Genomic DNA, 72,089 nt, shown 5'->3' on the forward strand with positions numbered 1-72,089 from the left:
GAATTTCTTCAACTCCTCCCTTGCTATTTCAAGCTATTGCAGTATGGTCTGGATGTCAAGCATATAATTTTGAATGATCTTCCCGAATTTTTAAGCCTCCCTCTTCAAGATCTCAATTCTCAAGTTGTCAGACTTCTTCTATGAGAACAAAGCTTCGATACTAATTGTTGGAAGTTTATTGGGAAAGTGAGATACTGAGAAGGGTGGGGGGGTCTCAATCATAATCACTAAAAGTTCTATCCTCCAAAATAAATAAAAAATTAACTGCTTTCACCACTAATCCATCTCATATCTAGATCATGAACCATATAACTATAATCTTGAAATGTTGAAATAGATCTAACTATGCATCACATCCATCAACATAAATGTAGACACATAACACAAAAGATTTAGTTACCCAGAAACCCTCCAAGGTGAAGGTAAAACTAGGGTAGGGATGATAGCCACAAATTTTCACTACTATAGTAACAAAGTTCGCCTATCAGGGCTACAACTGTGATCACTTTTGATGATCTACCCTATGAAGGGTCTTCTCTATTAGGAGCTTACAAGATTGTTTGATCTACCTTGATTAAAGGATTTACAACTTACAATGAAGTAAGCACTCTGTTGAGAGATTTACCTAGGCTTGTTAGGACCACTTTGTCAAGAGATTTCCCCTCAATTCACTAGTTAGAATGTATCAGTACCTAATCCTTCAGTTTGCACATGTAATGTTGATTAGGGATCTTTTCTTTCCAATATTTGATCTGATCTCCTATCTAATATATCTCTTCTCTTCTCTTCATGGATCCTCTTGGTCACTACACTTCGTTTCTTCAAAACTTCACTTGTAGCATTAAAAAACACAATTCCTTTGCATACACTTTCACATTACATCACCTCATACATAATATGGTTGGATCTACCCTTAAATAGCCATATATAGAGTTTTCTAGAACATATCAATGATATAGATGCTTCTCTTTTTGCATCTTAATCTAATTGGCTAACTTTCCTTCATACAGATTAGTGATTTGTGCCAAAATGTGTAATCACCTCTGTAACAAACTCTACAATCATTAAATGTTGTTATCATCTTCGCCAAAAATGGTTTACCTCATATTTTGTGCCATTCTAAACATTCTTTGTTCAAATAGTGTTACTCGTCACATATGGTTCCTAATGCTCGATCATAATTGATCAACCTATTGATGCTTGACCTCTTCTAGCTTGGCTCCTTCTATATGACTTGACACATACTAACTCTACTTTATTTGACATTCATTGTACACTGGATAACTCAACTTCCATAGGGATACTTGGTGACCATAGACTTGCTCGGCTCTTATAGAACTCAACATATACATAATTACTTACAAGTCAACAAATACATAACTCAACAACTATATAGAGTGACTTGGTCACAATGATGATTGACCAACTGTGTCTTCTAAATGACTAAGTGTTTGACACTAATAGACAACAAAATTAAAGAGATCAACACTTTGTTATTGGCTTCATCTGTACAACCCCTTCCCTCCTTGAACCCCAATCTCACCTCTCTCCCCCCATCTAGGTCTCTCCTCCTCTATATCATCTCTCTGAAAAAATTTCACTCCCTTCGTGTCTACCTCTTTGTTTGTCTCTTCTTAAACCTCTATTTTCCTTCATTTTGTCTCTCATCTTTTTCCTCATTCCCCTATCTAGATCTCTTCCTTTATTTTTCCCATCTCTCTTTCCCTCCTCACCCCCATATCTCTCCTTCCCTCACTCTCTCTTATTCTATCTCTCTATTGTTTAGGTTGTCACCTTTCTTTCCCACCCTAACTCTCACCCACTCTATTGGTTTCTCTTTGCCTCCCACTCAACCTTTCTTCCCCTTAATCAATGTTTTATTGCCCATCTCCCTATCCCCCTCTATCTATCTATCTCCCCTCTTCCCTCATCTAGCTATAAGATATAAGGTATATGGTTTATAGTATTGGCATAGGGTATAGGGTACAAGATAGAGGGTTTGCAAGTTTCAGGATGCAAAAGGTCCACGGTATAAAGAATTATTCTCTTCCCCTTCCACCCTCCCACCTCTCTCTCCGCCCCCTCTCCTCCCTCTTTACATATCTACCTCTCTATCTCAATCTACTTACCCACCACACTCTCCCCTTCTATCTCTTTAATATGTATCCACACCCTATAAGTCTCTTACCTCTCCCTCTTAAAGCTCTAGATCTCTCACCTCTATATTTCGTCCCTCCCTCTCTACCTCTCTCCTGTCCTTCTTACCACTCTCTTTACAAACTACTCTCTTTCAATTTCTTTCTTTCTCTCTTACCTCTCTAGTTCTCTCCTCCCCAAGGGTGCAATCTCATGGGAAGGGTTTAAGCTCTATTTTTAAGGAAGCGGATGGTCTCATAAGCAAAATTATATTTTGCTATGTGATTACTTAGAATCTTCTCATAAAAAGTAGAAGCCCCTAATTTTTAAGAAGTGGGTGAAAAAGGGGTGGGGTTGGAAATAGCCCCACCATGTTAAAAATATTTTTTTCCACTTGCCAAACATCTAAATTTTAGATTATAGTTAAAATATAATTATAGAGGAAAATTAAACTTTTATCTTATTTTTAATACATACCTTCCTTAAATTTCAGACCAAAATTTTTTAACTTGAATATACAACATAAGTCAAGGGACTGATAGCTTTAAAATATTTTCTAAAAAATAACAAATAACTTCCACTCTATTTTATAAAAAGCCCCCTTCCATGAAACTTCAACCTGAGTCTACCTCTCCCTCCATCCCTCCTCAACATCTCTTTCCCTTTATTACATCACCCCTCCTCTCTTATATTTCCCCTCTATCTATACTATTACTCTATTTCCCCCTCTAGTTGACTCCCTCTTCCACTAAATTTTATTTTTATTTTTTGTTTTAAAATTAAATCATGTATTCTTCATCGTTACTTTATGAAGTTTTACACCTAATTTGTTTGCATTTTTCACAATTACCGGTTTCCTCCCGAGCCCAGGGAATTGAAGTTTTCGTCCGCGTATCCTTTTTCACAATTTTGAAATACTCGTTCAAATACTCGTTCAAACACCACAGAAATTTTATTTTTCCTATCAAGTAGGAAAAAAAATTCCGCATAGTTTGGTACTGAAATCCTTCTTTTAACGGTGGGCGGAATTCAAAGAAAATCTCGTCTAATTATGTGCGGCAAGCTCAATTTCGCTGACTCACTAACAGCTATCAAAAGCAAATGCCACCTGAAAATCAATGAAAACCTCAGGTTATTCTCCAGACAAGGGCAGGTGCAGAAGGCATTAGAAGTATTCCAATGTGCAAACAATCAAGCCATACAAATCGAACCCAACAGCTATGCATCACTGTTAGAGGTCTGTACGAAAAACAATGCTCTTGCAGAGGGAAAAATTGTTTATACCCAGCTGCTCTCAAGTGGCTATATGTTTGATTTGTTTCTAGGTGCTAAAATTTTGAGAATGTTCATAGTTTGCAACAGTATGGCTGATGCGCGTGAACTGTTTGACAAATTGCCTAAGAGAAATACTCTGTGTTGCAATGCAATGCTGAGAGGGTATAACAAAAACAGGTTCTGGAAACAAACACTGGAACTTTATTACACGATGCTGGGGGAAGGGACGGAGCCTGACTGTTTTACGTTTCCCTGCGTTATCAAGGCCTGTACCAATTTGTCTGATTTGGTACGGGGTGGAGAGATTCATACTTATATTGTTTCGAAGGGGTTTGAGACTGAAAATTTTGTGGGTAGCGCACTGATAGACATGTACGCAAAATGTGGCAGAATGGAGTTTGCAAGAGAAGTTTTCGAGAAAATAAGTGCAAGGGATGTTGTAACATGGAGTGCCATGATTGGCGGCCTTGTGCAGAACGGGTATTGTAATGAAGCCTTGAAATGCTTTCTTCAAATGCAATCAGTAGGGGTGGTGCCTGATCAGATCATTGTCAGCAGCATTCTGAAGGCCTGTACTGTATTATCAGATTTAAAACATGGTAAGGAAATTCATGATCACGTAATTCGAGGCGGATATGGTAATGACATTATTGTGCATAATTGCCTCATGGACATGTATACAAAATGTGTAAAGATGGACGCTGCAAGGCATGTGTTCGAAAGCATGCTTGAAAAAGATGTAATCTCGTGGAGTTCTATAATTGGTGGATATTCTCAAAATGGGTATTACCAGGAAAGCTTGAAAATGTTTAGGTGGATGATACTAGAGGGTGTCGCACCCAACTTTGTCACATTTGCAAGTATTCTTCCATCCTGTGCCCGCTTAGAAATTGTTAAACAGGGTAAGGAAATTCATGGTTATATAATTCGAAGTGAATTTGAGTTCACAGTGTTTGTAGCGAGTGCTTTAATTGACATGTATGCTAAATGTGGGAACGTAGATGCTGCACGGAAAGTGTTTGATGGGATATCTTGTAGGGATGTAACCTTATGGAATTCTATGATTGCTAGCTATGCTCAGAACGGGTATTGCAGTGAGGCAATGAAATTATTTTATTGCATTCAAGGGGAAGGCAAGAAGCCCGATTCTGTCACTTTAGTGAGTATTCTCCCAGTTATTTCGCACTTATCAACTTTGGGACAGGGAAAAGAGATCCATGCTTTTGTAACGAGAAATGCATTCGAGTATGATGTGTCTGTTGGGAATGCTCTCATTGACATGTATGCAAAATGTGGAAGCATAAGATTGGGACAACTTATATTTGATAGAATGCTTAAAAAGACTCTAGTTACATGGAACACTATGATTGCAGGATATGGAATGCATGGGCATGCTGAAGGCGCACTTGCACTCTTTGACCAAATGCAAAAGTCAGGCATGAAGCCTGATTATGTTACCTTTATTGCTATTCTATCAGCATGCAGCCATGCAGGCCTTGTGGATAAAGGTTGGCAATATTTTGGAAGAATGAACCGAGATAATAACATAATACCTAGAATGGAGCACTATGCTTGCATGGTTGATCTTCTTGGACGATCTGGCTGCCTTGATGAGGCGCTAGAATTTATCAAAAGGATGCCACTAAAACCTGATTTTAATGTCTGGGGGAGCTTGCTTGGTGCTTGCAGAGTACATTGCAATACAGATATAGCAGAAGTTGCAGCGGAACATATTTTTGAGTTAAGACCTGATAATGCAGGATACTATGTTGTGCTTTCAAACATCTATGCAGCTGTAGGCAGGCGAGCAGATGTAGAAAAAGTGAGAACAATGATGAGAGATAGGGGTTTGAAAAAGGAGCCAGGTTGCAGTTGGATAGAGGTTGATAACATAATTCATTCATTCCTTGTTAGGGACAAATCACATCCACAATCAGGTAGCATATATGCAAAATTGGATAACTTGCTACAGAAGATGCGAGCAGCAGGATACGTGCCTGACACATCATTTGTGTTGCATGATGCATAAGAGCATGTTTTCCCCCACTGAGGTCAAACTTTTGATAGTTTTCTTAATGAATAGCAAGCCATGTCTTGGCGGTTTGTTTTCTGCAAGCACATCTCTAGCGCTAATGCTATGTGTGCTTTACCAAGCTAATCTTCCGGATTTTCATGCGGATGTTCTGTTTAGAGTCCATCATTTTGGTGCATTGAACATACAGGTATATTTCATTGGGGATTCTAATAGGCAGTAATCGAGATAATGATATTGATCTTATTGCAGAAAAATAGCCATCATAATGATCTTGTACTTATAGTAAATAGTCAATTTATTATTCATCAGAAGTGGTGTTTTATGGGAAGTAGAAAACAGGTTAACGGCCCATATTAAAGCTTGCTTATTTGGAAATCAAAGACAGTGATAAAGAACAAATGAAGAGGGTGCAATCTGCTCTTTATTTAACCACTCTCTGTTAGAGTTACAATACCAGATTTCTCTGTGACTAAATCTTCATTAACAACAGTGTTTGTGTGATCTTTGGATGATTGATAGTGTGCCGTATTGGCAGGGGAGGCTTATGCCGAATTCTTTTGGATTTTGAACTTTGTTTACCTTTTTGAATCAATGTTTTGGATCATATTCCGTGATCCGTCATCAAGATAATAAACTAGAGAAGAAAAAAATCCATTGAAAAAGATGGACACAGTTAAAAATCCTGAAGCATCAACACAGACTAGAAACTTAATGTCTCTGAGGAGAAGAGTACTAAAGCAATAACAGGACTAATTGGGTCTTCAGTCACAAAAGTGATTATCTGTAATTATGGTTGACAGCAGTTTTTATCACACAACTTGCAATTGCAACACAATACTTGAATAGAGGAACACCATGTTCAGCGGTTATCCTTGGTTCAAGAGAAGCAAACTTGGTCAGTAAGAAAATTTGAGCACTTAAGTCATCTAAATGATTATCTGCAATTATGGTTGGGAGTACTTTGATTCGACTTGCAATTATCACATAATAGTTAGAATAGAGGACCATTGTGCTTCAATAGTTGTCCTTTGCTGAGCTGCACATCTCATGACTTTATCAGTTGTATGCCAATACAACTTGACTCGTATGAAAAAGTTTATTTTGTTCCTGTAGAGCTCAATGCAATACACATCTACAAGAACATGAAGGGAATATGTTTTATAAGTTTTCAATATGAATGTGTGATACATTGAAATATAACATTCTTTTATAAAATGTTAATGCCGTTAAGGTTAGGTTGGTTGATGGAGGACTTGTCAAAGTAGCAGTAAAAGAGTATTCTTGGATATAGCTGTCTGGCAACAGGATTTGTGCATGTCTTGTAAGAATTGGACCACAGCCATAATCAGATAAAGTAATACAATGCATAGAACCTGAGCATCAAGAAATCCCTGATACATCCTTTTGGAACTGTAATGCATAAGAGTACAATCCTTTGTAGGAAGTCCGTTGATGTACTGCTACAGGATCTGGATGATCTGTTTGAAATTTGAATCTAATACAGCTCTTTTATTCACCTGATACTGCATTTCTCCACGATCTCGATATGATTCTTGATTTCTGGGTAGTAAGGAGGTCAAAGAATGTGAGCTTATTTTGGTCCTTTAAGCACAAAAGATTCTTAGAGGTGCTTTATTAGAACAAGCAGAAAAGTTCATTTTGTATCCAGTGTATATACTGTATTTCAACTACGTTTTTATGATTCTTTATGCCCTGACAAGAATGGCGTCAACGAATAAGATAGTTTTTGGTCCTTCAGGCACAAAACATTCTTAAAGATGCTTCTTCGAAGAAGCAGACAAGTTCATTTTGTAACATGAGACTAATAGCTATCATCCTCAAGGTAGGCAGATAAAACTTTTCTTCAAAATGCAAAGAATGAAATGTGTGGATTATTTATTTAAGCAATCCTGTTTTTTGAAACAAGGATAAAAGCTTACCATACAAGATGAGGACATAATCATTCAGGTGAAAATATGCAATTTATATTATAGACTTCTATTATTGAGGTAATTAATTGTTATCTTGGCTATTCACGAGAAATGAGAAACTGCGACTGAGCTTATGGTCTCTTCCTTGTGATGATACCAAAGAGAAAACACGATCCTGGTTGTAATTGATTAATGACTATCATTCCCCCATTGTAATGAACAAGTGTTCACAGTTTCAGTAACCAAGGCGTTTATCCAGCTTTTATCAATTGTGGATAAACAACCCTTGCAATGAGTAGCAATGTGAGGATACTGAATAAAATCCAACTCTACTTGGTGCTAAACCAGTGTATTGTAAGAGGTATTAAGCTAATACTCGGTACTCTCCATGCACTCTACTCCTGCAAGATAAGGAAAACTAATATATTTTCCAAAAGAAGAAAGATCAGTAAATACATATATCTACTTAGAAGCCCACCTAATGCAAAATAGATTCACTGAATTAGAGTGCATATGTTCAGTAGTGAAAACAGAAACAGACATTAATTTATCCTCCCTCCAGCGGAAAAAAACCAGATTACAGATTGGAATAAAAAAATAAAAAAATCCTCTCCAAACTGAGAGACCAACACGCAAAACCATTCCCACCACATGAACATCAAATAACAAATCACTGAAAGAAACCAAAAACATACGGATTACCTGAAACAGCAGTCACATTCACCACATGAATAGTTATAAACAGTAAAGCTGACAGATAGTGACAATCCATATTTAAACTGGCCTTTACATAAAATTCGCCACCCATGGAAGAGTGGAAACCTTTCAGTAGGCCTTTCATCAAGGTTCTCTCTTGGGTTTCTTACCACAATCTAAACTAGGTTGATTCCGATTTCAGTAGGCTTAGTAAAGCTATGCAAACGTCCAAATGTGGAACTAAAAAAATAATCACTACTATGATCACTAGATCACTTGTTTGTTTTTCCTGTCAATTTAATCATAAGTCACATCACTGCTGTTGTACGGTGTAAAATAGTCACTTTTAGTTTTAACCAAATTTCTCATCAAATCCATTGAAGTTATATTAGATCACGCTCATACCCCCACAATTTACATTCCATTCAACTGAAAGTTCAGCATCTACCTTTCGAGGTTTACCAACATTGTATGAGCTGAATCTATATAGTTGAATCTAGAAGCACAATAGAATAATTATTATCCATTGCGGAAATGTAATGCCTCAGATGGTTACTAGATTTTTATGGACCCACAAATAATAATATTTAGTCTGTAATGAAGCTTTTCATAGTCTATAATTTTTTTTCTTCTTGTTTCTGGTTGCAGTTGTGTGTGTTTCTTTATTAACAATTGGAATCACACTCAAGATGCTAGAGAGTGAATGAAATAGAATGCTAAAAAAAATTACAAATTCAAAATCAGAAGCAACAATAAGAAATATTTCATATTATTTCAGTTAAATTATTTTTAGTTCAATTCTATTTAATTGTGTATAAGTTTACGTTTGAACTTATTAAATGTTCTGTACCAAATGACTGCAATTGTTTTACCAGTCCTACAACAGTTAACATCGAAAATCTCCAAAACACAATTCTAAATGAGATGTCACTTTATTGAGCCTATAATACGAAAATTAAAGAAATAATATAAAGGAACTATAAAAGAGTACATGCATAACTGTTGATGAGCGGACGGCTTAAATATCACACACTAAGGCTCAATTCCTAGACTAAAAGTGTTAAATAGTCAAAGTTGACTTGCTTTTTGCAAACATAATTTTACCCTTAGTATAGGATATTTAAGGGTAGCCATTGATGACATTGGATTGAAGCTACTAAATTTGCTGACTTCTACATGTTCAAACTCAGTTTCAAGGTGGGAACAGCAAGAAGATTATCCTTTCTAGGAATACTGGTCCTAAAGATCTCTGTCATATCCAACTCAAAGGGATCACCATTGCCTTCCAAATCCCAGTCAAAGCAGTGCACCAGCTGAGCCAAAACAAGCTCAATGTTTGCTATTGCAAATCCAGCACCAGGGCATCCTCTCCTTCCTGCACCAAAAGGCAGCATCTCGAAATCTCGCCCTTTGATATCAATATTCTTACCTATAAATCTTTCAGGCTTGAATGTTAAGGGATCTTCCCACACTGATGGATCTCTTCCAATTGCCCACACATTCACAATTAGCCTTGTCTTGTGAGTTATAAAGTAACCAGCAACAGTGCAGTCTTCTCTGGATTCATGGGGAAGCATTAAGGGCCCTGGAGGGTACAATCTGAACACCTCTTTCACCACACATTGCAGGTATTCCATGCCCACAAGATCAGATTCTCTCACCATGCGCTGTTTTCCTACTACACATCCAATTTCTCCCTGCAACTTCTTGGCTGCATGTGGGTTTCTCACCATCTCACTCATTGCCCATTCTAAGGCATTGATTGTTGTTTCCAAACCACCAAGAAACATGTCCTGTCAAGAGCAAAGAACATATATTCAGGATATCCTTGAAACCCTGGCGCTGAATTAAAGAAAGTAAATAATTCAAGCAAATTCAAGAATATTCTTCCTTCTTTCTGATGATGGATCACTAGGTGATCTGAAAAGTAGATTAGAGAAAACAGAGTTTAGTCTAAAAGATTACCTAATAATAAACATTACCAGATTTACACAATTCATTTCAATGCACAATCGGTTTCTAGAGTTGATTGTGTATATTTTTTTTATCATCAATGTTTCTGATCACACTCTGTGATCTATCATATATTTCTTTCTTTTCATATCCTTTTCTCTCTCATCTTGATGATAAATCACAGAGTGTGATCCGAAACATTGATGATAAAAAAACACTTACAAAATCGAATCCAGAAACTAATTGTGTACTTGATAATATTTATAGACTGTGGAAACTGGTACCAACAATTCAAGCAAATGTCAATAGTAGCAGGAAACAGAGAGGGATGTCAGCATACAAGGATTGCTGCTTTAATGTGCTCTCTGGTGATTTTCATTCCATTTTCATTTTGTGCCATCTCCAAAAGCACATCTACCAGGTCCTTAGTATGGTTCTCGTTGTCCTGACTTCCCCTGCTCCTGCTCCCTTCCATGTGTTGATCTATAATCTTCTCAACAACTGCATCAAAGAAGTTGTGGGCTTTCTTCATTTTCCCCTTCACACCACTCAAATCATCGATCCAAGAAATGGAAGGAATGAAGTCTCCAATGTTGAAAGCCCCAATCATCCTTGTGACCTCTTGCACCATTTGGTTGAGCTCCTTGCCTACCAAATCATCATCTTCAGAAAATTTTGTGCCAGCCAATGTCCTCCAGATTATAGAGGACATGAGAGATTCTATGATCTTGCTCACATTCACTACTCTTTGTCCATTCTTGCTCTTCTCCCAAATGGCTTTCACTGCCAAAGAAACCTCCTCCTCTCTTATAAACCTAAGACTCTCAACTCTTTTGGCACTCAGCAACTCCATCACACACACTTTCCTCATGTGCCTCCAGTAATCTCCATATGGAGCCAAGCCCATATTTTTATCATTATAAGCTACATACCTTGAAGCAGCAGATTCGGGCCTGTTGGCAAAGGCTAAATCATGGGTTTTCAAAAACTGTTTAGCCATCTCAGAGGAAGAGACCACCACAGTAGGAGCAAAACCCAATTTCATAAACATAATGGGGCCATATTGCTTAGCAAGATCACAAAGAGAACGGTGAGGGAGCTTGCCCAGTTGATGCATGTTTCCTATGATGGGCCAAGCTATGGGTCCAGGGGGCAATCTAGAAGTCTTTAATTTCCTCTTCTTTGAGCCTAATACTTTGTACAAAACCCACAAACCCAATATGGTAAATACAACGGGAATGGACAGAGACCTTATTGTTGGAGCTCCTAGCATTGCAGGCAAATCAGAAAATGCGGAAGCCATTAGAGCAATTTGAAATGAACTTACAAATTGCAGTTGTAAGGAAAGCTCTTGTCTTACTTCCCATGCCTTCAACTCCAATATATAGCCTTTCCAGGGCACTGATCAGCGATCAACATGTCTGGTGTTTACTGGAGATCATCCCACTGAAAGAATTTAATATATGATTTTTTTAGACTTGAGTATTCACCTATTTTCCAGTTCCTCTAAGTCTTTCGTCCATTAAGGGCTAGTGGCAGTAAATTCAAATCCCGGGAGTAGCGTGGCATAACAATAACAAGACTTAGAAAAAAACAAAAACCTGCATATTTTGTCAAAATTTGTGATAAAACAAAAAGTCAATTATATTCTTATAGTATAAGTAAAATCATGACCTAGAGTAAATTAGGAGTTATGAGATGATTTGATTTTTATCCTATGGATTGTGGATATATATTTTATTTTTATTTTATTCTGAATTTCTTCTTGTTGGTATGTATAATTTCTGGAACTCTAATGGTCATTAAAAAATGTGTAATGGAGAAAGAAATAATTAGAATATTCTACAATTATAAATAGAGATAAAGATCAAAATAAAGATCATTAAATTTTTGTCAAGGTCGACCTAAGTTTACAATGGCTTATATAAGTTACGTAAGTATCTTAAAGTCTATATGTAAAGAAGTTATCACCTAAGTTATCTTAAGTTTCTATGAAGAGGCATCCCCTCAAGCACTAAGGTGACAAGATGATCAAGGGATCAAATGGAAGATGAATGTTGAAGTATTCAAGTCATATAATTGATTAATAGAGAATTGTGTTGTAGTACAAAAGATTTTGATAAAACATCATATTTGATCTATTTATATATTTTAGATTTCTTGTGTTTGTATTATGATTCAAAAATAAGTAAAATGTTTGACATTTTCTTATGATTAAACAAGATGCATTTTGTATCTAATTGAAATGATTATATTATAATAAAATAATATAGAAAGCTTTGTCATAAAAAATACACATTTGAAAATATGCGAGTGCTTCAAATATAAGCTACAAGTGTTTTCTCAAATTCAAACTACATTCTTTGTTCAAACGAATGACGAGTCTTAGGAACTCTCTATGAATTTAAGTGCATACAAAGACCATTTATTCTTATATATTAGTTTACATCAATGTACTTCAAGTTTTAACATTTTAAGTTTTTTATAATGTTTTTTTTTAGTGGGTGTTTTTTCAATTTACAGGGATTAGAGGAGTATGAGGGATCAACTGTGTATTGATTGGGGTCTTTTTATAATTTTTCATAAAAAAATGTAATAATTTTGATCTCTACAATTTATTTGAATATTGCATATAGATTTATGATTTGTGAGTTTTTTGTTTTAATGAATACTCTCTTTTCTATTAATTAAATATTAAAATTACATATTCACAAAAAAGAGTCCAAGATATGAAGATCACCTCATGAAAGTTCGCACGACAAAGCTAAAAATCTAATAGCTATTCATAAAAAAACATAAACTACCTCAGGTGGCTAAGGTAGTGTTGGTCGAGAGGTTAATGGGTGGCTCAAGAAGAGCCCACCCATCAGGAGAAACATCTTTCTCTTTATCTTCTTCTCCCTCTACCTAAGGAGGCGAAATTGCTAGGTTTAGCAGGGGAATGACTACTTGGGATCCCTACCAGAGGAAGGCTAACCAGAGGCAACCAGAGCAACTAGGGACCAGCCAAAACCTCATCGCGGAGAGGCAGAGCAATGATGATCATCATCCCAACCACCGTTGGGCGAGCAACGAGGGGTTTGAGAATGTGACGTCTATGAGCATCAGGCCAAGGAGCTATGACCCTGCCAGTGACCATAGGGTGGAGTCTAATCTGCATAAACAAAATCCTATGGCACATGGGCGATCGTGCAAGGTGTGTTACCCTACTTATGAATTAGTTGTTGGAAATGTAATGATGACCGAGTGATCGAGACTGGGAGGGGGTGAAAATCAGGAACCACTCAAAACTTCTTTCTCTTAATCCCATTTTATTATATTATCTATTCTATTTGCATGCATGGAACATAAAGCACTAAAGGTAACAACACCATAATACTTTGACACAATAATTGGTAACCTAGAAACCTTCTAAGGAGAAGGTAAAACTGAGGTGGGGATGACATCCACAATGCTTCACTACTAGAATAATAAAGTTATCTTGTTAAGGCTTGCAATTGATCACTTATGGTGATCTACTCGATTAAGAGTAAGTAGGACTACTAGGTCCACCTTGTGAAAGGATTTATATAATACAATAAAATATGCACTCGGTTAAGAGATTCATCAAGGATTGTTAGGTCCACCTTGTTAGAGGATTTGAGACTAATACACTTGTTAGGATGAATCAACAAGTTGATCACTACTATACAACTTTGTTTACTGATGAAGATCGTTTGAATAATATATTGATCACCTAACTGTGATAGATGAGTCTCTACTTTGCCTTTGTACTACTTGATAGCCTCCTAATCAATCTACTCTTCTATTATCCATATTCTCTTATGATGATAAATGTAACTCCATGATATCTCTTTGGATGAAACAAAGTGTCTTCCTTATATATCGATCCAAATAATAACTTTGCATTAGGTAGACTATAATAGCATTTCAATAGTTTCAAAAATAATTACCAAGTCGGCTCAATGCTAATACTTGGGTCCTGTTGGATACAATTGATTAATTGTGTGTTGTCTTTGATGCTACACAAACATCATATCAGTTGTCAATCAGTGCATGCTGAGCTCACTTGGACAATGAAAATAATTTTCCATGTCTATCGAGCCTTTCTATAGAAAAGGCAGTGTTTATCGAGTTCACTCGGGCATTGAAGGAATTCATGCAGAAAAAGAGTGTTAACTGAACTCTCTCAGTTAATGAAGGAAAGTTGGATAGAATCAGTGTTGACTGAGCTCACTCGATTGCCAAAGGATTTTTTTCAAGTTCTCAGTGTTAACCAAGCCTCTATTGGTTAACACAGTTAATCACTTCTGAGTTAGTTTTTACCGAGCTAGGTCGGCTAACGAAGGATTTTTCTTATTTTGGCATATGAAGCTTAATTGTTTTATATATTGATTCTAGCTAACTATGGTGATGAATATTAGTTATTCTAAATTGTATTTGAGCTGACTTGACAATATGAAAGGTACAAATAAAAAAGTCAAGTTGTGTTTTCAAAGTGTGCAAGTTGTAATGAATGAATTACAAGAGATGAAGAGAGGAAGTGAATTTGAAGGATAAGCAGAATATCTTTATGGAGCAGAAAAGCTATATTTGATCAAGAAGGATTTAGTACAAGCCAAAATAGAGATTTGTAATCAGCAATTCAATTGCATCTCAATTAGGTCACTTCATTGTTACTTTCTAACATTGTAGCAATGATCCAAATCTCTTCATAGAGTTGGTTTAACAACCATTTGTAAATCCTCTACAAGGTAACAATTCTATTGAATTGTTTCAAGACCTCTAACAAGGCCACTCCTAATAGGATGCTTAAATTCTTTAACAAGGTCACACCTAACAATGTGTTTTGTAAACTTTAACAGGGTTGGCTCCCAACAAGGCTCACTTTAGAAGAGTGAAAAATAGTAACTAGTTACAATTGGTGGTTTTTCTCAAATTGGGTTTCCAGGTTAAATCTTGGTATCATATGTGTTCATGTTATTTCTTTCATGCTTGCAATTAAGATTAAGTAATCATTGACAATATCTTAAGATTTGTTTGAAACATATTTAGTATTTATCAAGTTACAAAAATTTATACGTGTTTATCGAGCATCTGGATTATTCAATTTTCAAATTATAATTTTGTATTGATATCTAATGGATTTGGGATTTATTTTAGTAGTAACTAATTTACCCTATAATGTCCCCATTTTGGAGGAGTTAATTATTTATAAAGTTATCGATAAAAAAATATATTACAAGGTAACTTTATATTTATTTAAGTGATATATCTTCTAAAGTCATTAAATAAAATAATGTTCTAGAGGTTGAAGGAAGAAGCAGAGAAATAATTAAAAAAAGAGGCCGACCTATCGAGGAAAAAAGAATAAATAGGCATTGAGGGCTCATTGTCTATCATCGAGATTTATTATTGATTTTTGTTGATGTGCATTATGGAGCCTAAGGTTTCTACAAGTAGTCACAATTGGCCATTGAGAACGAAAAAATCTCAATTGGTATGCAATTTTGAGGGTGTGAAAGATCACTTGAATTATTGCAGCTATGGGAAGGATATTTCAATCCTTTCACTTGTGCTTAATTGCTAGTTTGGAGTTTCAAGTGGAGTTGCACTTTCACCATATCATCTTCAGCAATCAGTCTCCAGTATCTGATCAATCCAAGTTCTTCAGTCTCCAGTATTTGATCAATCCAAGTTCTTCATTTTAGTTTGTAGTTGTAACAAGTTCTCAATTATATACAGCCAGTTAGGGTTTGTCTATAATGTGCCATGTCATAATGTTCTGGTGCTGAAAATTGCCATATCATTTGAAAAACATTTGGTTTTCATTGAATGAATACATTGGCACTATTATTTCCTTATTTCAGCAATATACTTTAGCAGTGTATTAAATTTAGGGTTTTGTTTAGTGGCCTATTGGAAAGGGTCATTACAGTGGTATCAAAGCAGGTTTCCTACTAGCCTGATAGGGTTTATCTAGCCAATTTACATAGGAAACCAGCATAACTAAGAATATGGCTGAGAGACGTTCTCAAAGCCCATCCAGAAGTGTGCGAGATGATGAGACTTTATAGCATCAAGAGAGGCTTCTACAGTCAATAGAGGAAAGTACACAGGCAATGATGGTTATGATACAACATTTAATTGGGGAAAATAGGAGAAATAATCATGATACTAACTAGGATGACAGGAGCATAGCAGGATCACAACATAGGACATGGTCTAGAACAACTAACAAACCCACACATCCTACATTCAGGGAAGAAACTCTAGCACGCACACCTGATGCTATGGTAACAAATATTGTAGATGAACTTTGACAAGCAAGGAATGAGTAGGATTAGTTACCAACATATGTACAAGATGGGTGGACATTTGACAGGTACTTAAACTACAGAGCTACTAGGCAGAAGCAGGCAGATAAATATAGTGAATTGCAATAGGTCACCAACTAGTTGGTATTAGCCACATTTGATGGCAGTGGAAAAATGACTGCTTGTACTTGGATTCATAAGGTGGATACTTTCCCATCTCTAAAGACTATGACAGAATTTGAAGTGCTCAAGTATGCCACTTTACACGTAGATGGGGCAACACATGATTAGTGGACACATGGCATGATTACATTGCAACACAATCAGATAACCACTTATCAGGAATTCATGGATAGATTAATAGAAAGGTTTGATTAAAAAAATCTTGAAGTTTATTTCTGGGAGTTAGCTCAAGTGAGACAATCAGGAAGCTTAGAACAATTTATCAATGACTTCCAGAATCTTGCAGTGATGGTGCCTGACATTTCAGAATAGAGGCTAGTCATTTTATTCACAAAAGGATTAATTGAACCACTCAAGGGGTGGGTAAAGGCTTTTGATCCTCCTACATTATAGGAAGCCATGAAGAAAGCCTGTTGTATGGAACTTGCTGCTCCAACAAACCGGTTTAGTTCGAAGGGTTATTCATCATTTAGAGATAACAAAGGGGAATTCAACAAGAGTAAAGAGAAGGTTAGTGACTCAAAAGGCAAGTTAGTTGTACCCTTGGATAAGGAAACACTTAATGACCTACGGAGGAAGAAGCTATGCTTCTTTTGCAAAGGTCCCTATGAGTTTGGTCATGATTGTCCTATGGGGAAGGCTAACTAGGCGATTTGGGCTTATTACGAGGGTTCAAATTTAGATAGCTCAGAGCACCATGATGAGGATTCTAATGGGGTAGAGAGTGAACAAGAGTTAGATAGTGCTGAGAAAAAAGAGGCACCAAAGCTACATTTACAGGAGGCACGTCTGTCTAGTATTCAAAGGGAGGGATCTTTCAAACTTCGTGGAGTCTTGGTAAAACAGAAGGTTATTACTCTATTAGATATAGGTGCCACACATAATTTCATTGATGCACGATTTTTGGAGAGGCGTGGATTCACTACTGAGGAGTTTGAAGGATTGAGAGTCAAGGTTGCTGATGGATATACTCTTCGTTGTGACAAGATGGTGCAAGATCTACCTTTGCATTTGAACAACTATGAGTTCAAGGTGGACTATCATGTGGTCAACATGGGTGACATGGACATAGTACTTGGGATGTAGTGGCTACATTCTTTGAAGGAGGTTACTCTAAGATTAGAGGATATGGAGATACAGTTTGAGGTGGATGGGAGGAATCATGTGCTGAAGGCTATTCGTAATGGTGATGTCAGGACTATCTCACTTAGACGGATGGAGAGATTAGCCAGGCATAATAATATAGGGTGGGCGACAATATGTGCCTTGATGCCTACTTAGGAAGAGTAGCATAAGATTGCATATCATCCAGATATTCAAAATTTGAGAATCAAGTATGAGAAGGTATTTAGCGAGATTCCACTAGGCAAGCCACCAGACAGAGGCATTGAGCACATTATCGAGCTGAAGGAAGGCGCTAAGCCTATCATGATCACACCATACTGGCACCCAAAATGACTCAAAGATGAGATCGAGAGGACCATCAAGGAGTTGCTAGCAATGGGACACATCAGACCAAGTAAGTCACCTTTTGCATCTTCTGTTGTTTTGGTAAAAAAGAAGGATGGTACTCTATGAATGTGTATTGATTACAAGGTGTTGAATAAGAGAACTATAAAGAATAGGTATCCCATCCCACACATCGATGAGTTGATAGACGAATTACATGGGGCTTGTTATTTCACAAAAATTGATTTGAGATTAGGCTATCACTAGATTAGAGTTCGAGAGTAGGATATTGAGAAAACTGCTTTCAGGTGTCATTATGGGCACTTTGAGTTTGTAGTCATGCCTTTTGGTTTGACTAATGCACCTACCACTTTTCAATCCACTATGAACAAGGTCATCCACCATCAGTTGAGGAAATTTGTGTTGGTGTTCTTTGATGATATTTTGATCTATAGTAGGACATGGCAGGAACATTTAGAGCACTTGGAGATAGTATTGAGCATTTTACAGAGAGAGTCCTTGTATGCCAAAGAGTCCAAATGTGATTTGGGGATGATAGAATTGTTGTATCTTGGACACATCATTAGTGCGGAAGGAGTGCGAATGGATCCTGAAAAGATTCGTGCTGTTGTTGATTGGCCACCACTAGAGAACCTTACATAGTTAAGAGGGTTCCTTGGTCTATGTGGATTTTATCGCCGGTTTGTCAGTGGCTACTCACGACATGCAATGCCCATGATGGATTTTGTGAAGAAAGGGGCATTTGTGTGGACTCGGGAGGCATAGGAGTGTTTTATGCGGTTCAAGGAAATAATGACTTCATGCCCAGTATTAGCATTGTCTGATTTCACGAAGCCATTTGAGCTTCAATGTGATGCTTCTAGAGAGGGAGTTGGTGTTGTACTCATGTAGGACAAGCATCCTATAGCTTATGAGAGTAGGAAACTCAGAGGGCCTGAGAGATCATTCAGCATATATGATGTGGAGATGTTGGCCATCATGCATGCCTTGGCCAAATTCAAACAATATCTTGTGGGTAGCAAATTTTGTATTAAAACTGATCATAATAGTTTGAGGCACTTTTTGAGAGAGTAGGACTTGAATGATCGTCAACATAAGTGGGTGAGTAAGTTACAAAAATATGATTTTGATATCACATATGTTATGGTGACATAGAATATTGTTGCAGATGCTTTATCTTGTAGGCCACACCTCATTTCTATGATTCAGATATCAGAGGATTGGTGACACTTGATTGTAGTAGAATATGCCAAAGACACGTGGGCCTTTGCTATAGTGGAGGGAACAACAATCGACACCAGATACACTCTCATAGATTATTTGATCATTTAAAAGAATAGGATTTACTTAGTTCCAAGATCGAAAGCGAAGCAGTTGATTTTGAGAGCATTCCATAATTCACCTACAGCAGGCCATCCTAGGTATTTCAAGACTTACAGGTTAGTATGGGAATGATTCACTTGGAAGGGACTTAAGGCTAATGTTTTGTAGTATGTACGTGAGTGTCATGTTTGCTAGCAGAAAAAACATGAGCACAATTATCTAGCATAGCTCCTACAACCACTTCCTATTCCTAACAAGAAGTGGGAGTGCATCTCTATGGATTTTATTATGGGCTTGCCCAGGGCCTAGGGGCATGATTGTATCTATGTAGTGGTGCATAGGCTGACAAAATATGCTCACTTCTTCCCTATCACTACTACATACTCAACAGCTCAAGTGGCAGAGGTCTTCTTCAAGGAGGTTTTTAGATTACATGGTTTGCCTTAGAGCATTGTGAGTGACAAGGATAGCTGCTTGATGAGTCACTTTTGGCAGGAGGTATTTCAGTTGTGTGGTACTGACCTTACACCTAGCACTAGTTATCACCCATAAACTGATGGTCAAATAGAGATTGTAAACAAATGGGTGGAGGATATTTGAGAAATTATGTGGCAAATCAACAACAAGCTTGGGTCCGATGGATATATCTCTATGAGTATTGTTATAATACTACATACCATATGACTATACAAATGACACCCTTCATGGCACTTTACAGTTATGAGGCACCAATTTCTTAGATTTGTTGTTGGGAGACAGTCGGGTACCCTGTGTAGGTAAACTATCATAGAAAAGTATAGATATAGTTGTTACTCTCAGAGACAACATTGCTAGAGCTTAAAACTAGCAAAAGCAATATGCAGACAAGAAGAGGACTGAGCATAGCTTTGAAGTAAATGATATGGTTTACCTAATGTTGCAGCCATATAAGCAGTCCACTCTCAAGAAGAGTGGTGTACAGAAACTCAAGCCACGCTATTATGGACCATTCAGGATCATCAGGCGAGTTGGTGAGGTGGCTTATGAGTTGGACCTTCCTGTAGATAGTAGAGTGCACAATGTGTTTCATGTATCATGCCTCAAAAAAGCATTGGGTTAGAATGTGATGCCTTCTACAGTATTACCTCCCTTGGATGATGAGGGAAAATTGATCTTAGTGCCAGAATCTATTTTGGATAGTAGAGAGAAGCAGCTTCATAGGAGAGTAATCAGAGATTATCTGGTTAAGTGGAAAGATTTACCTATTGAAGATGCTACTTGGGAGGGAGAAGTGATTTTGCAACATCCATCATTAAGATTGCTTGAGGCCAAGCAATTTTAGGGGGGATAGAACTGTAATGTCCCCATTTTGGAGGAGTTAATTATTTATAAAGTTATCAATAAAAATATATATTACAAGGTAACTTTATATTTAATTAAGTGATATATCTTATAAAGTCATTAAATAAAATAATGTTCTAGAGGTTGCTGGAAGGAGCAGAGAAATAATTAAAACAAGAGGCCAGCCTATCGAGGAAAAAAGAATAAATAGGCATTGAGGGCTCATTGCCTATCATCGAGATTTATTATTGATTTTTGCTGAAGTGCATTATGGAGCCTAGGGTTTCTGCAAGTAGTCACAATTGGCCATTGAGAACGAAAACTCTCAATTGGTATGCAATTTTGAGGGTGTGAAAGATCACTTGAATTATTGCAACTGTGGGAAGGATATTTTAGTCCTTTCACTTGTGCTTAATTGTTAGTTTGGAGTTTCAAGTGGAGTTGCACTTTCACCATATCATCTTCAGCAATCAGTCTCCAGTATTTGATCAATCCAGGTTCTTCATTTCAATTTGTAGTTGTAACTAGTTCTCAATTGTATACAACCAGTTAGGGTTTTTCTATAATGTGCCATGTCATAATGTTCCAATGCTGAAAATTTCCATATCATTTGTAAAAAATTTTGGTTTTCATTGAATGAATACATTGGCACTATTATTTCCTTATTTTAGCAATATACTTTAGCTGTGTATTAAATTTAGGGTTTTGTTTAGTGGCCTATTTGAAAGGGTCCTTACATACCCCTCCTCTTTTAGTTACTCCTCCTATATTTCCAATAATTGGTATCAAAGCTTTTGGGGCTTGCAAAGAAGGTTTCAAGGACCTAAGCTAAAGATCAGGATGTCTTAAAAAATACAGATTCCAAAGCTCAACAAAGACAATTCTATAGCAGTGCAAAGACTCATGAGGTTACACCTATGTAAAATTAATGATTTAGGTTGTAAGTATCTTGATGTTGAATGTAAAAATACCACAGGAACATTATCAGTTGAAGACATTGCTAAGAAGAAGAATCATAACATCATGATGATTGATATTTTATCTACTCTCAATTATGCTAAATTTGATGAGGTAAAAGACTATAAAACTGCTTATAAAATGTGGAACAAATAGAAAGACATATATGGAGGTGATGACAATGTAAGAAGAGCCAAGGCAAAAAGTCTCAGAGGACAATTTGACCAAATGAGAATGATAGAAGATGAAAATATTGCAAAATATGTGGAAAAATTTGAAGCTAGTGTAAGTGCAATCAAAGCATCTGGAGGAGACATTAAAGATGAAACTATTGTGAGTAAGGTACTCAGAACTCTTCTTCCTTTCTATGCAATTATAGTATCTGCTATTCAAGAAATGAGATGTGATCTAAATAAAAATTTAAACTTGGATGCTCTCGTTGAAAGATTAACAACTTTTGAACTAGATAACTATAATAACTATGTTTCTATTTCCAAGAATATTGAGTCTACATTTGAAGCCAAAATCTCACTCAAAGAAAAGAGAAAGAAATTAAAGGAAAATCAATCAAGAAGTGAGGAAGAAACTGAATAAAGTTTTGACAATGATCTTGAAATTGTTGAAGCCCTACTTGCAAAGAAATTCTCCAAAGGCAGAGGAAAATACAAAGGTAAAATCCCTCTAATCTATTTTTCTTGCAAATAAATTGGTCATATTGCTACCAGGTATCCAAACAAACAAAGAAAGGATGAAAAGAAATCTCACAAATATAAAGGCAAGAAGGAATACAAAGGTCACAAATCCTACAAGTACAAAGGTAAGAAAACTTGTTTCATGGCTAAAGATTCTGATAACAATGAAGATGAAATGGTATACATTGTTGTAGAAGATGAATCTGATGATGAAGAAGATAAGATGACACTTATTTGTCATGTAAGCATAAATGATACATGGATTATTGATAGTGGATGTTCACACCATATGACCAGAGATAAAACAAAATTTGAACATTTTGAATACTATGATGGAGGTAGTGTAAGGTTTGTAAACAATGAACCTTGTTACACAAAGGAAAAGGTCATATCTTATTAACCAATGAACTTATATGTGATAATGCCTATTGGGTTGAAGGATTAAAACATAATCTACTGAGTGTGGCATAGTTGAACAACATTGGATACAAGGTAGAATTCATGAATGGTGAGGCAAAACTGTTGGATGACAAAGGAAATCTAGTTGGATCAGGCAAGCAAACAAAAGGTAATCTATTTTTTCTTGATCTTGGTGAATGCTCATGTTTTATTGCTCAAATAGAAGAAAGTTGGTAATCACATAGAAGACTATGTCATGTAAGCTTTAATAATCTAATCAAGATAAGTAAACATAAAAGAGTAAGAGGTATTCCTATTTTGAAGAAACCTGATGTTGGATTGTGCAAAAATTGCCAAATTGGTAAAATGGGAAAGACTACTTTTAAGAGAAAAAACTATTAGTCAGAAGAAGTCTTGGAAATTGTGCATATTGACTTATGTGGACCCATTGGAATAGAAATTTATAGTGGAGAAAAATTCTTCATTCTTTTTGTTGGTGATTATTCTAGAATGATGAATGTGATGTATCTAGGATAAAAAATAGAAGCTTTGGAGAAATTCAAATGGTATCTAGGAAGAGTGGAAAAAGAAACTAGAAAGAGATTAAAGTGTTTAAGATAAGATAGAGGTGGTGAATTCATCTCCAATGAATTCAACAATTTTTGCATTGAAAGAGGAATCAAAAGACAAGTATCAACCCCTGCTACACCTCAACAAAATGGAATAGCTGAAAGAAGAAATAGATCCATCATGGATTGTGCAAGGACATTGATGATTGAAAAAAATGTTGCTATCAAATACTAAAAGGAAGTTGTTAGCACTGCAGTTCATACCTTGAACTGAGTTAAGTTGAAGAAGGACTCTAACCAAATTCCCTATGAACTATGGTATGGTTAAAAACCCAATCTAAGTTATTTGAAAGTATTTGGCAGGAAGTGTTATTGTTAGAATTCCTTTAGAATAACTGGGGGGGGGGGGGTGAATTAGTTATTCAAGGTCCAAATGTCCTATTCAATTTTTTTCTCTAAGTATTGTGAACTCTTTCAACCATTCATTCATCCATGCTTCTATTTATCTAATTAGGAAGTTGCTGTAAATCAAGATGCAAGTAAAATACACAAGAAATCAACACGACACGGTGATTTATGTGGAAACCCAATTTGGGAAAAACCACCAGTAACATGCTACTCAATTTTCACCCTTCTAAAGTGATGCCTTGTGAAAGGCTTACAACACACTATTAAATGTGACCTTGTTAGAGTATTTAACCACCTTGTCAGAAGTGGGCCTAGTTAGAGGACTTTAAAACATTCACTTGGAATGCCACCCTGTTAAAGGATTTACAAATGGATATTAGGCCAACCTAAGTCCATAGGATTTTTAGATCTAATATAATTGCTAGAGAGTATTAGAAAATCTTGACCTAACAACAACATACAACTTATCTTACAGATCTCAGATCACTTCTCAACTCATACCCTTGCTTGGCCTTCAATCTCTGCAACTCTTAACAACTTGTCTTATAGTTCAAGCTTTGTCTCCTTGAATCTTCAAACTCAATGTACCAATGCAATCATATCTTCATGACCACTCATAGAAGCAGAGCCTCTATGCTCTTCCTTCTCCTAGATGTCTCCTTCTTGACACCCTTTCAACCACTTCATATATTTGACACTTCAACAACAACAATATCAACAACTCTTTGCTTCTTGGTCTATGACTCCTTGAATAGAAGTCTTGGAGTTCTTTTTCCTGCTTGATTCTTCCATTTTTCAATTTCAATTTGCATGGATTAGGTAGGATTCATTGTATCTAATCCACATTCTATTTGTTCTAGAAACTTCTTGAATAATCCTTTAGAATTCACCCAAAAATGGTTTACGTAAGATTTTGTGCCAACAACTCACCATCCTTATCTTCCAACTTGCTCACAAAATTCAATGCGACCACTATGTCGGGTTAGATTTGGCAAATATTCATCATTTGAAATAATGTAGTAGCTCGACACTATTGAAATATTGGTTCTCGGCACATACTGTGTTACTCTACAGCAACTAGGTTTTTCTTGATGCTCGACACCTGAAGATCACACACTAGATTTTTTCTGTTACTCAGCTCCTACAGTGAATTTCTTGGCTTCAACTAACTTGCTCAACATCCACTAAAGATTTTAGTCTAAGCTTTGCAATCATCCTTGTTACAACTTCTTCCTCCAATGTTTCTAAGTGTGACCAACATCTGTGTCTTTGAATATGTCATCAATACATTACTTAACCATTGTCTTAACTCATCCTTGCACTTCATTACAACATCATAACTCAACCTTTCCCTTAGGTGCTCTTGTTACATCTTGTTGATCAAATCATCTTCATCAATCAACTAAGTGATAGTGCTTGGATCTTATAAGCATATATCATCCCTACAAATAGCAAGTTTGACATCAATGCCAAAACAATGATTGAAAACATTCTTTTACAAAAATCTCCCTCTTTGATCTTTAACAACAATGAGCTTTTCAATCAAATTTCCAACAATCTCCCTCTTTGGCATTGATGGCAAACCAAACTGATCAACCATCAGACTAAACGATTCAACCACAAACTAACTAGGTTAGAATAGTAAGTCAAATGCCAAAAAAGTAAATTGTGACATCACATCTCCTACTACTATTTTGATTGATTCATTTCACTCCTCCCTCTTTGTTGATGTATCCTTTATCTTTATCTTTCTCCCTTTGTGTTATTCATTTTCTATTGTTCTGATCAACCTCTGAGATCTCTGTCTACTTCTTTGATCTTTTATCTTCAATAGTTGTTGATTAGTTGTTCACTTCTCCCTTTGTCTGAATCTTTTATCTACAATAGTTGTTGATTAGTTGTTCACTTCTCCCTCTTTGACAACAATGCCAAAGACAAATTGGCATCGTAATATGCAAATGTAGCTCTTACAAGTTTAGTCAATTTCCCCTTCTGTTACCTTGCTTGTACTAATTTTGGAATTTCAACACTTCTACTACTTCAGGCATAATCCCAAAGTAAAAATCCTCTGCATCAATGTGTAAAATCTTCAACATTCATCTCATTTGATGTAGGGCATTCTTGCTTTTGATTTAAGTAGCCTTAGCTAGGGGTATTACCCCTAACTTATCTCTAAGATACTCAAAAACATCTTTAGGTAGTGCATTTGTGAAGATATAAGCAATCTGTTCCTTTGAGCTAACATATTCCATCTTCACTTGTTTGTCTTCTACCAACTCTCTTACATAGTGATACTTGATTGCAATATGCTTAGTTTTAGCATGCATTACTAGGTTCTTTGATATATTGATAGCACTTGTATTATCATAATAAAGTATCACAAGCTCAATTACTTCTTCCTTGATACCTTGTAGAAAATGTTTGATCCATACAATATTGGTGCAATTTATAGAAATTGCCACATATTCAGCTTCAGTAGTAGACTGTGAGGTGCAACTTTTCTTTTTGCTTGTCCATGTAATCAACCTCTTTTCTAAGAAAAAGTGCTACTCCACTGGTGCTTGTTCTATCATCAATGTTACCTCCCCAATCTACATCAGTGTAAGCTTTTAGTTCAAACTTCTCATTCTTTTTGTAGTACAAACCAAAGTCATCAGTTCCTTTCAGGTATCTTAGTATTCTTTTCATTGCCATTAGGTGATTTTCTCTTGGATTTGCAGAAAATCTAGCCACTATTCCAATAGCTAATGCAATGTCTAGTCTACTATGTACAATGTATTGTAGCTTTCCAATCATTGACCTATACAATGTCTGATTTACTTCAGGAGATTCATCATTCTTAGATAGTTTATGACCTATTGCTATCGATGTGCTAACTGGTTTTGAGTCTTCTAGCCCAAATGTTTTGAGTACTTCCTTGATGTATTTGGATTGAGTCACAAGTATGCCATGCTTCAATTGATGTACTTCCAATCCAACAAAGAATTTGATTTCTCCAAACATTGACATCTCAAATTCATGTTTCATTTGATTAGCAAAATCTTTGCAAAGAATATCTTTTCCTCCAAATATTATATCATCAACAAAGATTTTTGAAATCAAAATGTCTTTACCTTCCTCAGCTTTGACATACAAGTTGTTGTTGTCATCTATTCTTTCAAATGCTATTTTCACAAGATATTTGTTCAACCTCTCATACCATGCTCTAGGTGCTTGCTTCAGTCCATAAAGTATTTTGTGTAGCTTGCAAACCATTTCCTTATTCTTCTTATCAACAAATCCCTCTGGTTGTTCGATGTAGACTTCCTCTTCTAGTATACCATTTAGAAAAGTAGACTTCACGTCCATCTGGTAGACTTTGAAACCTTTGTATGCAACATATGCAAGTAATGTTCTTACTCCTTCCATTCTTGCAACAAGGGAAAATGTCTCTCCATAATCAAGTCCTTTTTCTTGTGCATAGCCTTTACAAACTAATCTGGCTTTGTTTCTTGTTATTTCACCATTTTCATCAAGTTTGTTTCTAAACACCCATTTGGTACCAATCACATTCTTATTAGCTAGTCTGGGAAATAGAGACCAAGTTTTGTTCTTCTCAATCTAATCTATCTCTTCTTTCATGGCTTTATACCAGTCATCATCTTGTAGTGCATCTTTTACTATTTTGGGTTCAACCTTACTTAGTAGAAATTATTCACTTTTGAGTCTATTTCTTGTCATGAGTCTAGTATCCTTGTCACCAATGATTTCATCTGTAGGGTGATGGCTTCTCACATACTTGGCTAATTTGGGTTTAGCCCTTCTTTGATCCTTTAGCTTCAAAATCACTTTGTTCTTCTTCATCTACCATTTCATCATTCCTTTCTTGCATATTGTTCTCAGAACTAGAATGTGCATTTTCTACTTTTTGCAACTTGTCTTCTAAATGTAACTCGACATTCACTAGTTGAGACTCGGTAGATACTGAAGTTTGTTGTTGATTCCCAACTTGATTTTCAGCATTGTCTTTAGCTGTCATTCCTTCATAGAGGTATACAAAGGATCTATAATCCTTTGTTTTCTTTGACTCATCAACCTGAACTTCTACATGCTCATCAAAATTTATATTTGCACTCTCCACAATTTTGATAGTGTTAGTATTCAAACACTTATATGCCTTACTTCTAGTGGAGTATCCAAGAAGTATTCCTTCATCACTTTTTGCATCAAACTTGCCATTTCTAGTGTGTTTTAGAATATAACATTTGCAACCAAATACTTTGAAATGTTTAACATTAGGTGAATGACCATACCAAAATTCAAAAGGTGTTGCATTTTTACCTTTCTTGACTTGAACTCTATTCAGTGTGTAGACTGCAATATTTACAGCTTCTCTCTAGTATTTTAGTGCAACCTTTTTCTCCATCATTAAGGTGCTAGCATAGTCAATCACTGACCTATTCCTCCTTTTAGAAATACCATTCTGTGATGGAGTTCTTGGTGCTGATGTTTTCCTTTTGATACCTCTGTCATTGTAAAATACTTCAAATTGTCTTGATGTGAACTCACCTCCTCTGTCTGACCTTAGGCATTTCAGGTTCTTTCCTGTTTCCTTCTCAACTCTAGCCAAATACCACTTGAACATTTGAAATACATCAGATTTTAGCTTTAAAAACATAATAGTCATCATCCTAGAATAATCATCTACAAATAACATTATGTATCTGTCTCCTAGGTAGCTCTGTACTTCTATTGGGCCGCATAGGTTTGCATGAACTAACTCCAGTACTTCTTTGGAAGTGTATGTTTTTATTTTGAAACTAGACTTAGTCATCTTCCCTAGTTGACATTGTTTACAGATTGTGTTTTCAGGTTTCTTCAACTTTGGCAATCCTCTGACTTTCTTTTTCTTGCTAATGCTGATCAGATTATCAAAATCAACATGACACAACCTTTTATACCACAACTACACATCATCAAATCTAACAACAAGACATGTTGCATCTTCCATATCAAGATAAAATAGATTAATCCTAGTTTGTTCACCTTTTCCTATTAGATTTCCATCAGTATCATAGATCTTGGTAGTTTTGTTTCCAAATTCCTCTTTGAAGCTTACATTGCCTAACTGAGATACACTCAACAAGTTATAGCTCAATCTTTCAACATAGTATGCATTATCACATGAAATTTTCTCTGTAAGTTTGATAGAGCCTTTTCCTTTGATCTGACATGGGGCATCATTACCAAATCTAACACTATTTCTATGATATTGAGTAAAGGTATTGAACTTACTTTTATCTCCTATCATGTGATGTGAGCATCCACTGTCTATGATCCATTTGTCATTCTTGTTCACATAGGTAACCAATGTTGTTGCTTCATCTTCATCTTTGTCTGATTCATCCTTCATGGCTACATAGACTACTTCATCATCATTTTCATTAGAATCCTCTTCAACAATGTAGCATCTTTTGCCTTTCTCCTTGTAATCTTTGTTGTCATCTTCTCTTTTGTTCCTGAATGTGTTTCCTTCTTTATAGTTTTTCCTTTGTGGAGATCTTGTAGCTATATGACCTACTTCATTGCAATTGAAACATATGATAGGGAGCTTACCTTTGAATTTTCCTTTACCTCTATGGAATCTCCTAGCCAGTAGTGCATCTAATTGTTCCACATCTTCCTCATCTGTACTGCTATCACTGGATGCATGTTTTCCTTTTCTTCTCTTTTTGCTTGATGTGTCTGTCATGACCCTCCTAAAGAGGATCCTATAATTATAACTAGATAAAATGTAATAATAGTTCTATTATTGATTATTCAAAAAAGAAATAATATTGATAAACTATATAGATAAATATTTATGATCTATTTATTCTACTTAATTATTTATATTATTCATAATAATAATAATAATAATAAATATAAACATATTTGGTAATATACATACATTCATTGACATTTAAATATTTTAATATAAATATGATATGAAACATACTCTTAACATAATACAATATATAATTAATAATAATAATTAATTAAGCATCGATGAGTATTATATAAAACCTGTCACATCTTGGAGACACGTCAATTCAAGTCAAATTACAACAGTATATAGGCAGGGACAAAATTTGAAGAAGGGAGTATCACACATAACCTTTCGAATATCTCATTTAGAATAGACTATGAGTAACAACATCAAACAAAAGAGGGTGACAACACCATTGACATCCGTATCAAGTTGAGACATGGATGAAGGAGGTAATAGCAGATTTAGAATCCACATTAAGTTTTGCAACAACACTCATTAATATGAAATAAGGGGAAAACTTATTGGGCATATTAAGTAGAATGTAGCAAACATTAGAAGGTCATTTCAGACCCTAACAAAGTCACCTTGCATAGTTTCCCAATGTGTATACTTAAAAGTGGGATTTAAAAGGAAATACAATTCATGATTTAAATGGGTGGCCCACCCCAATGATAACCAATTTGCACACATAAAGTTTTATATATATAATAAAGCCAGCTGCTAGGAAGCTTCTACACATATGACTATAACTAATTAGTCATTTATGACTAAACCAATATATAAATAAAGCAGACCCTTATATTGTTATTTGGAAACAAAGTCATTTCCTATTTATAATTGTAAATATATGGGAATGTCTAAAGAATACAATTTATTCAAGTTGAATAACTATTGAAATAAAACCATCTTCAAATTGTTAGATTAAAAACATACAAGGTTATCAAGGTTATGGGGTATTGATAGGAATTATTAACAAGATTTCTACGAATAAGAAGGCAAATAAGTAAATGCCCTAAACGAGACATTACATTGTCCTCCTTAGTATCTTTTATTGTCATCTTAGCCTTGAAAGTAGATTCAAGGTTCTCAGGCTTGTAGTTGTCAAAATTGGATAGCTCAAATGTAGTAAGTCTTCCAACTATTCCTTTAAAGGTTAGTGTGTTCCCTTGTACACACCTTAGCTCTTGGATGGCTGAAACTCTTATAGCATAGATAGGGAGTAGAGTTCTTAAGTATTTGCTGATGGATGTTTTGTCTTTCAGTTGTCCAGCTAGATTTCTTATTGCACTCACCACTTATTTAATTCTTGTAGCATATTGAGCAGTGTTTTTACCTTCCTCCATCTTCATGTCATCAAACCTCCCTCTTAATCTTTCTCTCTTTTCTCTTTGGACATTCTGATCTCCTCTATAGAATTTTGACAAGGTCTTCCACATCTTGAATGCAGTGTCACAGTCTTTGACATCATCATATTTAGCATATCTAAGTGCAGAGGCAATCTCCAATTTTGCTTGGTTATGCTCCTTCTTTTTGTTTAAGTCATCTACAGTGAGGGGTCCTACTAGAGTTACATGCTTTGTTCCAATTGAGGTTTTTGCATAGTCACCTATTGATCCTATTGGTGTAAATAAGTATTCACTTATTACACTTACTTACGTTTACTTAGGTTTATTCATTAGTTTATTATTTTGCATTATTTGATTATTTTTATTTGTGAGACACTTAGGAGTTTGCGCACCTTTGTGAGTTGTCATGTAGACAACACAAGAGTACGAAACTCTATTTTACCACATGGTGTCTACAACACTATTTTGTGTGTCACACCCTTGAAGGCTTATCCTCTCATCACAACACTTACTTTTGTGCTTAATGGAGGATAACCCATATCTAGTGGACATGTGCTTGGTTGTATGACACATCATGATGCTGATTGTGAGGCATTCTAGATGTATCTCAAAGGACTTTATATATAGGCACTCCTAGTGTACTTACATTGCATTAATCATGACATACCGAATACATTATCATTCTAATCATACTCTCTCTTTTTGGTCTACTGTGTGCTTGTGTTTGAGTTCTTAGTTCTTGGATGAATTTTGCCCTTAGAAAAATTCTTACATGGTATCAGAGCCTCTTGGAGATTTTCTCATCACATATCCATTCAAGACCATGCTTGCTTTATCACCTCAGCCCGAATCTGGAGTGCTGCAGAAATTGGGAGCATCTAGAGCCAGATTTGACCTCGCCATTGCGTCCGCAATGCTGAACCGGTGAAAATTGACTATAACCTCGGCTATCTTGGCCCAAAGTCGACTGTGAGGCTTTTTTTTTGTTTGCAAGTCGGAACCCAGAGGCCCTAATTTGCATTACAGGTATGGTCATTTTTATTGATCTGATTATTTATTTTTCGATCTGAATTAATTTTCATCTTTGCAATTAAAGTATTTTTTGAAATTATTTTTCGGACATTATTGCCCTTGTTCAAAATTATTTTCGAGTCGTAGAATTTTTTTTGCAGTATCGGGCTATTAGATCCTGTACTGCAAATTTGGTGGAATATTTTATATTTATTTCACAAGATATTATATTTTAATCTGTGGGTTAATTATTCAAATTCAAATTGAACTAGCCAATTTAAACCAGCCGGCCATCTCTCCATCGGCTTCGGCCAGCCCTACCCCTCACAAATCGGCGGGAACTCTTTTTTTGTTTTATGCATAAGTGCATTCTAATTTACACACTCCATAGAGTGCAAACCCCATGCATGTGGGATTAATTTTCTACACTTCGGCATCTGCAATGTGTTAGAAAATCTAGCAGTGGTAGACTATTCATGTTTTTCAAAATCTGGCCAATGGTTTCTCAAATCCACCCCTGTTTGGAGAATCTGGGATCATAGACTATTTAATGGCAGCTTTTTAAACTTTCCAGGGTGGCAACATTTTGGGCATCGTGCTTTTCCTGCACCGCCCTGCTCACTCTGACTAGACACATGGATTGTCCTTATTTCGCCACGTGTACAACAAACACATAAGTAGATCAACACGACAACAAACTTGCCAACTTAGATAGCCACATCAGTTGCCATCTATCCTTTTGCCACATCAAATTTTGTATGACGCCATGTGTCATCTATACAGTACGGACACATAGTCAGCTGCTACGTCACCTTAGGATCAAATTTTTTTGCTGACGTGAGCAGAAGACTATCTTAAAATTAACGATCATTTGACCGTCATTTCAAGAATTTTACAACTATAGTGATGGCTGTTTGATCGTCAAATTTAGCATAGCAATTTTCCTTCCAGACCCCTCTCCAAATTGCTTTTTAGTTTGGCAGCCTGACTTTGCAAGCCCATAACTTGGACATCCGGACTCTGATTTAGGTGCAATTTTTTTTGAAATTGGGTAAAATTTCCTAAGTTTTCTAGTGGTGGTGTTGTTTTCTAGTTTTGGTGCATAGATTTTATAGAAATTGCATTTTTGGGTGACTATACCTACATAATCCTACATTTTGCAGCTTCAGAAGCTCCGTATGGGCACATCTGGTTACTTTTTCAAGTTCTATTTTTTTTGAAAGTGCATTTTTTTTGTCTACTTTCTAGATCTAAAGTTAGATTCTAGGGTTGTGTGGACCAATTTCTCACTTTCATAATTAGACCTTCTTTAACATTATAAAGCTTTGATTCTTTTTCAGAATTTTTGTAAAACTAAGCTACAGTGCTTAAGTGATAGATTTAAGCCTCATAAAGTAGTTGTAAAAGAAAAATTAGAAAGTTCACTTTGTTCATTTTGACAAGTGGCCCATTGTAAATGCACTACTTATAAAGTGCCAAAAACATCTCTTTTTGGGGGGTCTTTTGATTGAGTGAAAGGGGGAGTGTGTACTGTGTTTCTTGTGTCTCTCTATTGTGCTCTTTTCATTTTTGCATCATGGGTTTTAAATGTCCTCCTCCAACTTCACACAACTATTCTACATAGAAAGATATTGCATGGAGTAGATTAATCGAAAAAGGATATAGTCTTTATGTAGATGGTATAATTACCAAACCTAATGATGCTAAAGAACTCATTGATTGGAAAAGACAAGACCAAAAAGCTTTAGGAGTTATCAAGAGTTGTGTACACGGGGATCTTCTCTTTCACATTAAAAATTGTTCAAACTCTAAAGAAGCATTGGATAAACTTGAACAGTTGTATGGTAAAGTGGATGAAGAAAAGGGATTTCAGATTGAGGATGATCTACTTCTCTTGGATCCTAAGAATTATGACACGATTCAAGATTACATCATTAAAGTCAACAAGTATAGGGCACTTCTTAAAGATTATGGAAATCCCATGAAAGATGACAGGTTGATTCATCATATCCTGAAAAGACTACCTTCTGAGTACGCCAATTTTGTTTCAAGTTTTAATACTCACAAGTTGACCATGGGATCTAATTACTAGAAGCCTTGCTTTGATGGTTTTCCAGACATGTTGATTGTTGAACAATCTCACTTGGTGGATTTTGGACTTCTCAAATAATCAAAGACCAACGCCTTGGTGGCTAGTGATCATCACAAATCAAGTGAAGGGGGGAAAGCAACAAGAAGAAGTAGTGGAAGTAGAAAACACAATCTAAGACACAATAATCCTCCTCTCAACAAGGCAATTCTTCTTCAAACAAAAAGGGAAGTAATGAAAAGAAGGACAAACTCTTTTGTGCGTACTGCAAAAAGTCAAATCATGACGAGCATCATTGCAAGACAAAAAGAATCAATGAGTTAGAAAATCTACTCAAGAAGAACAAGATTCAAGTGTGAGGTAATTCCAAGGGTTCAACTCCAACATCTTCAAAAGGTAAAGGTCAAGCACTTATGTCAAACACAAGTTCTTCAGAATGGATACTTGACTTAGGTGCCTCTTACCATATGGGTTCTTCAAAGGAAGACTTTTCTTCATTGAAGCAGTCAAAGGTGCCACACATCTTCGAGGGAGATGATAATAAGATGGAAGTTTAAGGGAAAGGAAATGTAGAAATGGAAAATGGGGAATTCAAAGATGTTCTCTACATTCCAAATCTAAGCTCCAATCTCCTATTAGCTTACCAAATCACTCACCTTGGAGATGGTCACAAAGTTGAGTTCCTTCCAGATTCAGTGATGGTATGAAGTCTCAAAGATGATTAATTGTAGTAGTGGGGAAAGTTAATGATGAAAAGAGGCTTTATTCCTTCTCCCATGTTGTGCCTAAGAGTCCTTCCCAAGCCTTTTTGACTCACTCTACTTCACACATCAACTTATGGCATGAGCAGTTTGGTCACCTTGACTTCCGCTCTCTTCAATAACTTTGTTCTAAACACATGGTCAAAGGTCTACCTAATATCATCTTTTCTAAGGGAGAATGTTCATCTTGTTTAGTGGATATGAATTTCAAGGAGAAGTATGATAAAGGGAAGTCTTTTCAAGCTCCAATTGTTCTTCAGCTAGTTCACATGGTATTAGCAGGACCCTTTGTAGTGACTTCAGTCAGCCAAGACCGTTACATACTCACATTTGTTGATGACTTTTCGCGATTCACTTGGGTCTTCTTCCTTCATCAAAAGAATGAATTGGTTCATAAGCTTCAAGACTTCAAGACTCATGTTGAACTCAAGTTAAGAAAATCCATCAAGGTATTAAGGGTGGACAATGAGAATAGATATGTAGACATAAGACTTAAGAAATTTTGTAGAATTGAGGGGATTGATCTTCAGAACTCACCAGCATTTATTCTGCACAAGAAAAATGTTGTAGCTATGAGAATTAGGACTCTCAAGACCATGGTAAGTTGCATGATAAAGGCCAAGTCTCTAGATCTTACATTAGAAGTTGAAGCCATTAGCAGTGCCACTTACATACTTAATAGGTCTCCTCATCCAACTTTAGATAGCAAGACTCCTTTTGAGGCATGATGTGGTAGAAAACTAGTTGTGAGTCACCTTAGAGTCTTCAGTTGTCCAGCATGGGAAAACCTATCTTCCAAGAGTTGCAAGGGATTAGCACCTATGCTTTGTACCTTCATCAGTTATGAAGACAATGTGAAGGCTTACAGACTGATGGATCCAAAGACACATGAGATATTTGTGGAGAAGGATGTTCACTTTGAGGAAAGTTCTCCCAACTTGTCCTCTACTCCTCTGTATACACCATACATAGTTGAAACTGATAGTGATACCAGCGATAGTGCTTCAACAGGCTCAGACACGTGGGGTTCTATCGACAGTTGCAATGAAAGGTCACATTAGTCTAGTCCACATGCTTACATTGCCACAGTGAAAGGTCCAACATAGCATGATACATCTCATCTTCTAGCTCTAGATTCACTTGACATGGGAGACAGAATTGAGGGCTTACATCTTCTCATTGATGAAGGTGATCTTTCTATAGTTGTTGCAAGGGCTCACTCTGACCCTCATGTCCATTCTCTACATGATAAATCTACTCAGGTTGGAATGATTGTAGATCCTTATAAACAACAATTAGTGGAGGTCTTTTTGTCAATTGAGGAGACAGATGATTCAGTGGAACAGGTTCAATAGACATCCTTGACCGATTTGCATTCATTCTTTTCAGCATAATTGGCAATGGTGAACTTCAGCATCAGTACAGGGATACTTGAGAAGGTTCTAGAGCCAACATACATCTTCAATAGTGTATATTTACCATTGTTTCTTCCTAAGGGGAGGAACACCTTTTTGCATTCGTGGACCATCTTCTTCATTAGAGCGACTTTCACTTGTCGACATTCTTCTTTTGCGGGGGGGGGGGGGGGGGGAGCCTATTCTATCTCTGTTCCTCTTTCATTCTCTTTTGTATATATTGGATGTATGTCGTAATGGGGGGTCTTGATCACTCCATCCATCGATGCATCCTTATTTATCTCTCTTTTTAGGGGAGGGTTTTTTCCATGAGGCTTTCCCTCTTTCCCTGCTTTATGAGAGATTTGCATCTTCCTTATGTACATGGGTACCTAATATGGCCTAGAAGCCAGGACCCATTAGGCATCTTCATCCTAGTTTCGTAAGCTTAAGGGCATTCCCCTAAGTTGCACTTAAGGGGGGGTGTTGGTGTAAATAAGTATTCACTTATTACACTTACTTAAGTTTACTTAGGTTTATGCATTAGTTTATTATTTTTCATTATTTTATTATTTTTATTTGTGAGACACTTAGGAGTTTGCGCAACTTTGTGAGTTGTCATGTAGACAAAAAAGGAGTATGCAACTCTATTTTACCACATGGTGTCTACAACACTATTTTGTGTGTCACACCCTTGAAGGCTTATCCTCTCATCACAACACTTACTTTCGTGCTTAATGGAGGATAACCCATATCTGGTGGACATGTGCTTGGTTGTATGACACATCATTATGTTGATTGTGAAGAATTCTAGATGTATCTTAGAGGCCTTTATATATAGGCACTCCTAGTGTACTTACATTGCATTAATCATGACATACTAAATACATTGTCATTCTGATCATACTCTCTCTCTCTTTGGTCTACTATGTGCTTGTGTTTGAGTTCTCAGTTCCTAGGTGAATTTTGCCCTTAGGAAAATTCTTACAGATCTAAGGTGCAATTTCATCAAACTCTTCCATGTAGAAAAGTTGTCTTTGTTGAGCTTGGGAACTTCTCTCTTGGACATCTTGATCTTCTTGCCTCTAGTACCTTGAAACTAAATCAATAGAGGGCTCTGATACCAATTATTTGAATTGCTTTAGAATAACTGAGGTGGGGGGGTGAATTAGTTATTCAAGGTCCAAATGTCCTATTCAAACTTTTTCTCTAAGTATTGTGAACTCTTTCAACCATTCATTCATCCATGCTTTTATTTATCTAATCAGAAAGTTACTGTAAATCAAGATGCAAGTAAAACGCACAAGAAATCAACACATGACATAGTGATTTATGTGGAAACCCAATTTGGAAAAAACCACCAGTAACATGCTACTCAATTTTCACCCTTCTGAAGTGATGCCCTATGAAAGGTCTACCCTATTAAAGGCTTACAACACACTATAAAATATGACCTTGTTAAAGGATTTAACCACCCTATTAGAAGTGGGCCTGGTTAGAGGACTTTAAAACATTCACTTGGGATGCCACCCTATTAAAGGATTTACAAATGGCTGTTAGGCCAACCTAAGTCCATAGGATTTATAGATCTAATACAATTGCTAGAGAGTATTAGAAAATATTGACCTAACAACAACATACAACTTATCTTGTAGATCTCAGATCACTTCTCAGCTCATACCCTTGCCTGGCCTTCAATCTCTACCACTCTTACTAGCTTGTCTTATCTTTCAAGCTTTGTTTCCTTGAGTCTTCATACTCAATGTACTAGTGCAATCATCTCTTCATGAACACTCATAGAAGCAGAGCCTATATGCTCTTCCTTCTCCTAGATGTCTCCTTCTTGACACCCTTTTAACCACTTCATAGATTTGACACTTTAGCAACAACAATATTAGTAGCTCTTTGCTTCTTGGTCTATGAATCCTTAAATAGAAGTCTTGGAGTTCTTTTTATCACTTTATTCTTCCATTTTTCAATTTCAATTCACATGGATTAGGTAGTATTCATTATATCTAACCCACATTCTATTTTCTCTAGAAAATTCTTGAATAATCCTTTAGAATTTGCCCAAAAATGATTTACATAAGATTTTGTACCAACAACTCACCATCATGATCTTCCAATTCATTTACAAAATTCAATGCAACCACTATGTCAGCTTAGATTTGGCAAATCTTCATCATTTGAAATAATGCAGTAGCTCGACACTATTGAAATACTGGTTCTCGGCACATACTGTATTACTCAGCATCAACTATGTTTTTCCTAATGCTTGGCACCTGAAGATCAATCAACACCTACTAAAAATTCTTCTAATGCTCGACACCTGATCTTCACTCTTCACTTGAAGATCACTCGGCACACACTAGATTTTTTCGATTACTCGACTCCTACAGAGAATTTTCTCAGCTTCAACTAACTCGCTTGTCATCCACTAAAGATTTTAGGCTAATCTTTGCAATAATCCTTGTTACAACTTCTTCCTCCAATCTTTCTAAGTGTGATGAACATCTATGTCTTTACATATGTCATCAATATATTATTTAACCATTGTCTTAACTAATTCTTACACTTCATTACAACATTGTAACTCAACCTTTCCCTTAGGTGCTCTTGTTACATCTTGTTGATTAAATCCTCTTCATCAAATAGCTAAGTGATAGTGCTTAGATCTTATAAGTAGATATCATCCCTACAAATAGCAGGTTTGACATCAATGGAAAAACAATGATTGAAAACATTCTTTTACAACAATCTCCCTCTTTGATCTTTAACAACAATGAGCTTTTCAATCAAATTTCTAATAGGTATATCTTGAAAGAATCTAAGAAAGAAAAATTTGATGTAAAAGGTGATGAAGGCATATTTCTAGGATACTCCTATAGGAGTAAAGCATATAAATGTTTCAATTTAACCACTCGTAAGATAATAGAAAGTGCACATGTAAGAATTGATGAGTTTGCAGAAAGGAGTGAAGAAGAAAATAAAAAGGAGCTAAAGGATTATAGAAGATTCATCTACTATGAACCTAATACCCTACCAAACCTATTTGAGAGAAAGGAGACTTCATCTCCTGGTCTCCCCAAATCTCCAATGGTTACCAAGTTGCAGGAAGTGCAAACCAAGTAATAGGGACTCGAGTCACAATCAGAGGCTAACAAGCTAGTTTAGACCAAGTCTAATGAACTTGAGCCACAGATAGAAGGACCCAAGCTTGAAGCTGAAGTTCATACTAAAGATAGTAGAATTCATCCTAAAACAAAAGAACCTGTATTGGCAAAATATGTCAAAAGATATCATGCAGCTGATTAGATCATTGGAGACAAATCAGATGGAACATTGACAAGAAGCAAATTACAAGTTACATGTTTACTTGCTGAATTTGAACCTAGAAATGTCAAAGATGCTCTAGAAAATGAGAGGTGGAGTGAGGCTATGAATGGATAGATAGAACAAATAAAGAAGAACAATACTTGGACTCTTGTTCCTAGGCCCAAGAATAAAAAAATAATTGGCATAAAATGGATATTTAGAAATAAGTTGAATGAAGATGAAAAAGTATCTAGAAATAAAGCAAGACTGGTGTATAAAGGCTATTCTCAAGAAGAAGGTATTTATTATGGTGAAACCTTTGCCCCTATTACAAGATTAGAAGGTGTTAGAAATCTACTTATAAATGCAACTTGTAGAGGATTCAAAGTTTATTAGATGGATGTTAAATCTACATTGTTGAATGGAATTGTTGATGAGGAAGTCTACATTGAACTACCAAAAGCTTTCGTAGATCCTAACAAAAAAGACATGGTCTACAAATTACACAAATTATATGGTCTCAAACAAGCTCCTAGAGGTTGGTATGCAAGACTACATAGTATGAAAGACTACATAGCTATTTGATATGGATTGGTTTTCAAAGAACAAATGATAATAGTAGTCTATATTCAAGGAAGGACTAGATAAGAAGATTATGTTGGCAGAAATATTTGTTGATGATACCCTATTTACAGGAAATTATGACTTATGCAAAGCATTTTTAGAAGAAATGAGTAAAGAATTTGAAATGTCCATGTTTGGTGAAATAAAATTCTTTGTTGGATTGTAGATTCAATAGAACAAAAATAGTATCTATATCACTTAATCTAAGTATATCAAGGAGATAATAAAGAAGTTTGGAATGCAAGATTCAAGAATAATTGGAACTCCCATGTCTACTGAACATAAGCTTACCAAAAATGATGACTCCAAAAAAGTAGATTAGACCTTATACAGATCAATGATTGGCATATTACAGTATGTGATACATACAAGGCCTGACATTGCCTTAGCAGTTGAAATAGTGGCAAGATTCTTAGCAAATCCCAAAAAAAATTGCATGATGACAATCAAAAGAATCATGAGATATTTAAAAGGTACTAAAGATTATGGCTTATGGTACAAACTTGGAGGCAATCTACACTTAAAGGTGTTTACTAATGCTGATTGGGTAGGAAGTCTTGATGACAAAAAAAGCACTAGTGGTGGAGCATTCTTTCTGGTAAAAGATTGGTATCTTGGACAAGTAAGAAACAAAATTGCACATCTCAATCCACAACAAAAGTAAAGTATGTGGTAGTAGTAGTAAATTGTTCTAACATTGTTTGGTTTAAACAATTGTTGGAAGGAATGGAGGTATAAATCAAAGATCCAATAGTCATTTATTGTGATAACACCAGTGTAATCAACATATCAAAGAATCTAGTGATGCATTCCAAAACAAAGCACATTGTTATAAAATATAACTTCTGAAGAAAATTAGTATAGGATAAAGAAGTCAGATTGGAATATTTGAATACAAAAGAAAAAATTGTAGACATATTCACCAAACCATTACCTAAAGATGCATTCATGTATCTAAAAAGTAAGCTAGGTGTCATTCCCCTATCTGAAGCTTACTAAATAAATTTTAGTAATCTATCAATAGGAACTAAGTTGAAGATCAATCAATGTATGTAGTATTGAAAAGAGCATATTGTAGATGAATTGATACTCAAGGTTCATTGATACTAATCTAATCTATTGTCTTTGGCATGTGTTATCAAAGAGGGAGAAGTTTACTATCATATGTTTCTAAATTTTTTTGTTATTTCATAGAGGGAGAAGTTCTCTAAAGTAAGAAACCAAAGAAGGAAAATTTTTTTGATAGAGGGAGATAGTTGAAGAGCTCATATTGATAGAGAGAATCTTGTTTTCATAATTTCATTATGCTATGACATGTTGTGTTGCCATCAATGCCAAAGAGGGAGATTGTTGGATATAATTGATTAATTGTGTGTTGTCTTTAAAGTTACACAAATGTCATATTAGTTGTCAATTAGTGCATGTCAAGCTCACTTGGATAGTGAGACAGTTTTCCATGTCTACTGAGCATTCCTATACAAAAGATAGTGTATACTAGAATTCATACAGAAAAAGAGTGTTAACCAAACTCACTTGATTAATGAAGGAAAGTTGGAAAGAATTAGTGTTGACCAAGCTCACTTGGTTACCAAAGGATTTTTGCAAGTTTTTAATGTTAAGCAAGCCTTTATTGGTTAACACATGAAATCACTTCTAAGTTAGTTTTTACTAAGCTAGGTTGGCTAACGAAGGATTTTTTTATTTTAGCATATGAAGCTTAATTTTTTTATCTATTGGTTCTAGATGACTATGGTGATGAATATTAGTTATTCTAAATTGTATTTGAGCTAACTTGACAATATGAAAGGTATAAGTAAAAAGTCAAATTGTGTTTTCAAAGTGTGCAAGTTGTAATGAATAAATTGCAAGAGATGAAGAGAGGAAGCAAATTTGAAGGATAAGTAGAATATCCTTGTGGAGCAAAAAAGCTATATTCGATCAAGAAGGATTTAGTACAAGCTAGAATAGAGATTTTTAATTAGTAATTAAGTTACATCTCAATTAGGTCATTTCATTGTTACTCTCTAACCATTGTAGTAGTAATCCAAATCTCTTAACAGACTCTTAATAGAGTTGGTTTAACAACCATTTGCAAATCCTCTTACAAGGCAAAAATTCAATTGAATTGTTTCAAGACCTCTAACAAGGCCACTCCTAATAGGGTGATTAAATCCTTTAACAAGGTCACACCTCATAATGTGTGTGTTGGATAGAATTGATTAATTGTGTGTTGTCTTTGATGTTACACAAATATCATATCAATTGATAGACAATGCTTACCGAGCTCACTTCTCAGTGAAGATAGTTTTTCTTGTCTACCGAGCATTCACAGGTTTACTCTAAATAGATGACAGTGTCAACCGAGCTCACTCAGGCATCAAATGAATTTAGGTACAAAAGAGCGTTAAACAAGCTCAATCAGTTAATGAAGGGAAAGTTGGAGAAAGTTAGTATTCACTGAGTTCACTCGGTTGCCAAAGGATTTTTAAAAGTTCACAGTGTTAACCAAACTTATGTTGGTTAACACAAGAAATCATTCCAAAGTTAGTTTCTTCTGAGCAAGGTTAGCTTACAAAGGATTTTTTTTATCTTGGCATATGAAGCTTAATTACTTTATGTATTGATTCTACCTGAGTATGATGATGAATATTGGTTACTATAATTTAAATTTTGGCCAACTTGACAATCTAAAAAGTATAAATAAAAGGTCAAGTTGAGATTTCTAGTGTGTGTGCAAGTGTGTTGATTGAATTGAAAAGAAAAGAGAGGGAGTGAACTTGAAGGATAAGCAGGTATCTTTGTGGAGTAGAAAAGTAATATTCAATCAGGAAGGATCAAGTTTAAGTAGAAAAAAGATTTGGATTCAACAATTTAGTTGCATCACAATTAGGTCATTTCAATGTTACTCTCTAACCATTATAGTAGTGATCTAAAATCTCTTAACAGAGTTGGTTTAACATCCAATTATAAATCCTCTAACAAGGTGGCAATTCCATTGAATTATTTTAAGACCTCTTGCAAGGCCACTCTTAGCAGGGTGATCAAATCCCCTAGCAAGGTCACACCTAACAATGTGTTTTTTAACCTTTAACAGGGTTGGTTCCTAACAAGGCTCCAGAATAGTGAAAAATAGTAACTAGTTACGTTGGTGGTTTGTCCTAAATTGGGTTTCTATGTATAATCCTAGTGTCTCATGTGTTCATGTTATTTCTTTTATGCTTGTAAGTTAATTACTAATAATGTTTTAAGATCTATTAAAAGTAATTCACTCTACATTTACCAAGTTACAACAATTTCTATTTGTTTACCAAGCATCAACAACAATTAGTTTTCTCAGTCTAAATTTTATTGTTGACATCTAAGGGTTTTGAGATTTATTTTAGTAAATGATTCACCCCTCCCCCCCTCTCTCAGTTACACCTTCTATATTTCCAACAATTGGTATCAGAGCTTTTGGTGCTCGCAAGAAAGGTTTCAAGGACCTAAGCTAAAGATCATGATGCCTTACAAGAGAGAGATTCCAAAGCTAAATAGAGGCAACTTTTCAACATGGTAGAGACTCATGAGACTTAATCTAGTCACTATTAGTGATTCAAGCTACAAATACCTTGATGAAGAATACAAACCTCCTACTAATACATTATCTGTTGGAGATCTTGTTGAGAAAATAAACTATAATATCATGATGATTGATATTGCATCTGCTCTTAACTATGATGAATTTGATGAGATCAAAGACTGTAAAACTACTTTTGATATGTGAAACAAGCTAAAGGATATCAATGGTGGTGATGACAATGTAAAGAGAGCCAAAGTAGAAAGCCTTACAGGATAGTATGATCAGATGAGAATGAGAGAAGATGAAAATGTTGCCAAATATGTGGAAAGAATCAAAGCTAGTGTCAGTGAAATCAAAGCTTCTAGAGGAGAAATCAAGGAAGAAAATATTGTAAGTAAAGTTCTTAGAACTTTGCTTCCCATCTATGCAATCAGAGTGTCTGCTATTCAAGAAAAGAGATGTGATTCAAATAGCAAGCTAGGATTGAATGCCCTAGTAGGAAGATTGATAGCTTTTGAGCTAGACAACTTTGACAATTATGTTCCAGCTTCTAAAATGTTGAGTCTACATTTGAAGCTAAACTTCACTCAAAGAAAAGGCAAGAAAACAAAGGACAATTAGTCAGAAAGTGAAGAGGAAACAGATGAAAGTTTTGATAGTGATCTTGAAGTTTTTGAAGCTTTACATGCAAAGAAATATTTTAGAGGTAGAGGAAAGTACAAAGGTAAAGTTCCTTTAATCTACTTTTCATGCGAAGAAATTGGTCATATTGTTGCTAAGTGTCCAAATAGAGAAAGAAAAGATGAGAAGAAGAGCCACAAGTACAAAGGCAAGAAGGAATTCAAAAGTCACAAATCCTTCAAAGACAAAGGTAAGAAGACTTCTTGTATGGCTAAAGATTTTGATAATAGTGAAGATGAAATAGTGTACATTGCTGTAAAAGATGAATTTGATGAAGAAGAAGATATGATGACACTTATCTCTCATGTTAGTAAAAATGATAGATAGATCATAGATAGTGGATGTTCACATCATATGACTAGAAACAAAACAAAATTTGAACATTTTGAACACTATGATGGAGGTAGTGTAAGGTTTGGAAAAAATGAACCTTGTTGCATAAAAGGGAAAGGTCACACCTCATTAACCAATGAAATTGTATTTGACAATGCCTATTGGGTTGAAGGACTAAAACATAACCTACTAAGTGTGGCATAGCTAATCAACATTGGATTCAAGGTAGAAATCATGTATGGCAAGGCAAGACTACTGGATGACAAAAGGAATTTGATTGGATCAAGAAAACAAACAAGAGGTAACCTATTTCATCTTGATATTGGTGATTGCTCATGTTTTATTGCTCAAATGGAAGAAAGTTAGTTATGACACAAAAGACTATGTCATGCAAACTTTGATAATATGGTCAAGATAAGTAAATTTATAAAAGTAGGAGGTATCCCTAGTTTGAAAAAATTAGATGTTGGTTTATGCAAAAAATATTAGATTGGCAAAATGGGAAAGACTAGTTTTAAAAGAAAAAATTATTAGTTAGAAGATGTCTTGGATATTGTGCATACTAATTTGTGTGGACCTATTGGAGTAGAAAGTTATAGTGGAGAAAAATTATTTATTCTTTTTGTCGATGAGTACTCTAGAATGATGACTATTATGTATCTTAGAGAAAAGTCAGAAGCATTTGAGAAGTTCAAATGGTATCTAGCAAGAGTAGAAAAAGAAATAGGAAAAAGATTGAAATGCTTAAGATCAGATAGAGGTGGTGAATTCATTTCCAATGAATTCAATAATTTCTACATTGAAAGAGGAATCAAAAGGAAAGTATCAACCCCTGACTCTCCTGAGTAGAATGAAATAGTTTAAAGAAGAAACAAATCTATCATGGATTATGCAAGGACTCTAATGATTGAAAATAATGTTTCTATCAAATACTAGAAGGAAGCCATCAACACTATAGTTCATACTTTGAACTGAGTATAGTTGAAGAAGGACTCAGATAAAACTCCCTATGAATTATGGTATGGCTACAAACCATATGTAAGTTACCTAAAAGTATTTGGTAGTAAATGTTATATTTTGAAAGAGTCTAGAAAAGACAATTTGATGTGAAAAGTGATGAAGGTATATTCTTAGGATATTCCCACAAAAGTAAGGCATATAAATGTTTGAAATTGTCTACTAATAAAATCTTACAAAGTGCACATGTGAGAATTGATGAGTTTGAAGAAAAGACTAAAGAAGAAAACAAAAAAGAACCATAAGATTACAAAATATTTTTTTACTTTGAACCTGATACATTGCTAGGCATATCTAACAATAAGGAGACTTCAGCTCTTGAGTCTTCAACATTTATCAACTTGCAAGAAGTACAAACCAAGTCATAGGGACATGAGTCACATTTTGAAGCTACTGAGTCAATTCCTACCAAGTATGAATGACTTGAGCCTAAAGTTGAAATTCAAAATGAAGATAGTGCAATTCATTCAAAAGGCAAAGAACTTGTATTGGCCAAGTATACTAGAAGGCATCATGCACCTGATCAGATTATTGGAGATAAATTAGAAGGTACTATGACAAGAAGCAAATTAAAAGGTACATGTTTACTTGCTAATTTTGAACCTAGAAGTGTTAAGGATTCTATACAAAATGAAAGTTGGATTGAGGCAATGAATGAAGAAATAGAACAAATAGAAACGAACAAAATTTTGACTCTTGTTCCTAGGCCTAAAGATAAAAATGTGATTGGAACAAAATGGGCATTCAAAAATAAGTTGAATAAAGATGGACAAGTATCAAGAAACAAAGCTAGATTAGTGTGTAAAGGCTATTCTCAAGAAGAAGGAATTGATTATGTGAGACTTTTGCCCCTGTTATAAGATTAGAAGGTATTAGGACCTTACTTGCATATGCAGCTCATAGAGGATCCAAAGTATATCAAATGGATGTTAAATCTCCATTCCTAAATGGACTTCTTGATGAAGAAGTCTACATTGAACAACCAGATGGTTTTGTTGATCCTGAAAAAGGGGACATGGTCTATAAATTACACAAAGCACTGTATGGTCTCAAACAAGCTCCTAGAGCTTGGTATGAAAGACTACATAACTACTTGATACAGATTGGTTTTCAGAGAACAAATGATAACAATAGTCTGTACATCAAAGAAGGACCAGGTAACAAAATTGTGTTGGAAAAGATATTTGTGGATGATACTCTATTTACAGGAAATGATGACCTATTCAAAGAATTTTTAGATCAAATGAACAAAGAGTTTCAGATGTCCATGTTTGATGAAATAAAATTCTTTGTTGGATTGTAGATATAATAGAACAAAAATGGTATCTATATCACTCAATCCAAGTATATAAAAAAGATACTCAAGAAGTTTGGAATGGAAGATTCAAAACCAGTTGGTACCCCTATGTGTACTAGACTCAAGTTTACCAAAGATGATGAATTCAAAGAAGTAGATAAGATCTTATACAGATTAATGATTGGAAAATTATAGTATGTAGTTCACACAAGGCTTGATATTGCTTTAGTAGTTGGGATAGTGGCAAGATTCTTAGCTAAACCTAGAGAAAATCACATGATGGCAATCAAAAGAATCTTAAGATATCTGAAAGGTACTGAAGACTATGGTTTATGCTAAAAACTTGGAGGAAACCTAGACCTAAAGGTATTTACTAATGTTGATTGGGCAAGAAATCTTGATGATAGAAAAAGAACTAGTGGTGGAGCTTTCTTTCTTGGTAAAAGGTTGGTATCTTGAACAAGCAAGAAGAAAAACTACACATCCCAATCCACAACAGAAGTAGAGTATGTAGCAACAATAGTAAATTGTTCTAACATTATTTGGTTCAAACAATTGCTAGAAGGAATGAAGGTTGAAATAAAAGAGAAAGTAGTCATGTATTGTGATAACACCAGTGTAATTAATAGATCAAAGAACCTAGTGATGCATTCCAAAAAAAAGCACATTTCTATAAAATATCACTTTGTCAGAGAACTAGTGCAAGACAAAGAAATTAGATTGAAATATGTCCATACAAAAGAACAAATTGTAGAGATATTCACCAAGGCATTACCTAAGGATGCATTCTTGTATCTAAGAAATAAGCTAGGGTTCATTCCCCTATCTGTAGCTCACTAAATAAAGTTTAGTGATGCATCAACAAGAACCGAGTTAAAGATCAATTAGTTGATGCAACATAATCAAGAGAATATTGCATATGAATTAGTACTCAAGGTACATTGATACAAAGTTGGCATGTGTTGTCTTTGGCATGTGTTGGAAAGGAGGGAGAAGTTTACTATCATATCTTTATCTTTTTGAAATTTTGTAGAGGGAGAAGTTTGAAAAGAAGTTATATAGTTCCTTCACAAAGGGAGAATACAACATAAAGAAGAAGTTCTTGTGTAAAATCAAAGACGGAGAAACTTTCTATCAAAGGGAGTCTTGTTCTCAAAATTTCATTGTGCTATGACATGTTGTGTTGCCATCAATGCCAAAAAGGCAGATTTTTGGATACAATTGATTAATTGTGTGTTGTCTTTGATGTTACACAAATGTCATATCAATTGACAGACAGTGCTTACCGAGCTCACTTGGTCATTGAAGATAGTTTTCCTTGTCTACCAAGCATTCATAGGTTTACTTTGAATAGATGACAATATTTATCGAGCTCACTCAGGCATCGAAAGAATTTAGGCAGAAAAGAGTGTTAACTGAGCTCACTTGGTTAACAAAGGGAAATTTGGATAGAGTTAGTATTCACCAAGTTCACTTAGTTTCCAAAGAATTTTTTCAAATTCAAATTGTTAACCGAGCTTCTGTTGATTAATATAAGAAATCAGTCCAAAGTTAGTTTCTACCGAGTAGGGCCAACTTACGAAGGATTTTTCTTATTTTGGCATATGAAGCTTGATTACTTTATGTATTGATTCTAGCCAACTATGATGATGAATGTTGGTTATTGCAATTTGAATTTGGGCTGACTTAACAATCTGGAAGGTATAAATAAAAGGTCAAGTTGAGATTTATAGTGTATGTGCAAGTGTGTTGATTCAATTGAAAAGAAAAGAGAGGGAGCGAACTTGAAGGATAAGCAGGTATCCTTGTGGAGCAAAAAAGTAATATTCAATTAGGAAGGATCAAGTTTAAATAGAAAAGAGATTTGGATTTAGCAATTCAATTGCATCACAATTAGGTCATTTCATTGTTACTCTCTAACCATTGTAGTAGTGATCTAAAATCTCTTAATAGAGTTGGTTTAACAACCAGTTGTAAATCCTCTAACAAGGTGGCAATTTCATTGAATTATTGTAAGACCTCTTGCAAGGTCACTCCTAGCAGGGTGATTAAATCCCCTAATAGGTCACACCTAATAGTGTGCTTAGTAACCTTTAATAGGCTTGGCTCCTAACAAGGCTCACTTCAGAAGAGTGAAAAACAATAACTAGTTACATTGATGGTTTTTTTCAAATTGGGTTTGCATGTTAAATCCTAGTGTCTCATGTGTTCATGTTATCTATTTTATGCTTGCAAATTAATTACTAATAATTTTTTAAGATTTGCTAAAAGTAATTCACTTTGCATTTACCAAGTTACAACAATTTCTATTTGTTTACTGAGCATCAACAACAATCATTTTTCTTAGTCTAAATTTTATTGTTGACATCTAAGGGATCTAGTGTAGGAATATTCAAATATGGAAAGAGTACTTATGAGAGGGGGGGGGTGGGGGGGGGGGGGGTGAATCATAAGTATCATACTTTAGCCAATAAAACTTTTAACTGAAAAATAAGTTGCATGCATAAACATGTAACAAAACACATGCATCAATAACACTTAGCACTAGAATTTGGTAATCCAGAAACCCTCTAGGAATAAGAATGTAAAACTGGGGTGGGGATGATACCCACAAAAATTACTGCAGCAATATTGTTCAACCACTTCTGATGGTTTGCCCTGTTAAAGGCTTTACACTGTGTTAATAGTGACCTAGTTAGAGGCTTTCAAACACTTAACATGAAGTGTTACCCTGTTAAAAGATTTCATCACCTAGTTAAAGGATTTATCGAAATAGCTGTTAAGCTAACCTATCACCATAGGATTTTTCATTCTAATACAAGTGCTAGAGAGTATTAGGTACAATAAACCTGACTGATTACAATCCTTGATTGCTGATTGTAGGCACTTGTTCTGCTTTCTCTGATCTAGATCCTTTTGTGATCTGATAATCCTCACTTTTGAAAATAGAATTCCTTGCGAACCCTTGTATGTCTTCTCACACCTCTCGTCTCTTACACTTTTACAATGAAGTTTCATCTTCCTTATAAAGACATTTAAATATTTAGGGTTCGATATGGATCTACGATCCATATTCAATCTTCATTTTTCACTCAATACTTATCTTTTGCTGATTGGTTGCATGCCTTTAGCATTTTTCTTATTGGCTACATGAAAATTGAATAAGGAAAATAAAATATTCGATCTCATCATTAAATCCTTCAAGATTTACCTTATGTCGGTTGTGAAAATTGTTTGCATCATAGTTTGTGCAATTAAAAACTCTTATGCTGATATACCGAGTTACTTGGCTCCTGAATTATTGCTGATGCTCAGCACATGCTGTTTCCTGGATAGCTCGACACCTTAACAAAATTGTATTACTCAGCACCTTATGTTACTCGACACTTGTTACCACTTAGCACTTATTAACACTTAGCACTTGTTAACACTCAGCACCTTGTATTGATCAACACTTATACTTCACTCGGTAACTGATCTTTACTTGGTATTTAATTTTCACTCGACAGCTGATCTTCACTCGGCATCTGAAAACTACTCGGTATCTAATCTTCACTCAGCATCTGAAAACTACTCGATACATGAAGATCACTTAGCATGCATGATGTACTCGGCATCCAATGTGGAATATGATTAAGTGTGTTGGCACTCAAGTGTCAAAAACACTATGATGTTAACAATCTCCCCCTTTGACATGAGTGACAAAAATACTTAACTGACCTTATAAGTACATTTACTAATCTGATTGGTATGTACATATTGAAAACTTTGATCAAAATTTGTGACTTACAATATATACCTCATATATACCTCAAAAATTTTGTAACTCCCCTTGAGGTGATTGTGCCTTATCTGTATATCAATGCTCCTCCTTTGTATCTATTCTCCCCTAATTAATCTGTATCTCCCCCTTTACAATCTATATCTCCCCTTATTAATCTATATCTCCCCCTTTTTGACACTTATGCCAAAGAGTGTTTAAGGGTTAAGACCATATTTAGCAAAAATGTGCTATTTACCTCCATAATCATTCTGAGAGCTGCATCCCAATTGTACAAAGTGATTTCTAATAACTTATGCTGGATAGCAGTCTTGGTAGCAAGTTGAATAAGTCCATCTAATGTAGAAAGATTTGGATCTTTCTTGAGTACATTTTCAGCATATACTTTCTCTTTATGGAGTATCTCTAAATGTGGGGTAATGGAGGAATGGAGCTATATTACTTTGGCCTTAATATTAGCCTCATCTACTGTTAAGACAGCTATTTCTTTGTGAGTGTGAAGCAATTGAGCAAAATGCTTCTCACTTTGAGTTGGATCACTCGGTAGTTGCATGCTTGAAATGTTTAAATTTCTTTCCAACCTCAGTATCTTTTGGCTTGTTTCTTGTGTGAAGTATGAAAAATCACACAACTTTTTATATAGTGAGAATATATTCTCAAGTACCTTCTTCACCTTATCAATAAGCTTTGCTAATTCTACTTGTGAAAGTGTGATTTGTCTTGATATTTTCTCATTCACTTTCCCTTGAAATTTTCTTTCTAACCATTCCATAAGTTTTGCATTGGTTTCTAGGTCTTCATTTGTCACCTGGTCAACAATATCTATTAGTTTCTCTGTGATATGCTTTGACTCATTTGGTGATTGCAAATTGAAGGCATCCATAAAGATGTCCTTGATCTCATAAAGTGTTTGCTTATTTTTATACTCTTTCCTAAGTATTTCCTATCTTTTCCTTCTATTTAGTGCATCCTGCACCTCATTGATTTGATCAATGGTTATTGATTTTGATTCATAGCTCGGTATGACTATCTCTTCATCTAATTCAGGGTCTCCATAGTGAAGTACCCTTGCAATTCTGGCAGTATTGGATGATGGTACTGAAATCTGTAATGGCTGGTGTGAAGGAGTTCCCGAGGTAGGCAAATTTATTAATGTTTGAATTGCCTCCTATTCTTTAGGGGTTTTTACTATTTCCTCCTCCTTCTGTCTACGATGATCAATTATTTTTATTTGTGGAAGTGCACCTTGTATTTGTGCTATAGGATTAGATGTAATAGTCTGTCCTGATTGTTCTTTTCCTTGTTCTACAGCTGCACTTTGCTTTTGTCTTGCAGCATCAATTATACTTGTTGGTATTTCAAATTGACTACTAGTAGTTATGATAGAAGGTGGTTCTTGTGTATTCACCTTATCTTTAATTGTACTTTCTACTAGTTTTTGTAACTCATCTATACTGACCAAAATTGGATCTGTACATAATATTGCTTGTTGTGTTGATTGATCAAGAATTCTTTTCAGATCTTCTTCAGTTAGTGGATTGATATTCTGACCAAAAGTATCAGAAACATCAATAATTGTTAGAGTATTTGCATGTGGGATGGATTCTTGTGGAGGGCTAGGGGGTGGCAATTGTGTGTCTTGGACACTCTATTCTGGTTGCTGCTCTGGCTCAGCTGTTGCCATTATATCCTATTTTTGTGTTTCTTCCTCCTTTCCATATTTCTTTTCTTCTTCTCTTCTATTTTCTTCTTCTTCTTTCCTTTTTCTCCTCTCCTCTATTGGTATAGCTGCTTCTTCCTTGTATTCTTCCTCAAGAAAATCTTCAATCTTTTTATACAAATTCTTCCACGATTTCATTGTTCTTTGAACAATCTCTTCCATTCTGTTTTGAAGTATAAAGAATGCCCTATATTTGGGTGTAAACCTGTTATTATGCCTTTTGACTGCTTTGTTGACTTGTTCTCTGGTCAAATCCGGCAATACACTGGCTAGGGTTGATTCCCTCATCTCCTTCTCCATTTTAAAGCAAAAATGCCATCTGTCTTCTACAATTTTTGACAGCTCCTTTGGCAATTGACCATCTAGTTCAAGTGGGGTGTACTTGAACTGTGCCATCATTCCATACACTACTTCTTCTATTTTATTTTTTTCTTCTTTATTAAATTTACTAAAATCAACTTTATTTAAATTATTCAAGTCACCATTTGCAATCTTTTTACATAAGGTATCAACTGATGAATTGCTTACCTTTTCTGTTTGCTCTTCGTCATCAATGTCAAGTTGAGCCACATACCTTCTTCTTTTCCTCGACTCTTCCTGTGATTCCTTGACTTGTTTCTTTTTGGTAACTTCCTCTTTAGCCTTTTGAGTAGAGGCTCTTTTTTATGCTCGTGTTGCTGGCTTTTGAGGTGATGAAGTGGCGGCTTTCTTCGTTTTGGGCTTGGCTGAAGACTGTTATGTTGCCTTTCCCTTCTTTGGCTCAGCTTCAGTTGGTGCTTCCTTGGCTTCTTCTTCCTCTGCCCCTTCCTCCTTGTCTTCTCTAAGACCTTGAGTTAGTTCCATTGGCCCTTGTTCTTGCTCATCTTCATCCTCACTTTCATCTTCTTCTTCTTCTGCCTCAGCCTCAATTTCTTTGCCAAACTTCTTCTTGATCTTCTTGATTAATTTGTCTTTCTTCTTCAATGTAGAAGCAATTTTTAATTCCATGTTTATTTTTGATCTTACCACATCATAAGTGCCAAAATGTGGTGCATTTTTATCTGCTTCCTCTGCCAATAATGTAGTTATTGCTGTTGATGCCTCATCAATATTGATTTCGTATCCAAATGGCCTTAGCCATCTTACTCTTGGTATTACTGCTTGAATGTAAGTAAAATCTATGTCAACTAAGAAACATATATCATTAGTATGCTTTTCTACTAATGAAGTTGGTATCCTTGACCTTTGCTTCATGGATTTCTTGAAATTCTCAAAATAGCTTGTCATCAAAGTATCCAAATTTTCTCCCATTTGCTCTATATATTCATTAATTTGTGCAATGATGGTTCTGTCATTCCTCCATGCTACTTTACCAAAAGAAGGAAATTCATTCTATACATAAAAGAATATGCAAACTAAGATTACTCCAAATTTGCATTGTGTGCCCTTTGTTCTTCTTATGGCAGCTAGGTTTTCATTTATCTGTTGTAGTTGCAGTTCTGCAAGATCATAAGTATGATCCTTTTTCATCAAGATCAAGAAGCCAAAGCTTATATTTTGCATGATAAAGATGCTACATCTTTTGCATTTATGACAAAGAGGGAGAAATATGCAGAAACCTAATCAATACAAAGCAAGAGGGAGATATATATGAAAGAGGGAGATTTATGAGATCAGTAGTAAGGATGCAACAGCCAAGAAATGTAGTAGACAATGTATACAATCTTAGTGGTAACTAAGTTGATCAATTGATCAGTTTGGTTTGCCATCAATGCCAAAGAGGGAGATTGCTGAAAATGATTGAAAAGATCATAAGGAAGATTGTTGGAATGATCATATGGAACTGGTAAAGAATGTTCTCAATCATTATTTTGTCATTGATGTCAAACTTGCTACTTGTAGGAATGATAATTGCTTTACTGATCCAAATACTATCAATTAGTTGATTAACAAGGAGGAGGAAATCAATAAGATGTAACTAGAACACCTAGAGAAAGGTTGAAGTTATGATGTTAGAATGAAGTAGAAGGATCAGTCAAGCCATTGATAAAATAATGTACTGATGACATGCTCTAAGACACAGAGAATGGGCACACTAAAACATATCAAATATATAAGGTTTTAGCTAAGATATCTGTAAAGCCTAACTAAATTTCATTAGAGAGAAGGAGCCGAGCAAGCTAGTAGGTGCTGAACAGATTCTTAGTTGAAGTCGAGAAAGTTCAACTTCAAGTGTCGAGTGATATCAAGTGCTGAGTGAACTTCAGATGCCGAGTGATACGGAGTTTATCAAGTGCCGAGTGATATCAAGTGTTGAGTGATCCAGAGTAATCAGGTGTCGAGTGGTACAATTTTATTTAGGTGCCGAGCTATCTAGGAAATAGATGCTAAGTATCAAAAAACCAATAGTGCCGAGTAACATAGAGATGCCGAGCATTAGTAAACCAATAATGCTGAGTTGCTGCATTATTTTGATAATCAAATATTTTCCAGATCTAAGCTGACAAAGTTCTTATCTAGAAGTTTGTGAATTAAATGAAAGATAAGAATGATGATCTGGTGGCACACAACACCATGTAGAACATTTTTGAGGTTACAACTGGAACTTAGACGAAGTCTCTAGATAAGAACAAGATAAGAGGTAGATATATTATATCCTACCTAATCCATTTGAAACCCTACAAATTGGAGAGGGAGAATTGAGTGGAAAATGAAAATTAGATTTCTATTTAAGGAGTCATAAGGTCATGATGCAAAGAGAGAGAGGTGGTCAAGCATGAAAGCACAATTGCTGAAGAAGGTGCTAAGGATAAGAAAGCACATAAATACCTGTTTGGATAGATGACCACAAGGATGATTGCATTGGCATGATGAGTAAGAAGACTCAAGGAGACAAAGCTTGAGAGGAAGATAAGCTGTTAGAGCTGAAATGATTAAAGACAAGCAATAGGACTGAACTGAAGAAGTGATCTAAAATCTGCAAAGTATGTTGTAAGTTGTATCAGATCAAAAAGCCATTATTGTTACTCTCTAGAAAATGTAACAGATAGTTTAAATCATATGGACTTAGGTTGGTTTAATAGCCATGAGGTAAATCCTTTAACAAGGTGACATTCCAAGTGAATGTTCAGAAGTCCTTTAACTAGGCCCATTCCTAATAGTTTGGTGAAATCCTCTAACAAGGTCACATTTAACAGTATGTCGTAAGCCTTTAACAGGGTAGGCTTTTAATAGGGCATCACTTTAGAAGAGTGAAAATCAAGTAGCATGTTACCGGTGGTTTTTTCCAAATTGGGTTTCCATGTAAATCATTGTGTCATGTGTTGATCTTGCATGTTTTATCTCTGCATGTTGATTTACTGTAACTTGCTAATATGGTTGATTTAAGTTTGGATGAATGAAAAGTGTATGGATTCATTAAAATTAGTGAAAAAGTGTTATTAGGGCATTTGGACCTTGGATAACTGATTCAACCCCCCTCTCAGTTATTATAAAAGAATTCTAACAATTGGTATCAGAGCTAAACTGCTGATTCAGTTTAAAGGGACTATAAGAAGAAAAGATCAAAATGCTTAAGAGAGAAGTTCCCAAGCTCAACAAAGAAAATTTTGTTGCATGGAAAATTTTGATGAAGCTACATCTTGGATCCATAGGATATTATGCCCAAAATTCAATTGTTACTAAACATGTTGATCCAACAGGTACTCTTACTCCAGAAGAAATGAAAAAAAAATAGGAACACAATCAGACAATGTTGGAGATTGCTTTTGCACTCAACTATGCTGAATTTGATGATATCAAAGGATGTGACATTGCATTCAAAATGTGGAAAGCCCTATCAGACATCTATGGAGGAGATCAGAATGTACAAAGAGCAAAAAGAGAAAGTCTTAGAGGAAAGTTTGATGATATGAAAATAGAGGAAAATGAGGATGCTACTCAGTATGGCACAAGAATAAAGGAAGTGGTAAGTGCAATAAGATGCTTGAGTGGTTAATTGGATGAAGATAATGTTAATAGTAAGTTCTTAAGAACCTTGCTCCCTATCTATGCTATTAGAGTATCAGCAATACAAGAGTTAGGATGTGTACCAGGAAACAATCTATGTTTTGAAGGTATAGTGGGTAGACTCACTGCATTTGAGTTATCTAATTTTGACAACTATAGACCTGAGAATGTTGAATTTGCATTCAAGGCCAAGCTATCACTAAAAGATACTAAATAGATGAAATCAAAGAAAGGAAGAAAGATGAAATATGTATCCAATGACAGTAACACTGATGAGGAAGATGTGGAAAAATTGGAAGCACTGCTTGCTAGAAGATTTCACAAAGGTAAAGGAAAATTCAAAGGTAAGATGCCTATCATTTGTTTCAATTGCAATGAAGTAGGTCATATCACTGCCAGGTGTACATAGAAAAAGGATTACAAGGAAGGCAACAAATTCAGAAGAGAAGATAACAAGAGAGATTACAAAGACAAAGGTAAGAAGTGTTATATTGTTGAAGAAAATTATGATGATAATGATGATGAAGTTGTTTATGTGGCCATTAAGGACCAATCTGATGAAGAAGAGCCCACAACATTGGTAACATGTATGAACAAGAATGACAGGTGGATCATAGATAGTGGATGCTCACATCACATGATAGTAGACAAAAGTAATTTTGTTAACTTTACTTAGTATGATGGAAATAGTGTTAGATTTGGTAATGATGCTCCATGTCAAATCAAAGGAAAAGGTTCCATTAAGCTCATAGAGAAAATTTCATGTGATAATGCATACTATGTTGAAGGATTAAACTACAATTTTCTCAGTGTCTCACAGTTAGGCAATATAGGATGCAAAGTAGAATTTGGAAAAAAAATTGCAAAAATCTATGATACTGATGGTAAACTGATAGGAAAAGGAGATCAAACAAGAAGTAATTTGTTTTACCTTGATATGGATGATGTTTCTTGTCTCATCACAAAATTTGATGATGAATGGTTATGGCATAGAAGGCTATGTCATGTCAACTTTGAAAATCTGGTCAATATCAATAAAATGAAGAAAGTCAGAGGTTTACCAAAATTGAAGAAGCCTGACAATATCATGTGCAAATAGTGTCAGCTAGGAAAGATGACAAAGTCAAGTTTCAAAAGCAAAAACTATACATCTAGAGAAGTATTTGAGTTAGTTCATACTAACTTATGTGGTCCAATGGAAGTACAAAGCTATAAAGGAGATAAGTACATAATGTTGTTTGTTGATGACTATTCCAGGATGATGACTGTTATGTTCTTAAAGCAAAAATTTGATTCTTTTCAAATGTTTAAGTGGTATGTGGCTAGAGTTGAAAAGAAAATAGGAAAGAGCTTGAAATGCCTAAGATCAGACAGAGGTGGTGAATTCACATCAAATGAATTCGAGATATTTTGTAATGATAAAGGAATCAAAAGAAAAACATCAGCTCCTAGAACTCCCCCACAGAATGGAATTGTTGAAAGAAGAAATAGATCTGTGATTGACTGTGCCAGAACATTAATGATGGAAAAGACTATTTCTCTAAAATACTGGAGAGAAACTGTAAGTGTAGATGTTCATACACTGAACCGAGTACAAGTCAAGAAAGGTACAAATACAACACCTTTTGAATTATGGTATGGTCACTCACCCAATGTAAAACATTTCAAATTATTTGGTTGCAAATAATTTATCCTTAAAGATGATAGAAATAGAAAATTTGATGTAAAAAGTGATGAAGGCATATTCCTTGGTTATTCCACTAGAAGTAAGGCATACAAGTGTTTGAATACTAACACTAACAACATTGTGGAAAGTACAACTGTAAACTTTGATGAACATACAGAAGTTCAAACTGAAGAACCAAAGAGAATGGATGAATATAGAACCTTTGTTTATTCTTATGAAGGAATGACTATTGATGAGGATGATGTCAATCAAATTGAAACTCAACAACAAGTTTCAGCTTCAGCCGACTCACAACCAGTGAATGCCAAGTTGCATTCAGAAGTTGAGTTGCAGAATGAAGGAATTACACAGTCTGATTTTGAAGTTAGTACACATGAAAGACATGAAGAACAGCCTGACAACTCAGTACATAGTGACCCTGAATTAGAAAGATCAAACATGGAAACAAGGACAGAACCAAGATTATCCAAATATGTAAAAAGACATCACCCTGCTGAACAGATAATTGGTGACAAAGATGTAAGACTAATGACAAGGAACAGACTGAGACATGAATCATGTCTGATTAGAAAATTTGAACCTAAGACAATATATGGTGCATTACAAGATGATGACTAATATAAAGCTATGGAAGAAGAGATTGATCAAATAAAGAAGAACAAAACTTGGAGTTTGGTTCCCAGACCAGTTGACAAGAATGTGATTGGCACCAAGTGGGTATTTAGAAATAAGCTAGATGAGAATGGTGAGATTACCAGAAACAAAGCTAGACTAGTATGCAAGGGTTATGCTCAAGAAGAAGGACTAGACTATGGGGAAACACTAGCCCCTGTTGCTAGAATGGGAGTTGCAAGAACTTTACTTGCATATGCTGCATATAAAGATTTTAAAGTCTATCAGATGGATGTAAAGTCTACTTTTTTAAATGGAATACTAGAGGAAGAAGTCTACATTGAAAAACTAGAGGGATTTGTTGATGAGAACAATAGGGATATGGTTTGTAAGCTATATAAAGCACTCTCTGGTTTGAAACAAGCACCTAGAGCATGGTATGAGAGACTTCACAAGTATCTAATGCAAATAGGATTTGAAAGAACTGATGATAATAGCAACATGTACATCAAAGTAGAAGAAGGTAAGGATATTATTGTATCTAAAATCTTTGTGGATGACATAGTGTTTGGTGGAAAGGAAGTGCTTTGCAAAGGCTTTGCTAACAAAATGAAACATGAATTTGAGATGTCTATGTTTGGAGAAATCAATTTTTTTGTTGGATTGCAAATACATCAACTCAAACATGGTATATTTTTGACATAATCAAAGTACATCAATAAGATTCTTAAAATGTTTGGATTGGAGGAATCCAAACCAGTCAACACACCAATGGCAATAGGAAATAAGCTATCCAAAAATGATGAATCAACTAAAGTCAATCAAACAATGTATAGATTGATGATTGAAAAATTACAATATGTTGTACATAGTAGACTAGACATAGCATTAGCAGTTGGAATAGTGGCTAGATTCTCTGCTAATCCCAAAGAAAATCATCTCATAGCAGTAAAAAGAATAATGAGATATCTTAAAGGAACTGATAACTTTTGTCTATACTATAAAAAGAATGGAAAGTTTAAGCTCAATGCATATACAGATGCAGATTGGGGAGGCAACATTGATGACAGAAAAATCACAAGTGGAGGTGCATTATTTCTAGGCAAAAGGCTAGTTACCTGGACTAGCAAGAAACAAACAAGCACATCCCAGTCCATTGCAGAATCAAAATATGTGGCAGTAGCAGTTAATTGCACAAACATTGTGTGGCTCATACATCTATTGAAAGGAATGAAAGAAGAGGTAACAAAACCTGTGATATTGTATTCTGATAACACGAGTGCTATAAACATATCCAAAAATTCAATAATACATGCAAAAATCAAGCACATCGCAATCAAGTATCATTATGTCAGAAAATTGGTAGAAGAAAAACAAGTGAAGTTGGAATACATTCACATAAAGGAACAAACTATAGATATCTTCACCAAACCATTGCCCAAGGATGCTTATGAATATCTTAAAGGCAAGTTGGGGGTAATACCCCTAACTCAAGCAGTTTAAAGCAACAAGGATGCTGCTCTGCATCAACAGGAACAAATCATTGAAATATCAAAAGAATGATGCAGAGGGTGATAGCAAGAGCAAAAACTCCAAATCAGTCACAAGCATGGTGACAGAGGGAGAAGACATCAAGAAGCCAAAGCTTATATTTTGCATGATAAAGATGCTACATCTTTGGCATTTATGACAAAGAGGGTGAAATATGCAGAAACCTAATCAATACAAAGCAAGAGAGAGATATATATGAAAGAGGGAGATATATGAGACCAGTAGTAAGGATGCAACAACCAAGAAATGTAGTAGACAATGTATACAATCTTGGTGGTAACTAAGTTGATCAATTGATCAGTTTGGTTTGCCATCAATGCCAAAGAGGGAGATTGTTGAAAATGATTGAAAAGATCATAAGGAAGAATGTTGGAATGATCATATGGAACTGGTAAAGAATGTTCTTAATCATTATTTTGTCATTTTTGTCAAACTTGCTACTTGTAGGAATGACAATTTCTTTACTGATCCAAATACTATCAATTAGTTGATTAAAAAGGAGGAGGAAATCAATAAGATCTAACTAGAACACCTAAAGAAAGGTTGAAGTTATGATGTTGGACTGAAGTAGAAGAATCAATCAAGCCATTGATGAAATAATGTACTGATGAAATACTCTAAGAAACAGAGAATGGGAACACTAAAACATATCAAAGATATAAGGTTTTAGCTAAGACATCTATAAAGCCTAACTAAAGTTCATTAGAGAGAAGGAGCCAAGCAAGCTAGTACGTGCCGAACAGATTCCTAGTTGAAGCCGAGCAAGTTCAACTTCAAGTGCTGAGTGATATCAAGTGCCGAGTGAACTTTAGATGTTGAGTGATACAGAGTTTATCAAGTGCCGAGTGATATCAAGTGTTGAGTGATCCAGAGTAATCAGGTGCCGAGTTATATAGTTTTATTTAGGTGCTGAGCTATCTAGGAAATAGATGCTGAGCATCAAAAAACCAATAGTGCCAAGTAACACAAAGATGCCGAGCATCAATAAACCAATAATGTCGAGTTGCTACATTATTTTAATAATCAAAGATTTGCTAGATCTAAGCCAAAAAGGTTGTTATCTAGAAGTCTGTGAATTAAATGAAAGATAAGAATGATGAGCTGGTGACACAGAACACCATGTAGAACATTTTTGAAGTTACAACTAGAACCTAGACAAAGTCTCTAGATAAGAACAAGATATGAGGTAGATACATTGTATCCTACCTAATCCATTTGAAACCCTACAAATTGGAGAGGGAGAATTGAGTGGAAAAGGAAAATCAGATTTTTATTTAAGGAGTCATAAGGTCATGAAGCAAAGAGAGAGAGGTGGTCAAGCATGAAAGCATAATTGTTGAAGAAGGTGCTAAGGAGAAGAAAGCACAGAAATACTATTTGGATAGACGACCACAAGGATGATTGCATTGGCATGATGAGTAAGAAGACTCAAGGAGACCAAGCTTGAGTGGAAGACAAACTGTTAGAGCTGAAATGATTAAAGCCAAGCAATAGGACTGAACTGAAGAAGTAATCTAAAATCTGTAAAGTATGTTGTACGTTGTATCAGATCAAAAAGCCATTATTGTTACTCTCTAGCAAATTTAATAGATAGTTTAAATCCTATGGACTTAGGTTGGTTTAATAGCCATGAGGTAAATCCTTTAACAGGGTGACATTCCAAGTGAATGTTCAAAAGTCCTTTAACCAGGCCCATTCCTAACAGTTTGGTGAAATCCTCTAACAAGGTCACATTTAATAGTGTGTTGTAAGCCTTTAACAGGGCATCACTTTAGAAGAGTGAAAATCAAGTAACATGTTACTAGTGGTTTTTTCCAAATTGAGTTTCCACGTAAATCATTGTGTCATGTGTTGATCTTGCATGTTTTATCTCTGCATGTTGATTTACTGTAACTTGCTAATATGGTTGATTTAAATTTGGATGAATGAAAAGTGTATGGATTCATTAAAAGTAGTGAAAAAATTGTTATTAGGGAATTTGGACCTTGGATAACTGATTCACCCCCCCACCCCCCCTCTTAGTTATTCTAAAAGAATTCTAACATACACAAGCTCAATTAACACTCTTTTGTTTGGTAGCTCGGGCTATACTAACTTCCCGTGATGACTCTAAGTATTTTGGCACTAATTAACAATATGTCTTGCCATAGACTCAACAATCTCCCCCTTTGGAATTAGTGACAAAAACACTTATCATGCACAAAGTCTATGATCCAAATCTTTTAGTCAAACTCCCCGTATGTATGTGCTATGTTTTGCAAGTCAGTTTAAATTGGAAGCTCTATTTTTTTATTTTTCAAAAATTGTTTTTGTTTTGTGTATGTTCTATTACATATCTTATATACAATTCCTTTTCTATACATATTTCCTCTGTTATACATATCTCCCCTTTATATGCATATGTTATACTTTTCCCCTTGTTTTTGTGACTGTAAGAATTTGGCTTAGGCCAAAATTCACCCAAGAACTAAAGAACTCAACACAAGCACATAGTAGACAAAAATAGATAGAGTATGATCAGAATGAAGATATTCATTCAATAACTAGATGAGAGTACACTAGGAGCACCTTTATATAAAGGCCTCAGGAGAGCTTTTAGAATGCATAGAAGTCAATATCATGATATGTCATACAACCAAGTAAATGTCCACCAAATCTGGGTTATCCTCCATTAAGCATGAGATTAAGTGCGATGATGTGAGGATAAGCCTACAATGGTGTAGCATGCAAATTAGTGGTGTAGACAACATGTGCTAAATGAGGAGTGCAGATAACTATTTTGTCAACATGACAACTTAGTGAATGATGCATACTCCTGTGTTGTAGACACCATGTGCATATTTAGAATTTTGTAACTCAATGAGAGTTCACAAACTCCTAAGTCTCTCACCTAAAATAATAATAAAATAATGCAAAATAATTAAATAATGCATTAACCTAAGTAAACTTAAGTAAGTGTAATAAGTAAATACTTATTTACACCAACACGCCCCCTTAAGTGAAACTTAGGGGAATGCCCTTAAGCTTACAAAATCTAGGATGAAATGCAATATGATATGAAATCTCCCATAAAGTAAGGAAAGAGGGAAAACCTCATGGGAAAAACCCTCCCCCAAAAAGAGAGATAAATAGGGATGCATGGATGGATGGAGTAATTAAGACCCCCCCATTACGACATACATCTAGTATATACATAAGAGAATGATGAGAAGAGGAAGAGAGACAAGATGGCTCCCTTCGCAAAGAAGAATGCCGAACAGTGACTGCTCTGATGAAGAAGTTGATCCAAGACTGTAGAATGGTGTTCTTCCCCTTAGGAAGAAATAATGCCAAAGGTACACATGAGACACTTCTGCTATGTGTGGAAAGAATCCCATGGATAAGTGATGTCTCTGAAACCTGCTCAACTGGATGAAGAACCTATCCCAAAGAACTATCTATCTCTACAACTAATGAAGAACCCTGCTGCAACTGCTGATCATAAGGATCCACAATCACTTCAACCTGTGAGGATTGATCATGTAGAGAATGAACAAGAGAGTTTTGAACCCTTGTGACAACTGAAGAAGGTAATTCTGCATCAAGAAGAAGAGGCAGATCATGAATACTATCTCCCAAATCTGTCACTGAACTTGTATCTGGAAGACTAGATGTACCCTATTGTTCCAGACCTATCACTATGGCGATGTATGCATGTGGATTGAACTGATGAAGTGACCTCTCACTGTATCTATGAATAGAACTCCACATGTACAAATCTGTTGAAACACTATCACTGAAGTCACTATCAACTTCCACACTGTATGATGTGTGAAGAGGAGTAGAGGACAAGCTTGGTGAACTTTCCCCAAAATGTACATCCTTCTCTACAAATATCTAATGTGTCTCAAGATCTAGAAGTCTGTATGCCTTCACACCATCTGCATAACCAATGAAATTACAAGGTCGAGATGACTATTCCTTGTATCCCCTAGAAGATCTCTTTTCCCATGTAGGACAACCGAAGACTCTGAAGTGTGTCACAATAGGTTTTCTACCACACCATGCCTCAAAAGGAGTTTTTTCATCTAAGGTTGGATTAGGAGAATGATTAAGAATGTGAGTGGCACTGGAGATTGCTTCAACTTCTAATGATGGATCGAGAGACTTGGCATGAATCATGCAACTTGCGATAGATTTGAGAGTGCGGATCCTCAAAGCTGCAACATCTATCTTATGCAGATTGAATGTTGGCAGAGTTTGACGATCAATTCCCTCATGTCTACAAAAGTCCTTAAGTCTTCTATTCACATCCATGTTTCCATTTTCCATTCAGAGTACTTTGATGGCCTTTCTAGATTTTCATTCTACATGAGCCTTGAAGTCTAGAAACTTGTCCAACACTTCATTCTTGTTATGCAGAAAGTAGACCCAAGTGAACCTTGAAAAGTCATCAACAAAGGTGAGTATGTAGCAACCCTGGCTAAATGCAAAAGGACTTGCTAATACCATGTGAACCATCTGTAGAACACTTGTTGCTCTTGAAGACTTTCCTCTTTGTAACTTCCCTTCTGGATGAATATCTACTAAATCTATTGAACACTCACCCTTAGAAAAGTTGATTTGAGGTAGACCTTTCACCATGTGGTATGTGCAAAGTTGTTGAAGGTAGTGAAAGTCAAGATGACCATACCGCTCATGCCATAATTTCATGTTTGAATTAGATTGTGATAACAAGGCCTTTGAAGGAGACTTGGGTAAAAAATGCGAGAAAGAGTACACTGTCTTTTGATCATTCACTTTCCCCACTGTAGCCAAAGAATCATCTTTAAGACTATGCACCTGAATTGAGTCGGGAAGGAATTCAACTCTATGTCCATCTCCAAGGTGAGTGATTCTGTAGATTGAGAGGAGATTTATACTTAGGTTTGGAACATAGAGAACCTCTTGAAACTCTCCATCTTCCATCTCCACGTTTCCTTTTCCTTCAACTTCCATTTTGCTATCATTCCCTATGAAGATGTGTGGTACCTTTGAGTGATTCAACGAATAAAAATCCTCCTTTCAAGAACCCATGTGATATGAGGTACCTGAGTCAAATATCCATTCCTTTGAAGAGTTTGCATTTTCCATGAATGCTTGCCCTTTGCCCTTCGAATCTGAAGATGACCCTTTATCCTTATAAGCATTAGGCAATGGAACAATATGTTTCTTCATGATGTTGGTCAATTCATCAATCCTTTTGAGATAACACTCATGCTCTTCATGACCTGATTTCTTGCAATAAGCACACTTCTTCTTCTCCTTATTGTTGTCCCCTTTCTTGTTGGAATTTGAGGACTTTCCTTGTTGATTGGATTGTAGTGTTGTCTTTTTTGCATCATTTGATTTATCCTTCTTCCATTTCTTCTTACCCTTTCCTTTACTTGAAGACTGTCCAGCTAAATTTTGAGAACCCTCATTTTTGGCCACCAATGCTTTTGACTGAGGTGACTTGAGAATCCCCATTGATTTCAACTTCTTTTCTTCATCATCCAACAATTTAGCATATTCATCAAAAGTGACTTTCTTATAGGCAGACCCTAAAGTAGTCTTTGAGGTGTTAAAAGAAGATACAAATGTGGAATATTCTGATGGAAGCTTGTTATGGATGAGATAGATCAGTATGTCATCTTTGATAAAACTCCCACAATCAGTAAGCTTCATCCTTAATTCATTCACCTTCATGATTAAATCCTGTATTAAGTTATATGACTTAGGATCTAAGGATACAAGCTCATCTTCAATCTTGAACACATCCTCTTTCGACACTTTACCATATAGGCTTTTGAGGGTATCCCAAGCTTCCTTGGATGTAGTACATTTCTTGATTTGATACATGATCTTATCATCTACCCCCAAACAAATATCACCTAGGGCTTTCCTATCCATGGCTACCCAATTTGAAATTTCACTTTCTAATACCTTATCACCTGTTGGTTTAGAAAGAGTACCATCTACATATTGTGAAACTCCATTATGCATTAAGTGATACCACATTTTGATTAACCATGAAGCATAGTTATAAGGAGTTAATTTAGGAAACTTAAAGTTGCCCATAATGCAAAAAATGAAAGAAAATTGTAGAAAAGAGAGAACACAACACCAAGAACAACCCCCCCCCCCCCCCTTTTCACTAAATCAAACCCCCCCCCCCCCAAAATAGATGCTTTGGGCACTTTATTAGTAGTGCGATTACAATAGGCCACTTTCCAATTTTGGCCTATGTAGACTTTTGATTTTACTTGTTACAACCTCTAAATGGAGTACACATCTGAAACTTTACAATGTGCTACAATTCTGAAGCATTATAAAGCAAAGAAAGGCCCTATTGCTGAAAGTGATGATTTTGTCCACACAACCCTATAATTTGATATTAGATCTAGAAAGTAGATGAAAAATACACACTTTGAAAAAAAAAAAACCTATTTTTGACTCCAGATGTGCCCATACAATGCGTTTGAAGTTGTAAAATCTAAGATTATGCAAGTACAGTCACCAAAAAATGCAATTTCTAAACAATCTGTGCACCAAAACCAGAAAATAGCTGACCACTAAAAAATTTAGAAAATTCTGCCTAATTTTAAAAAAAATTGCACCTGATTTGGACTTTGGATGTGTGAGTTATGGCCTCTTGAAGCCGAACTGCAAAACTAAAAATCAATTTGGAGAGGGGTTGCATTAGTGAACTGTGGGTTTGAATTTGATGGTTATATGGTCGTCTCAGCAGTGCAATTTTTCCCTGGAATGATGTCCAGATGGGCGTCAAATTTCATCCAATGAAATGATGATGTCAACATCTTCCACCCCTATGATTATGTCAGCATGATGTCATGATTATGTCAGAGTGTACAAAAATGTACGGATAGTCGAGGAAAAAAATGCATGTCGCCAAGCTGGATTGCTGACTTGGAAAATGCTGATGTGGATTTCTAATAGGGATTGTATAGTTGGATGCTGATTGTGCAGGATGAGTTGGCACGACAGGCTCAGATTGGAGAGGCCACTGTGCATGTGGGCGAGTTAGAGATTGCCGCATGTGGGTCATCCCAGGTCGGGAATGTAGCCAACCGAAAATGGCTTCTTCGATTGCGAGGTTTTAAAAAACCTTTCGAAGCTGAGTTTCTCGTGCTGGAGTATCTTGGCAGAATATTCTTTCTGCCAGAGGTTCTTATTACTGCCGTTGGTGGACATTCTTCGCCGTTGCTAGATTATCTATATTGTCCCACATTCATGGGATTACTTTGCGTAGGATGTTTTATATGGTGAAGCTCGTGCTATCCAAATAAATTAGTGAGGTCACCAGTGAGGGTATTAATGGCCAAAAATTGTTGGTGGGCACCGGATATAATCAAACTCAATGCTAGAATTCATAGAGGTTCGGCAGGAAAACTTGTTTAGATATAATATGAAGCCTACGAATTGATAAATTAGACCTTGCAAAATAAATAAAAATTCCACCAAATTTGCAATATGGGATCTGATAGTCTGATATTGCAAAAAAAAATTTCTTCGACAGGAAGAAATGCAAAAAAAAAAATTCTTTGATAGGAAGAAATTTGAAAAATAATTTTGAAAATACAGAGAAATAATAGATCTAAAAATTAATGATCAGATCAAGAAACGATCATACCTGAATTGCAAATTGGGGCCTTTGGATTCCAATTTGCAAAAAAAAAATTCCTTACGATCAAATTTCACCTAATATAGGCAAATTTATAGTTGATCTTCATTGAATCGATGCTTCGGATGCAACAGTGAGGTTAGATCTGGCTCTAGACGCTCCCAATTTCTCTCAATCCTCTAGATTTGTGTTGAGGTGCTGAAGCATGAACTATCTCAAATGGCTATGTGATGAGAATCTCCCTCAGCTCTGATACCATGTAAGAATTTGGCTTAGGCGAGAATTCACCCAAGAACTAAAGAACTCAACCCAAGCACACAGTAGACCAAAATAGACAAAGTATGATCAGAATGATGATATTCATTCAATAACTAGATGAGAGTACACTAGGAGTGCCTGTATATAAAGGCCTCAAGAGAGCTTCTAGAATGCATAGAATTCAGCATCATGATATGTCATACAACCAAGCACATGTCCACCAGATATGGGTTATCCTCCATTAAGCATGGGATTAAGTGTGATGATGTGAGGATAAGCCTACAATGGTGTAGCACGCAAATAAGTGGTGTAGACAACATGTGCTAAATGAGAAGTGTAGATAACTTTGTTTTCAACATGAAAAATTAGTGAATGATGCATACTCCTATGTTGTAGACACCATGTGCATAATTAGAGTTGTGTAACTCAATGAGAGTTCACAAACTCCTAAGTGTCTCACCCAAAATAATAATAAAATAATGCAAAATAATTAAATAATGCATTAACCTAAGTAAACTTAAGTAAGTGTAATAAGTAAATACTTATTTACACCAACAGTGACAAATGCCAAAATTTACAAGGTTATGTCAAAATTAGAGAGGAAATAAATATGCAACTTCAAAATTAAAGACATAGTCTATCCAAATTATCTTGCAATACCTTTAGTATGTGTAGATCTAACTAATGCTCAGTTGATAACTCAATCATGTGCTCTGCACTGAAAGGTTTGCATCTTTGACTAGTGTCTTTGCATGTTCAATTCTCTTCTGCATAATATTCATATGGGGAAGCATCATACTTTGAATGTCTATAAAAGTTTCCCTTATTCTAGCCTCTTCTCTTAACAATTTTTCTTTTTCTTCAAGATCTATCAAAAATCTAACTTTTTCAAAATGAGTTGAATTGGAACTTGGGTTAAGTGTCATCTAACTGGCACTAGCCTTCAAGTCCATATCAATCTTAGCTAGTTTATCCTTGATTTCCTTGGTAAATTTTTTTGCATCACTCAATTTTTCAAATAAGGATAAAACATTATTTGCAACATTCTCCAGTGTAGCAATAGGACTAGTTAACTCTACTTGGTCAATAGCAATTTTCTATGCTACATTTTCTAGAACTTTATTTTCAAACTTCCTTTCACCCTTTTCAAGAAGTTTGTCTTGACCATCTACATCTTCATTGAACTTATGTACAATTTCAACTAGTTTCTCAATGGTGGGAAATTTTTCATTTACTTCTATAGACAATGCACCCAAAAATATTTCTTTGATGTCCTCAAGGAATTTGCTTCTATCCCTCTTCACTCTTAGCATTTGCTACTTGGCTTATTTCTTCCAAAGTTCCAAATATGTCCATTTTATCAATAGAAAGATTAGATTGGTCCAATCTAGAATCACAATCTCTTCACGTAGGTCAATATCATCAATAATCATTTCCTTTCATTTAACCTTGGTGGCTGATGAAGTTATGATTTCTTTCCCTTTTCCTTCATAACTCTTATCTTCAATGCTTGATTGAAGCTTGTCTTCTTTATATCCCTTTTCAACTGTATCCTCATCCTTGATAGGTTGATGCTTAGTTAGGCTTTCCCTAGGAGAAGTTGGAGCATGTTGCTCGGTTACTATTGGGGTGGGTGAAATATTTTCTTTCTCCTCATTACCACTTAGTTGAACTATGTTCAACTCTTTAGATTGCAGCTTGGGTGCTTCCTTGTTTAACTTGGAGCTTGATGAAAAGGGGCTTGGCTTGGAGAGGCTAGAAGAGATGCCATGAATTATGCTGCAATTTTCTCAGAACTAGCCTCTTCAATGGTCTAAAATTTTCCACATATTAGATGTGGACTATACAACATTCTCAATTTTATTGGACAAAATCTAAAAAGCTTTGAATTTAGGAGTCTGTTTGTTTTCATATTTTGACATTGCCTCCTTTAATTCCTTCTCATAAAAGTTTGGCATTAGCTTCCTTAGAGTCTATTTTCTAATGTCCTCCTTTCTCTTGACTATATTAGTCCAATGGTGAGAAACAATTTTCAGTAAGGTTTTAGGAGCATATCCTTTTAGTTTAGTGGGGTCATACTTCCATCTAGCCATTTTCTCTACTAATGCATCTTTAATCTATTTTTGCTCCTTATTTTTGGAATACTATATGAAGAATTTGAATCTTGTCATTCCACTTCCTTTCCTTAGGGCTTGTTTGGTTATAGGCATAGGAATGGAGAATAGGGATGTAATATTGGGAATATGAATGGCTATTCTAATGACAATAGTTTTTTGGAATGGGTATAAGCTCATTTTAGAGGCAAAATGAGAATATGTATTCCTATTCTCTATTCCAATTGACCAACCAAATGGAAAATAGAAAATGTATTCCAATTTTTCTATTCCTATTCCAACAACCAAATGGGTCCTTATTAATTCTAGTTGTTTCTCAAAAGTTGATGGGGGCTTCTTTGATTAGATTATTATAGTATTATTTTCATCTTCATCATCATCATCAAGCCTCAATTTCTTTCTTGGCTTCCTAGGCTTGGTGGCAGTAATCATAGGAGTAGAAAAGACCTTGATAATATTCTTAATAGAATTTTTTCCTTCTTCTTTGGAGGTTACTCTACTCTTCTTCTTCATGACCACCTTTCTCTTCTTCCTCTTCTACATTATCAACTTTTCCCTTGGTAAGCATGAGAGGGGTATCAGATTTGAAAAATTACTTCTCAAGGTTTTCTATCATTTTCTCGCCTCTCTTCAAAATTTGAGGAAATTGAATCTCAAGTGATATTTGGGTTTTGGCTTCTTGATATGATCCAAAATAGGTAGCTTTAGGATCTAGTAGCTGATTGATAAGGGCTTCAATGATGTCTCTTGTTTCATCGAAGTTAACTTCATAACCCAATGGTCTCACCCATGCAATCCTAGGTCTGACTGCTTGAATATCAACTTTGTCATAGTTAACTAGGAAACATATGTCTTGCTCATAATCATCAACCAATTATTTAGGGATCCTAAACCTATTTTTCATCTTCTCCTTGAAGTTCTCAAAATATGCATCCATGATGCCATCAAAATTCTCAACCATTTCACTAATGAAATCATTGATTTGATATAGTGCATGTGTGTCCTTCCATGCAACATTTCCTTTGGATGGAAAGAATTTACGCACATAGAAAAATAAAAACCTCAGAAGAGAGCCAAACTTACATGGATTGTTCTTGGAAGCTCAAATGCTCTCCATGTTCTTCCTTAACTGAATACTCTGTAGCTCAATGAGATCAAATGACAAGTTTTTCTTCACCACTTTGTATGCTAGGTCAACTACTTCACAAGAAATGTTGTTGGGTCGGCTTGAGCTATAGATCTTGTGAGCTAAAAATTAATTCCATACTTCATTTCCATATCAATGACATTATTTAGCTTCATGCATATGTCATCCCATTCAGCTAAGGTAAGCTTAGATAGTACTCCTCATGCTAGGGTTTTGTTTTCCTTGAACTTTTCCATCATTAGTTAACCAGTAATTTGATGGATCATCTTCTTGGTGATTATGACTGGTTTCTAGAGCTAGAAGGTCATATTGTGGACTCAGCTCAATACAAACCTAATCCATTTTATTTGAAAGTTCCTCAACATATGAAGGATGTGGGTCAAACCTTTAACTTCCAAATGCTTTTGTATGGGCTTCAATGCACTATATGCTTGATCTAGCTTGCAATTACCCAATTCTTGAACTGAATAGTGGTAAAATGTCCTTATATCATGAATTAGAAGTACCTTCGAAGGAATGGATGAGTGTGCTCCTTTTGGATCCTTTTCCTTAGTGATTGTAGGATACAATTTGAAGTTAGGTTATTTGCAATCAACTTTCTTGACCAACATTTCAAAACCCTTCCCGACCTTTGTGCTTGATTAAGTTTCCATAATGCTCAGTTGATGAAGAACTATAGATAGTAAACTTTCCTACAAACCTAGCTCA

At 35.5% G+C, this 72,089-nt stretch overlaps 1 protein-coding gene and 1 pseudogene across 2 annotated transcripts; one reads left to right on the forward strand and one right to left on the reverse strand.

Moving 5' to 3' along the window:
• The first annotated feature begins 2,987 nt into the window (after positions 1-2,987).
• Positions 2,988-6,967, forward strand: LOC149559645 (pentatricopeptide repeat-containing protein DOT4, chloroplastic pseudogene; annotated as a pseudogene). Its single transcript, XR_016363612.1, has one exon. The product of XR_016363612.1 is annotated as a pentatricopeptide repeat-containing protein DOT4, chloroplastic pseudogene (transcript).
• A 2,019-nt stretch (positions 6,968-8,986) lies between these two features.
• LOC149559646 (cytochrome P450 750A1-like) lies at positions 8,987-11,467 on the reverse strand. The gene is made up of 2 exons (XM_089824224.1): positions 10,367-11,467; positions 8,987-9,866 (listed from the first exon to the last, which is right to left on the reverse strand). The coding sequence occupies exons 1-2, from the start codon at positions 11,327-11,329 to the stop codon at positions 9,246-9,248; spliced, it is 1,584 nt and encodes a 527-aa protein (XP_089680350.1). The 5' UTR covers positions 11,330-11,467; the 3' UTR covers positions 8,987-9,245.
• Between the last annotated feature and the right edge of the window lie 60,622 nt (positions 11,468-72,089).

This window comes from Cupressus sempervirens, chromosome 4 (genome assembly GCF_028749045.1).
Source record: "Cupressus sempervirens isolate cs-2001-9-10 chromosome 4, ASM2874904v1, whole genome shotgun sequence".
Classification (NCBI taxonomy): Eukaryota; Viridiplantae; Streptophyta; class Pinopsida; order Cupressales; family Cupressaceae; genus Cupressus; species Cupressus sempervirens.

What these genes read in the sequence shown, in the direction of transcription:
- LOC149559646 (XM_089824224.1), bottom strand. Translation starts at nt 11,329, where the DNA reads ATGGCTTCCGCATTTTCTGATTTGCCTGCAATGCTAGGAGCTCCAACA. An exon ending in ACATTAAAGCAGCAATCCTT is followed by an intron (nt 9,867 to 10,366) that starts GTATGCTGACAT and finishes TGCTCTTGACAG; the next exon opens with GACATGTTTCTTGGTGGTTT.